The sequence below is a fragment of the Ptychodera flava genome, chromosome 4 (assembly GCF_041260155.1).
Source record: "Ptychodera flava strain L36383 chromosome 4, AS_Pfla_20210202, whole genome shotgun sequence".
Classification (NCBI taxonomy): Eukaryota; Metazoa; Hemichordata; class Enteropneusta; family Ptychoderidae; genus Ptychodera; species Ptychodera flava.
In genome coordinates this window covers 26,353,895-26,425,983 of record NC_091931.1, presented here as the reverse complement: position 1 = coordinate 26,425,983, position 72,089 = coordinate 26,353,895, and the positions used below count along the sequence as shown (strand labels likewise).

Sequence of the window (72,089 nt, the reverse complement as noted above, 5' to 3'; positions counted from 1 at the left end):
GAGGGGCGTTACACTCTCCCACCTTTTTTATAACCAGCGTCCTCGCTGGTCAAAACGAGTGACGAAGCATGGCGATAGCTGACAATTGCAATCTACTTAAAATAAAAAAAATACATTAATCGTAAGGCAGTGTGGTTAAGATACGCAAAATCACATATTTTACAAGTTAGCGTGAAGTCATCATTCGTGCACCTAGAAAATTACAGACTAATATTACCGCATCTAAAATACTTACAGAAATACTAATAAAATCACTAAATATACATGAATAAACTCATTCGAAAATCGTGCCATGTATCAATGATAACTTTCTTTAATTTGTCTGAAAGGATACTGGGTTAACTGGAAGAAAGTGGACGTTGAGATGGGTGACGTTATTTTGCTTGGTGTATTCTGATATCACGGTCAAAGGTTTAGGGTAACCATAGTAACGGCCGTTAGGCATCGCTAGACTGCAGCAAATAGAAACTCCTGCGCCAATATTCGGGGCTCTTTCTATCTCCAAAAATCTTCATAAAACATAAAACAACAAAAAGCAAAACATCAACACAAAACATCATCAACAACTTCAAAAACTCTAAAAATAAACGCGATAATACTAAACATCGCTCCATCTCCAAAAACTCATTTCCTCAGGCCATTCGGTCAAATCTAAGGACCATTGTATCTTTTACGGATCACTAGCACTGGCATTCCTAGGCAACTGAGGGGAGATAAACAACAAAACATCCAAAACACCTTACACGTATCTCTTCAACAACAACATAACTTCAACACTTCATCAAAAAAAAACAAAAAACAAAACAACACTTCAAAAAGAAAGACGCCTCGTTTGCATACAAGTCCAGAGTATTATCCTAATAAAAGAGTAGTTTCCAAAATATTAGAAAATACAATCAACAAAACTGAAAATTCGTGCAACTTGTACCTTCTCTTCGCACTTTATGGTGGGTGCATACCAAAATTCTGCTTCTTATGATTGTCAGTTAATTCGTCACGTAATCAGTCCGTGTATTACAAAACCGACTTGAAGGTGAACCACAAGCATCGCTGACGTTGGCTGGTCATACCGGTTCTAGACTCACACACATTGCAAACTTTTTCAGCCATTTCTGTAGCCAACCACTCTCTCGTCCGGTGTATCTTCTAGGCATGATGTTAGCACCAAAATTAATAATGTCACATTCCCTACCTCGGACGTCTATGTCTACAAGCCACTCTCGTCTCTCCTGTCATATTTCACCCCCATCCGCTGCGCAGCATCTTCGACGAGCCGCTACATATCACCATACAGTCGCTCGTGCTGCTGGTACAGTGGTCCTTCGTCATGGTCTGCCATCTCTCGTACACGCCCCTCGTTGACTCTACCACCAGATCTCAGAATCTTATAGCCGTGCTGCTTCAGTATACCCGGATTCTCCATCAATTTGTCACCTCGTAGTCAGGGGAATTTACGAGTTGAGGTACCAGTCTGGATCGTAATGCTTTCAGTAACTGAAGCTGACACACCAAGATGTAGATTGTAACACAACCTTGTACTTTATTACAAGATGGCGACCGTGTCGTTCACTGTCAACGGTCTGATCCCAAGTCCCCTCGTCTAAGCTCTCTACAAAGTTAAATACATTTTCAAACTTATGTAATTACAAAGTCATCACGTGGTAATTTTCCCGCCAGTCTTTGATTGTTTCTTAAGATTAAATATGATCACACCATGGAATATCCCCTTCTCGATTGTTCTCATTGAAATCTTAACCAATAATTAATTAAACTATCACACTATCTCTTATCTGCTTCTCGTACGATGTGAGTCAATGACCTTCACACGTCTTGGCCACTTGAGGAACGCTTCGAGATAAAATCTCTACAGGGAGGGGCGTTACACAATCAATCATACATTATATTCCTCCGAGTTTCTGACAGTGTTAAGAGACTTGTATTTTTCATAGTATCGACACTTTTCAACGCCAAAAATAACCTCCTTAATAGTATGTATTTTCCCCCAAGATCCACATTTTAGGAACAAATCTACACGCACTTTTTGTCATCTCTAGGTCAAAAGTAAATTTTACGAGCTTTACAAAATTTTGTATCACATTTAAATTACGGTAGTAGCACAATGGTCATGATCGCACAGCTAAATACTTATATTCGATGAAAGTGACATATGGTATTTATAATTCATTTGTACTTCGAGCAACTTAATATTTATAGTCAACACAAGATGACGCACAATGCAGAGCATATGATGAACTATGATTATTCCTTCATCGCAGAAATTTCAATGATCAAACGGATCGGGCTTAGGGGACACATCAACAAATGGGTACTTCATAACTAAATCCCGGGCCCGTGGAGTAAAACCTTCTTGCGTCTTTATTTTAATAGTTGAAAGTACCAAACGGTCATATGCATTCCTGCAGCATAGAAAATTGGTACAATCCTTAAAACCACGAGTTTCTCTGTTTCCTTTATCGACATATTTTCAATAAACCGATCGAGTGAGAAAATGTTGAAATTAGGTGTCTAAGTCAGCAGCGTTTCAAAACGTCTGAAATGATTTTATTACGTAAAATAAGTATATCAACACGAGATTTGTATCTGCCAGAAGACATTGCATTTGACCCCTCTTTCAAATCTGTGAGAACTTATATGTGAATCCTTATGATATTGCCGATGTTTCTTCAATGCACATATGTTTGGCGTAAACACTGCAAGTTAAAGTGCGTCATGGTATAAAAGGACATGTCAGACGTTTGCAGTCTCTCAACGGGAACTCAAAGTCGCAATCTCGAAAACACAGAGCTCAAAGTATATATAATTAATTAGTTCTTCGAGCAAATGTCACATTTATCAAGATTGCACAATATGCACTAGATATGCTAAACTATGATATGTTTTCATCGTAGAAATTTCAACGATCAAACGCAATGAGTTTAAGGTCAACATATGAGCACTTTTCAATCTCATGGCATGGCAGAGAAGTTCATTGCGGTCTTTATTTCCTTATTTAAAAGTACCAACTGGTCACTTTCATTTCTGCATAGTTCGAGATTAGCACAATTCTAAAAACCTTCTGTATTTATATATCATTTTTCCATATATTGTCTAAAGCTGATCAAGTAGAGAAGATGTTGAAATTATATGTCTAATTCAACAGCTTTTCATCACGCCTGAACAATGACAAATTTAAAATCCCTTTCGAAGCCTCTTCTGTTAATTGCATGCTCTACTGATTTAAGCTGTCAAATATTTGTCAAATATTTGTTGCCTTAAATGTATTCATTCAAATTACTCTGCTGCTGGGATGGATCAATATTTGCTGATCTCTTTCTTTGACTTTGCACTCAAAAGTGGTAGCTAAGAGGTACAGGAATTTTGTGCATATGGATGGTAATGAGCTGGTATGCATTAATTTATAAGGATCTTTATCGTTCGAAATGTTTAACTGCAAATTCAACCTGTAAGAACAGCCACGTTTGAAAACTTCGACCTTCTATTAGGGTGCAAACAACAAGTAAACAAGTTTTTCACACCGGTGTACACCAATCAAAACAAAACCTTGTCATCCGAAACCATGAAAATGAGGCATTCCACATAGGATGACCTCTGCACAATAAGTCGTGTATCATTTAGGATAATCAAGAAACTATTTCATCCTTTTAAAAATCATCATTGCCCTTTCATGGCCTGATTGATGGCTGACTAACCAAATGCACGGCTAAGGTTAGTCGGTGTGATTTCATATTTGAAGTACTAAGCTCTCTGAACTGGCATTGTAGAGTAAAACTTTGTGAGCTTTAACTGAATTTTAACGTCAGCCGTACAACCGAAATCTCTGTAGTTTCCAGGGACGATAACCTTCGAACTAATTAATGTGCTAGAGTACTGAAAATGTTCGTACCACATTAAAATAAAACGACAACGGGGTATAGGGTGCTAGCAGAAAATACTTTGACTCACAGCTCAAGTAAAAGGCCCTATTCTTGTCAATAGTTTGAAGAAGGTCTTCGCAAATTTGAAGACAACATTTTTTCAAACTCGTAATCAACTCAATAAAATTTGAAAGTGGAATTACTTTTGGAAAGTTGTTCAAGTTTCGCAAATATCGACCAAAATCTTGAATTATAAGTGATGGGAGTTGATGACGATGGTTTGCATGAAGAGTTTGTACATGTTTTGTCACATAACATTCTGCAAATTGCAATTATTTCTATATTGCACATATATTTGGCATAACATTAAAGAGCATTCAGGTATGACAGGATGTGTCGGACGTTTGGATTCTCTTGGCAACAGGAACCCAAAGTGGCCATCCCGAACACATAGAGCTTCTGTTAGACCTTAATTTTTAGCTCACGTGTGTGAACACGTGGGCTAATATCATAGCGATGTCTGTCTGTCTGTCCGTGTGTGTGTGTGAGTGTATGTGTGTGTGTGTGTATGTGTCTGTCTGTTTACACGATAACTCAAAAACACCTGAACAGATTCGAGTCAGATTTGATACACAGGTCCCATATGCTGCTTGCAAGAAGTGATTAGATTTTGGTTAGTGTGGCTTACATATTAATGAAGTTATGCAAGATTGTTTTTTCCATACAATGGTTTCCCTATGGAGACGGTAATGACAGTGTAGACATATATCAAGAAATACTACATAAAATTTCATGAAACTTTTCACAGATGACAGTCTCAGAACATTATCATGATATTGTGAGTGCCATGTCAATAATCTGCTCATTTGCATATTTAATGAACTTTTGTTATTATTGACATAACTCTGAAATTCCTGCACCAAACTTGATGATGCTTGCAACAAATATTGATCTGATATATGTCTAATTATACTTAGAAGCATCGGGCAGTGTCAAGTTAATAAATAGCTCATTTGCATATTTATGAAGTTTTGTAATTAGTCATATAACTCCGATATAACTACACCAAATGTAATGAAATCTGCTGCAGATACTGATTCGACTGGTATCTAACTGTGGTGTAAAGCATTTAGTAGTCTGAAGTTAATTAAGGGTTCATTTGCATATTTATTGAAATTTGTAATTAGGTATATAACTCCGAGTCTGAAATTACGGCACCCAAGTCGGTGAAATCGATAAACATCTAATTGTACTGAGAAGCATTTGGCAGTTTCAAGTTAACAAATAGGTCATTTGCATATTTTATGAAGTTTTATATTTAGTTATATAGCTCCGAAATAATTAACTGCACCAAATGTGATGAAATCTGCTGCAGATACTGATCCAATAGATATCTAATTGTGGTGTAAAGCATTTGTCGTATGGAGTTAATTAAGGGCTCATTTGCATATTTAATGAACTTTGTAATTAGTGATATTACTCCATAATTAGAGCATTATATTTGATGAAACTTGATACAGATATTGATCTGATAAATATTTAATTGTACTGAGAAGCATTTGGAATGTAAAGTTAATAATGAACTCATTTACATATTAAATAAAGTTTTGTTATTAGTATTTAACTCTGAGAGTACTGTAAGAAAGTCGATGAAACCTGCTACATATAATGATATAACAGATATCTGATTGTTCTTATTACACGGCTCACACGGGTGTCGATTATATTGTTATGAATTGGGTTTATTGACACGAATATTGAAAAACATAATACAATAAATCCTCGTCAGAGATAGCTACTCCGGCAGTAGACCGTATACAAATCTAGTCTTATCAGAAGTCTGTCTCCCACTCCGCGTTGTGTGCTCAATTGAACTGCTGTCAGAATATACAATGTCTGTCTTTGTTCTTGTGTTTTAGTTAGTGATTATCCTGAGGTCTTCAAATGTTGCGTAACATCTCCTTGCTCGTTGTTCTGTCACTTTAAAATGAGACAGGTCGAAGGTACAATTGTTTAACAAAACTTCATAACAGTCAAAAAGTATGCAGTAGTTCATGTCATACTGTATTATTTCATGCATCTAGTAGTGTTTGATAAATGTCAATACATGTCGAGTCATTAGCAGTCAATGTCAATGATTGATAACTAAGTTTGTAATTTTGTCAAACTAAAATTCCTTCCATTTCAGGGGTCACATTAGCAGGTCAAATTGTTCTGTTGAGTTTATAATGCTAAAATTTTCTAGTCTGTTTACTGGATATCCAACATTCTGTGAAGCGTACTACTATTAATGAACCTGTTGTAAAACAGGTGAGCATATTCAGTTCATATCTGGTCTACATTATTGTGAGCACGATACGATTGTCAAACCTTTGGCATTTACTTCAATGAGTAAGCAATAAAGTGAAATACTCACGTCAACAAGGTTGTGGTTGATTTTCCTGAACAATGACACAAGGTTCTGTTGCAAACAATAAGACACCCCACAATTAGTCCATAAATGGTATATTATGCTTATTACAGACCGAATAAAGTGATTGAACAATAGGGAATGCTTTTGTCATTTCAGAGCTCGGATTGATGGTCTACAGCAGGATGCAGAGAGTATCCATGGTCAGGTTGTAGGGAATTTCAGACATTTTGATCGAATTCTACTCTTTTTAGCCGATCCAATGCTCCGTTTGCGAATTTGCTTCAGTCTTAATAAAAAAGTTCTTTGACCCTTCAAAATGACTTCGAGGTCAAGACTTGGCAAACGCATAAATGGGATTTCACAACAAAGTTATATCGTGTATAACGATTTTGGTAACCCGACCAAAGTCCATTTTAGCATGTTTTACTTGTTATTTAAAAAACAGTAAAACTCGTGGTTAGATTGACTGGGAGAGTGAATTGAGGCAGAAAACTAGCGATTCTGCAATGCAATGTGGGTTGTAGCTTAACTTTTGACAATGGGCCAGCAGCAGTGATTTGTGATTTCTTTTCATGTCGTAAATTCACGGTCCCTCTATCACATTTGTTTAAATTAAAACGGGAAGATACAGAACAGTGGGTGCACAATGGGGATTACTGATGACGCAGTCATTTGCATACACTAGGTGGGCGTTTTTGAATACTCGTGTAAACGATGATGTAAACATTGTTACTCACGAGGACATTTGGAACATTGAATTATCACCTTCTGTCTGAATATCAAAATCGCGGTCTCCGCTGAACACGATCATATTCCGTGGCCGAGAAAAATCATAAATCCCCCTACCGTCGCCTCTGCCTAACAGTCAGTGCGAACAAGCCGATGGCACTGTGACGGAAAACAGAAGTGACGGCGAGTATCTTGGCCTTGGGGTTACGTCATTGAGTTGACATCAAAGATGTAACGATGTATTCATTGCTTCGCTTCTTTAAAGTTTGTGTGTGATAGTGAGTGTACGAGCGTGAGTGCTTCACGGGCTCTACAGCGTGCGTGTGGACGGGTAGCAGTCAGAAAAATTGTAACATCTTACCTCGGTTATTGAACCAATGTTTTTTTGAGATTGGGGATTTGGCCGAGCGGTTTTGTCTGTGGCTTCTCTGCTAGGTGACTAGATACCGTACGCTGTGAGTTCGAACCCCAGTGAAACCACCATATTACATTCATGGCCAGAGTGACATGTATGAGGTGAACTTTGACCGCATGCGATACAGGAGATGAATTAAAACAAAAAGCGACAAAAGGTAGAACTAAGTTGTGTTATTCATGTATACTGAAAATTAAATTAATGGAGAAGTTATCGAACTTCGATAATTAGTTTTCACCTCGCTGTGATGCAAGAAGCCGCGAGTAACCCGGACCCCGCGGTCAAGAACAGTCTACTCTCAAAAGACACTTGTCTGTTATGTTTTAGCCTTGCTTATCTGGTAATGAAAATTCTGACTACATATATGGCCTTTCGACAATGTGATAAAAGAAATTGCAATTATGCTATGCTTGTATTGCCATTCTCCTGTTGTTTTAAGGATATTACTGATATGAACCACAAGGGAAACAAATCAGTCCCCGGGGGTGGGGAGGGAGGGTTTTTATACAACGGTTTACCTTATTTGGTTTAATTAATTTTGACTTTGATTTTCAAAGAGTTCAACTCCAAACAATCTGACTGCTTTCTTTATTACTACAAGTAATTTGATTAATTTTGACTGTGGTATTTCAAATAAGGATTTCGACTCCACACCGTCTGACTTCTTTATATATTATCGACAAGTCCTTATCTCCTCTCAAACTTGTGTATACACCACGATAATTGCACCGGAAACATTGCCAACTTGCTTATCCGCTGTCCGTATCAGCGGATTAATTAAGTCAGCACCACAGCCGTCACACACGCAGTCCTTATTTTACTGCGTGTGGGACGGCTGTGGTGTTGATTTAATCAATTAGTCCGCTGATACGGACAGCAGATTAGCAAGTTGGCAATGTTTTCGGAGCAATTACAGTGGTGTATACACAAGTTGGAGAGGAGATAAGACTTGTCGGTAATATATAAAGCAGTGAGACGGTTTGGAGTTGAACTCTTTATTTGAAATATCACAGTCAAAATTAATAAAATCAAATAAGGTAAACCGTTGCACAAAAAACCCTCCCTCCCCACCCCAGGGGACTGATTTCTTCCCCCAGTGATATGAACCAGTGTATATCCATCTGAGTCAGTGCGCATTCTTGGTGTCACGATGGACTCGACCTGCACTATGTCAGACCATGTTACAAATTTTTGTAGATCAGCATCACTTGCGATTTGGGGGATAGGAAAAATTCGCGATCTTCTTGACCAACATACCAGAGAGAAACTTGTCCATGCCTTCATTACACCACGTTTAGATTACTGCAACATTTTTTGGTCTTCCGAGCTTTGAAGTACATAAATTCCAGGCTATTCAAAATTCAGATAACCGGCTTGTTAGCAGAAAGAAAAAATGGGACCACATAACACCGGTGCTACAAAATTTACATTGGCTTCAAGTCCAGAAAGGAATTGATTTTAAAATTCATTGCTCTGTAAGAAATCATCATCATCATTTTATTATTATTATTATTATTATTATTATTATTATTATTATTAAATTCTGTATTTAACTATTATTTAAACATGTTAAAATAAAATTTATATTATATCATGCAACCATGCACCATTCTGATTGGACGAGCGCTCATTCCACCGATGCTAAAATACTGTTTTAGCCAGAAAATTGCCCAGTCGGTGCATTTGAACGTACCGATCTAAACTTAATCCGAAACAGTCCACTTTGTTTCAAAGACCGAAGTCTGAATTTCGATTCACAGATAAAAATATGGGTCTGTAACTCACCTCTTGGTGAAAATAAGTTCGGGACACCTCTGAAGCAGCACATTTGGGTTTGATGTACACAAATCATTGCATTAAGGCAACAGTGCACTGTGCCCTTTTGCTTGATTCAGCGGAGTCGAGACGGGCCATACCGTTTTTTGCTCACGTGTTTACACACGTGGGCATATGTCGCAGCGATGTCTGTCTGTCTGTCTGTCTGTCTGTCTGTCCGTCTGTCTGTCTGTCTGTGTGTCTGTCTGTCTGTCTGTCTGTTGGTCCATTATCTCAAAAACGGCTTATCAGATCAGAATCAAATCTGGTACATATATTCAGTTAGCAAATGGCAAGAACTGATTAGTTTTTGGTGGGTCTGGCTTGCATACTTTTTGCTCATTTGCATAATTAATGATTTTAGAAAAATGGATATTTATTAAAAACAACTACACAAAATTTGATGAGATTTGCTACAAATGTTGATCACACCAAGATATATCAGCAGTGGGAACCATTAAGGGTGACATGAAAGATAAATGCTAATTTGCATTATAATGAACTTTCCTAACTAGGGATATATGTCTGATTTGACTTGATCAAAATTAACCAAACTTGGTATGTATATTAAAGATACTATGATTTAACATTATTGAAAGTCATTACGCGTTTTAATTTCAGCCAATTCCTAATTTGCATATTTCATGAACTTTGTTAATTAGGAATATATATTTGAAATGACAGGACCAAAGTTGATGAAACTTGCTACATGTATTGAAGCCACTATGATACAACATTTTTGAAAGTCATTAAACATTTTTACTTCAGCCAATTCCGAATTTGCATATTTAATGAACTTTCCCAATTAGGGATATATATCTGAATTAACTTGATTGTAGTTGTTGAAACTTACTATATACATCAAAGATACTGTGATATAACATTATTGAAAGTGAAAAGACATTTTTACTTCAGCCAAAACCTAATTTTAATATTAAATGAATTTTAATAATTAGGTATATTTATCTTAATGGACTTGATCAAAATTGATGAAACTTACTATGTATATTAAAGACTCTATAATTCAATATTATTGAAAGTCATCAAGCATTTTCTCTTCAGCCAATTCCTAATTTGCATATTTAATGAACTTGCGGTGATTATTGTTCATTATGTTGATCATAATAATTTCAATGAAGTTGCAAACATGTGGCAAAGGTTCAAATTTACACATAACTTCAATATATAATGAAACACGTGAGCATTTACAGTTCATACCGTTTTTTAATATGGAGCTAGTATTCGTTCCTACACACATAAATCGAGAGTTCCTCACAGTAACGGTATGTAAGATATTCTCTGCCAAAGTTTGAAAATGCTCGGTCTCGGGCGCTGAATTTACCGACGTTCGTAGGGCTTTTAAAAGTGACGAAAATACCCAATCAAGACAGCAGAGGCACATAAGTTGATGAAATATAATAGCAATAATCCCCGCCACGCTGTCGGGTATACACTCAATTTTGGTACATTTCGCTCCATATTATATAGCACTCGCATATCGGCTCGTGCTATATGTCGGGCATTGCACCAAAATCTCGTGTATACCCGCATGCGGCGGGCATTATTACTTAATTATATTTTCACTGTAACCGAACTATTTACAGCTACGCGTACGTTTGATCTTCGTATTCCGCAAATTTTGCGGTCTACAGAGTTAAGCGAATAAAGACAAAAAATAAGTACTGAAATATTGATGCAGTTAATCCATGCACAATGATGGATGAAGGTCAATTTGGGTAAAAAGACAGCTATTCTTGGTCTTTGGCTTTCCTGGGGCATTCAACGCAAGGAGTATTGAGGTATCTACCAGCGAATACAACGGTTATGTTTACGGAGAATTCGAAATGATCAGAAATTCCAATTCACCAGTCAATCAAAAAGTCATTGAATGCGACAAAACGGTTCTAGATTTTGTTCGATTATTACTAACATTAGAAGCCTTGAATGACATCAAATTGTTATTTATTTTTCATTGAATAACCTAGCTACCAGGCCTTTGGTTCGGAAAATGTAAAAAGTGAAAGGAACCAAAACATTTTCAGCCTTAATATTTTAAGCATGGGCGGGAATAAGATCGGCAAGGATACGACTTCCTCGAAAACCGGACTCGGCGGCTTAGACCATATATCTGATCGTTGTATGCGATCTTAGCACATTTTGACGCAAATGTAATAATACTAATTCTTTTGTTACTAATTTCAGCACGTGATCAATGGCTTCTTACATGTATAACGACTACGAGCGGCGATGTAGTTCAGTATATGGAATAACACAATCAGATGTCAGCGAGGCAATACGACATCTGGAGTATTGGAAAAGACCATTGGTGAGACATGAAAGAGAATGCCTGGAATTTTGTCGAAGGTTACTGGTGCGACTTTCCAAACAGGTGAACAGTCGTTTCTGTACTCACTGTATCAGTATTTCAAAATACCTTAAACAAGTAGACAATTGCATTGCAATTTGCTGGAAAACTCCCGATAAAAACTGTGTTTGATATAACAAATTATAATTCACTTTTTCCCTGACTGCCTTCCTGTATACGCTCCCTAGGTACTTTAAAGCACCTTATCATTATCTCATTCCATCTACCTGTCTATCCTGCTTTATACTTGCCTGCCTTTTTATTTCAATTGAAAGTTATTTAAGCCTGTGACTTCAACTTTCCAATTATTTCATACTTTTGATGCTAGATGCCAAAGAAAATCGCAATAAATTAAGTAAATTTATGATAATCATTCTAATTTTAGGTACTTAAAAATGCATGCATTGTTGTGCGGTTAACATTATTCAATGTGGTTCTGACGGCTGGTGACGGATTCAGCCGATTTGAAGTATGTTGCGACCGATTTGGAGTTCCTAAATACAGAGAAATCTTTGATTGGACAAAAAACATTCCAAGAAAACATGGTAAAGAAAAAGATTTGACGAGATGCAATCAAACTACGAACAAGCTATACCTACAATCAAAATTCTACCAGTCAACAATCCAAAGATGCGACAACAGTGAGAGTTTAAAATCAACATTAGGTGAGAGTTATGTATGTATGTATGTATGTATGTATGTATGTATGTATGTATGTATGTATGTATGTATGTATGTATGTATGTATGTATGTATGTATGTATGTATGTATGTATGTATGTATGTATGTATGCATGCATTAATGCATGCATGCATGCATGCATGCATGCATGCATGCATGTACGTACGTACGTACGTACGTACGTACGTACGTACGCACGCACGCACGCACGCATGCATGCATGCATGCATGCATGCATGCATGCATGCATGCATGTATGTATGTATGTATGTATGTATGTACGTACGTACGTACGTATGTATGTATGTATGTATGTATGTATGTATGTATGTATGTATGTGTGTGTGTATGTGTGTGTGTGTGTATGTATGTATGTATGTATGTATGTATGTATGTACGTACGTACGTACGTACGTACGTACGTACGTACGTATGTATGTATGTATGTATGTATGTATGTATGTATGTATGTATGTATGTATGTATGTATGTATGTATGTATGTATGTATGTATGTATGTATGTATGTATGTATGTATGTATGTGTGTGTGTGTGTGTGTATGTTGTGTGTGTGTATGTATGTATGTATGTATGTATGTATGTATGTATGTATGTATGTATGTATGTATGTATGTATGTATGTATGTATGTATGTATGTATGTATGTATGTATGTATGTATGTTTGTATGTATGTATGTATGTATGTATGTATGTATGTATGTATGTATGTACGTATGTACGTACGTACGTACGTATGTATGTATGTATGTATGTATGTATGTATGTATGTATGTATGTATGTATGTATGTATGTATGTATGTATGTATGTATGTATGTATGTATGTATGTATGTATGTATGTATGTATGTATGTATGTATGTATGTATGTATGTATGTATGTATGTATGTATGTTTGTAGTATGTATGTATGTATGTATGTATGTATGTATGTATGTATGTGTGTGTGTGTGTATGTGTGTGTGTGTATGTATGTATGTATGTAGCATGTATGTATGTATGTATGTATGTATGTATGTATGTATGTATGTATGTATGTATGTATGTATGTGTATGTATGTATGTATGTATGTATGTATGTATGTATGTATGTATGTATGTATGTATGTATGTATGTATGTATGTATGTATGTATGTATGTATGTGTGTGTGTGTGTATGTATGTGTGTGTATGTATGTATATATGTATGTATGTATGTATGTATGTATGTATGTATGTATGTATGTATGTATGTATGTATGTATGTATGTATGTATGTATGTATGTATGTATGTATGTATGTATGTATGTATGTATGTATGCATGAATGATGCATGCATGCATGCATGTCTGTCTTTCTGTCTGTTTGTCTGTCTGTCTGTCTGTCTGTCTGTCTGTCTGTCTGTCTGTCTGTCTGTACTTGCGTGGGTACGTACTTGAAATTCAAGTTGTTTTAATCTAACACACAACATCAGGGGACGTGTCAATTAATTGCCGCACGTTCTCTTGTCATACCTCTCGAAAAAGTCATTTTACCCGTTTCAGGAGTATAATTGGCTAAAAACTTCGCAGTCTTTGTCAGCCCATGCATATTGTCTCTGCATGTCTCTGAGCAAGTCTTAGATATAATAAAAACGTCTGTGTGACGCTTGACTAACGGTTATCGTCATACCTTCTCATAGTTCTGCGTGGCAAGGCTTTATGTTTAGCCGATAACACACATCCGAGCCCTGTGTACAATGCTGTGTGTTCCCGGCGTTATACGGCCTCCCACCATAGCCCTGCAAAGGTCCGTAGACAAAACCGTCGACATGCGGTCGCAATTAGGACCGCGCACGAAAAACTAGTTTTCTATATACTGGAAGCCCCGGCTGTATACTGCCGGGAACACACAGCATAGTACGCAGGCCTAGGGCTACAGACAGCCCTACTATGCTGAACTAAGGGAGCGTTCAGTTATTATGGCCGGGGTGGGCCTGAAAATTCTTCCTGCGCATCAGTCAAAATAAGTGAACCCCCTACCCATTACACCAAAAAAATGATGACCCCCCCCTTTTAAGATGACACAAAATTCATGACACCCCCCACATTGCTTGAGTAAAGTTGCACACACATTCACCTCTGGAGGGGGGTATGTTCTGAAAAACAGGATTCTCAGATTTTTTCAAATGACCCTCCTTACAAACTCACAAGATGCTAATGTAACGTTCAAATTTCCCCTTCTGGCTTGCTATAATTTTGAAATTACCCCTGAAAGGGATTAGACAGAAATTACATGTGGATCGCAATATTTTTTGCACAAGCGTGTGTGTACAAAATTTTAATTGATAATCAGCTGTTGATGTTGATTCACCATAAATTGTAGTCTATGAGAAAATTATGCAATACTTTATCAATACAAAACTATATCTATGCATTTATAGATATTTGATAATTGACATAAAAGTACTTGATTGGAATAGGGTTGTTACAACTGGTATGTGGACAAAAATTGACTGTAGAATTTCACCAAATGATCATCAACTAGACATGCGAGTCTATGATAAAATTGTGAATATTTTTTTCCCAATGAAATACTTGCTATACTTGTTTATATACAGACGTTGAATAATTAACATAATTTTGCTTGATTAGAATATGATGGTTAAAGGTGCATGTTATGTGCACAAGAAATCTGACTTTGGAATTTCACTGAAAATGTCTATCCACTATTCATGGGAGTCTATGAAGAAACTATGAATACTTTTTGCAAATACAAAAATAGGTAAATCTGTGTGTTTATGTACTCTCGATTATTAATATTAACGTACGTGATTGGACTAGGATGCTTACAAATGGATATGTGTGCAAGACATTTGATTTTGGAATTTCACCAAAATGTTAATTCACAATACATTGGAGTCTATGAGAAAACTATGAATAATTTTTTTACAATGCTAGACTAAATTAATTTGTGCTTTTATAGGTGTTTGATAATTGATACAAATGTTCTTGATTCAAATAGGGTATTTGAAAGTTCAGATGTTGACAACAATTATGATATTGGAATTTCACCTAACAACTTAGCCGGCTATTGAACCACTCTTTTTTGGGAGTTGAGATTTAGCCGAGCGGTTCTCTCTCTGGCCTCTCCGCTAGGCGACTGATGCCGTATGTTGTGGGTTCGAACCCGATTGAAAACTAGCCGTATTTTCTACCCTTGGTTGGTAACTCTGCTGGTGGACAGAATTGTCCCCGAGGTTATCATTCGCCCAGTTAAAGCGATGAAATTCGTTTCTTCGCCTCGATAAAGTTTGTATGTGCGATGTGTGATAGTGAGCATGCGTGTGTGAGTGCTTCACGAACTCTACAACGTGTGGAGCGGTCTCAGTCAGAAAAATGTAACAACTTAGCCGGCTATTGAACCACTCTTTTTTGGGAGTGGAGATTTAGCCGAGCGGTTCTCTCTCTGGCCTCTCCGCTAGGCGACTGATGCCGTATGTTGTGGGTTCGAACCCGATTGAAAACTAGCCATATTTTCACTTTTCATGGTACTAGCAGTCTACAGGCAGCTGTTAAATAATTTCCCTGACAAAACTTGCTATATCTCTAATATGTAAGTAATAGGAATTGTTCATTGCCCACAGTGAGCTCGATTAACAATAAGACAAGCCTAAGAGTTGCCTAGTCAAGATGTTCATGTGACAGAAAATTATACTTTTGTTCAGATTTACATTTAAATTACTTCAGAGAATGAAATCATGCAGCGAATCATTTTTATCTCCCAGAATATTTCTGAACACTGAAACTGCTTTTTTGACGGGATGGATTCCTATGAAAATTAATTGACCCCCTCTGAGCCGTTTGAAAAATACATGACCCTCCTTTGCAGTTTTCAAATTTAAGGTGACCCCCCTGGATTTTGCCGGCCCACCCAGACCATAATAATTGAACGCTCCCTAAACTTCTCATACTTATCGCCTCGGAGTAATCCATCGAAAGAATGCAAAAGACAAAGGGAAGAGCGTATGTCCGTGGAAAGACAATCAGCAGTGACCTCTACGAATTGATAGTTTACGGAGTACAAATACATTAGTGGTGATAAAGCGATTGGTTAAGTCGATCATACGTAGAAACGACAAGAGAGATATTTTGATCAGCAGCATCGACAGTAAAGAATATTTCGGTGGGTTTTTTTTGGCACGGCCAGTGCAGTTTAGTAACTCACCCTGAGAATCTACAATTGCATTGCAGTCGTCGACGATTATTATCACTGGATTTTGATCGACGTTGAATTGATAAGGGGCTATCAAAACTGTAACTGCTATAATTGTAGAATAGGCCGTGCGCCGGCTTTTTCTGTCGTGTTGGTTGTGTAGCACCGGCCCCGGTCGGCTACAATTATTTCAGCTATCAAAATTGATGAGCCGTCCGTCACTGTAACAGGACAGTTACCCAGGGACATTTAGTCCCCTAACATTTGCCACCTACCATTCCCCCCAGTTATTAACCACCGGACACTTACCACTCGCACACTTACCGCACAAGACATTTGCCACACGGACAATTACCCCTCTTTTAAAAATTACTTTTAAAGCATGTCTGATTTATTATCTTTATTTTAAAACAGTTTTTACTTTGTTTTGACAGAGCATAGACACTGTCTAAGATTGAAACAGCCTTATGGAGTGAATTTTATAAGTCGGTGATGAAGGAATTTGTAAATATTTTATGAAACATTAAACACACATTCAAACAGTAAAACATGAAACTGAAGATGTGTGTAACTTTCGATGCAACCCGGTTTTAGTCCCACGGACACCGTCCGGGGGACTTATAGGTTTGGTCATGTCCGTGCGTCCGTGCGAGCGTGCGTGCGTGCGTCCGTTCACGCAGATATCTCAGAGATGACAGAAGCAATTTCATTCAAACTTGGTACAAGGATTACTTCATACGTCATACATATGCACGTCGATTTGTTTTGTGATACCATCCAATATGGCCTCCATGCGGCCATTTTGTTACGATTTTTTCATGTACGGAGCCATAACTCAGGCACATCTCAACCGATTTTATTCAAATATGGTACAAGGACATTGACCTATATCATAGATATGCACGCCAATGTGTTTCACGATATGATCAAATATGGCCGCATGGCGGCCATTTTTTTACAATTTTTTCCATGTACGGAGCCATAACTCAGACACATCTCAACCGATTTTATTCAAAGTTTGTACAAGGACATTGACATATGTCATGCATATCCACATTGATTTGTTTTGTGATACGATCCAATATGACCGCCATGCGGCCATTTTGTTACGATTTTTTTCATGTACGGAGCCATAACTCAGGCACATCTCAACCAATTTTATTCAAAGTTGGTACAAGGACATTGACCTATATCAATATGCACGTCAATTGTACTGCATCAAACTTTATGAAATATGGTACCGGTGATAATCTGCCAGTGTTAGGATAGGAAGCAAAAATGTTTGGCAGCATCCTGTCGATTAAGTAATAATTGATTCATTTTAATGACCTTTTGTAATTAGTATGGCGGCTTATATTGGTTTTATGTTTTCACCAGCATGGAACTCGTTTTTGGCAATTAAGCCCCATCTGTATCGCAGTATTTTTCATCACAGACCTAACTAATGAAGAGGACTCTTTCCTCTCAGAGGACTTGTAATTAAAGTACAAGTGGGGACTGTGTCATTATCTTGTTGACTAAGAAAAGGCAAAAATGGAAAAAGGAGACAGATATTATTAGCTGCCTGGTGATAGACTCAAGGTTAGGTTTAGGGTAAGCCAATAAAATGATTTGCAAGGAGACATTACGGTAGTCCGTGAAAACTGTAGAGTTGTTTTTAATGTCATTCGTAGAATTCATTTATTCTAAAATGCATGGATAGACATACAGTGTCAAGATTAAGATGAACAGTTCACCTTAAAGCCGCAGATAACTCTTGGCGTAGTGGTTAGATAGGCATAGGGTAAATTTTGAATGTATAGTAACACTTGCGAGACATAGTGAAGGATTCATGATGTGACACTCAGCAGGAGACAGACGATACACACGCAGTCTTCGCAATTGTTTTGGAAGCTTCTTTTTTCATCATTTCCCATTTGATATCATTTTCGACAAAGCAATTTTGTCGTTATAAATAGTATTGGGGTAAATATCCGGGTGGTAAATGGTTGGTGGTAATTAGCCGAGGGGGGGGGGGGTTTAAATGTCTGGTTGTGATTGTCCAGAGGGTATTTGCCTGGGTTGTATCTGTCCTGGAACCATTTCCTGAAGACTACCTCCAATTTTTCATTTATTTCGCTATTCCAAATTAAAAATGGCTTATCTGTACAAATAAGGCCCTTGTTTTTAAAATGGTCGAACCTTGCCATTGTGAGGTAGTGTGCTCTATGAGCGACCTCCATGGGTTGACGGCGCTGCAAAGTTTTGGGTCAATCAAAGGCCTGGATCGGAAAAAATACTTTAACTGTCACTTTTTCGAGAGGTACAACCTCTGCTACAATGTTTCATTTTGAAGCATTCGAGAGAACTTGCGGCAACCTTCACATCCTTTGATGTTATGTGTCGGTCCGGGAGTAAAACAACTTGTACGCTCCAATCAAGAAATACGTGTGTGCCAAACAATGAAACTCCACACTCAAAAGACAAGCGCTGTAAGAATGATTCGGACAACGGGATATTCTGGTATGATTGCACTGTGATACAAGGTATGCTAATATTACTATTCAAGCTTTGTGAGAACTCAAGCGCATCCCTCAGTTTTAGGTTTTACCGTACTTTCATTTTCAGCGTCAAGAGTCCAAAAGGAGGAGATGCAATGTTTCAGATTCCAGTGTCATCCAAGTATAACATTTCAGCACATCAACGACGTAATATCAACAATTTCACACAAATATCACTTGCGACTAAACGATGAGTCTCTCTTGCGGTACTGCGTTTCACTTTTGACAGAGCGCGACGTAACTGTAAGTATTCTTGGTTTTAGTATTACGTGAAATTATCTTAATGGTAATGCCTTTTAGCTCCGATGTAACATAAAAAAGATTTATACAAATAAATAAAAATAGAAAAATCATTTCCCTTAGTACCTCAAATTTATTTTGGTGAGTAGGAATGCATGGCTGAAATTGATAGGAGACGCTTATTTGCTATGACAAACTTAGTCTTGAATTTTAAAGTCAGATTCACCCACTACATTCTCAGGTGTGGCAGAATGCAACAATTTCAGTGTACGGTACTGACGTTACTGTTGTATTCAAGTCCGGAGATGAATCGAATCAGTTTGAGATAACTCTTGACGATAGAGAGAATCCTAGACATATTGAGACCACAGATATCAAGAGACACCACAAGAGTATCGGTTATGAAAGTATGGATTATGAAGATCGTTTGGACCCTCCCGATCCTTTTACCTCTGGAGGTAATCCTTTGGCGAATGTAACTGAAGCTTTGTTTTTACAAATCGATGAACTGGCATAGAGCGTTTCATGCAAACGCATGGCCAGGGTATTAAAAGCTAAGAGTTCTAATATTTGTACACATTTAAATGACGTCCCCAATATATGGTGACTTGCAATATTTTTCTAAGTAAAAAAGAACCTGAATGTAGACATGTCGTCACATCTTCGTCGTTGTGGGAATGACTGATACATATCTTCTTATTTTAGGTTTACCTCCGAGTTCACAAACGGAAGCAGTTGTCGTTGATATCCGCCTGTCTGGTTATTGGTTTAATGTTCAATGAACAGCTGATTACTGTGAATAGGATACATTCAGCATTTTGCAAAAACATTGGAAGAGATTTTATTGTTTTTATTGTTTAGTTCTTACGATCATGATCGCCAATTGGATCACTGTTGATAACCATCCCATTGCACGACAACGAAACCTATACGTTCAGTTGAACTTCATTTTATATTGCATGTCCTTTGGTGATAATAGCCACTTGAATATGACTGTGTAGTTATTTGGCTACGGAATGAACTAGCTGTGACACTTAATGCCCGCACACGAGAGAAATTAGCTGAGCAAAGTTTCAAGGCTGTTTGCTCAGCTAGTTTACCCTCGTGGGCTCGACAGCTTATGTCTTCGCTACAGCCTTACGCCGGGCTGCAGGTTTGATTCCGAGCGAGAATTTACAGAATGTTTTGTTCGGTGAAGGAAATTTATCGTTGTCAGTCGAATGACTTTATGCTTGTGCCTCCTATGTCGCTTTCCCGAAGATTATTCGGTACTCATTTATTCAGTTATTCAGTTGTTATTCCTACATCTTACAAAAGGAATATCTTTATCGACTAGGGGACAATAGAAATCTTACCGTTACGGTAGCTTTTAATTACCCAGTGGCTGCCGCAAGAAACACTACCCTAACCTCTGTGTTTTTCGTTTTTTTATTATTAATATAACACTTAGATATCATTGTAGCAGCAAGACCATACATCAAGGCATGTAGTCCTTTCATTACGTTCAAGAATATTCATGAAGTGATCGCTCATTTCGAAAAGTCAACGAATGGCCTGGACTCTATCGATGCATCTTGTCTCCGTCATTGCTTGTCAGTGGTGGGAAAGTGTGACAATGAAGTAAGACACTTATACTAGAAAATTTGCATTGCTTTGCATATATCATGTGCACTTTACTTTTCCTGACTGTGTCGTACATAACCTCTGAACCTGCATTTTAATTGATAACAGTCTTTCGGTTCCTTCTATTTTTGCTTGAAAGTACAATTATGATTTGGATTATGAATCGAAAACATACAGTTTTTTTGTATTTTGGGGACGAATTTACGAAGAACATTCTGACAATTCATTTGACAAAAAAATTTGCATACTTTTGATGCCGCTATTATTTCATCTCTGTCTTACACAGACCCTTCGAAATGCACGAATCTCTGTCTTTGGGAAGTATATCAGGGCAGCGTTCGTATCAGGAACTCAAAAACGACAAATTGAAATCAGTCTAGACGAAAATTACACACCAATTTGTCAAGACGTTTCTGTCGATGATGATCACAAGGACAGCGAGACGTTAGTGGACGATGCGTTGTCTGATAGAAGTGTAAACCATGGAGGTATGACTCTAATTTGTACTTAGGTGAATCTTCAAAACATCAGTACTGTGCTTTACTGTGCTAATAGAACGGAGGACGATGCATAGAGGTTTATTGGGAAGGGGATGTTTTTGTTCATCCAATGTTACAGCAACAGATTAATATTCTCACCTAAACCGTCAAAAAAATAATCGCAATCATACCAATCCATAATCCAATAACACTAGGTCAGAATTCGTAAGACAATAGTTGTAAACATAGACACAAAACAGCACAGAACAGACAGTAAATAGACGGTACACAAACAAAGTCAAATTCATGAAAGAAAGATATATGGACCTCAAAACTTTGTCTTTATCTTTTAGTGCATAATTTTTGCGAAGAAATACTTTGGCTTCTTGTTATACTTATTCCTTATGTTGTAGATTTCTTGTGGCCGGAGAGACCCTACATTAAGCATTGTCATCCCTTCATCTCTGCAAAAAATATCAGTGATGTGATTGGTTATTTCGAAGAATTGGCGGAAGGTCTTGACCCTGTCGACCGTATCTGTCTAAGACATTGTTTTACAGTGGTGGAGCAGTATGATAGTACAGTGAGTATTTGGCATGATGCTTCTCACGTCTTCTCAGAAAATGACAAATATTCCGTGCTTTTACGGTGTATCTGATAGATTGCTGGTCTTCTGTGCATCAAATTCATCTTGTCTATCCATATAGTTACATGTATGGCAACATCAAACAGTGTACCGTATTTCCGTATTAAAAGGGCGAGACAGAGTACTAGTAAAGTGAAGGGACATGTAAATAACTAAACTTTACAGAATAAATCAAATTTCAGTCAGTCTGTTTAATAAATTCAGATTTATGTCCCGAGTACACTTGGAGTGTAAGAGCACTAATTGTTATTGATTTGTTCGAACACCCTGTATTGTCGCACAAGCGAAATGGACATGTATTTATGTCAGACGAATGCCAGTTGGTCTTTTGCAGTCCACGCGCCGGAGTCATTTTGGCGGTCACCTTGGACTTTTATGCTTATTGAGGATTGTAAATGACAGCCAATGGAAGATATAAATTCTTTGACCTCATTTACCCGGCGAAGGACACCACAATCACTACAATGTAGCATCTCATGGAGATGAGATATGACATTTTATCTGTTGCGGCAGTCGTTTTGGCAGCCACCTTGAATATTCTTGCACATTAGGGACTGCACATATCGAGCAATAAAAGAAATTGATTCATTGACCTTGTTTAACAGGCAAATGGCACCAAAACCACCTTCATAGCATCTCATAGGCCTACAGCTAAATATTTCGAAATTCCTCTGTTCCCGTTTCCTTTTTTATTTATTTATAGTTCAAGCCATTATCCAACAGGCATTGCCTAATTACAGGATATGGTACTCATTACCACTGCCAAATGCAGTAATGAAGAGTAAAATGCCTTGCTCAGGGTACAATGCTGTGCTGGAGCTTCGAACTCACTATTATCCTCCAACAGCGAGTCCGTTACTCTGAACATAGCCTACTGAACTCGAACTCACCACCCTGTGTTTGTGAGACCCGTACCCTAACCACTGCCCCACGGATGCCAGGGTTGCATTATGCAGATTCTGATTCAGTAGGCTTTGAAGATATAGAAACCACCAAGAAGTGTTGTGGGGTAGAATTGTTTTGGTTTAACCAAATCAGGGTTTCAGCACTAGACTAGTGTTAATAGGGAACAGATCTCGTTCAAGTCTTACGCTGCAATCATGTATGGAAACAACAATGTAAAACAGCCTATGTTTTAATTAAATTCTCATAAGCTAGTAAGATTTGTCGCATCTATCGTCTGTGTAATCTTCCATTCCGCAAGGTTATTTTGGGCACTTGCAGACGACCAATTTTGGTTTGTTTATATAATAATAGTTACTTACAAACAAAATAGTCCCGATGACCTATGCTCATTAAGGTAAGTTCGTGGCATAATGTTTTCCAATATCACTATAACATAAGCACTCCGGTGCAAGTAAACTGTGGTACACACATATACTAATTAATTTTTCGAAGGGGAGTGGCATAAATAGAAAATGTAATTGATGACAATTGTGTCTTCTATAAAAAATACGATTGCTGCGCATTTGTAAATCATTGAAGGGACAGAAGGAAATAATCCCACACCCACTTGGCTGAGATAGAATATTTCACATTTTATCTCAACCTATGCAGTGTGGGATTCTGTTACTCTTACTTCTATCTCTTTCTGTCTTGTCTCTTTTTTCTATCTCTGGTTCTTTCCGTCCCTGTCACTTTGCATTTATGTGTGACGTCATTCTGCCTGCCTCTGGTTGTGTGTCCCTGTTGTCTCTTTAATTATGCTTGCCTATATCGCTTTATCTGCCTGCCTGCCTGTTTGTCTGTCTGTCTCTTTGCCTCTTTGTCTCTGTCTGTCTGTCTGTCTGTCTGTCTGTCTGTCTGTCTGTCTGTCTGTCTCTCTCTCTCTCTCTCTCTCTCTCTCTCTCTCTCTCTCTCTCTCTCTCTCTCTCTCTCTCTCTCTCTCTCTCTCTCTCTCTCTCTCTCTCTCTCTCTCTCTCTCTCTCTCTCTCTCACTTACTTACAGACGCTCAGCAGTGCCCTACTATCTGTTTTCGGAAAGTCTATGAAGGCAGTTTTTACTGCTGGAGGTGAACGGAATAAATTTGAGGTTACTTTAGATGAAAATTACACACCAATTTGTCGTAAATTACTATTTCCCAATAACGAACTGCAGGATGATACGGTGGACTCAAATCACAAAGGTACAATACTCTTTTTATTTTGTGATAGTTAGAGTCGTATGCCTTCAAGGTGCTTTAGTACCGATTGGGGCGCCTGAGACAACTTTAGATTTTATCAAGTATACTATTTTTTGCCAATCATCTCGGTACCTTTACGATATACACGCTGTTTACACTTTCAAACTTTGCTAGATGAGTCAAGTGATACATTTAATAGAGAGGTTTAGTTACACGTAATTACGTGTACGTCTGACGGCGCGCGATGACGTACGCGTATCCGTGCTCACGTGTAAATGTTTGAGTTTAGTTATGCGTTCCCGATAGTTTTGCTGTTTTTTTTTCTCAGAAACATGCTAAATTCGTGTAAGTTTTAAGAAACGTTAATTTCTCTACTAGTGTAATATTTAAGCTCGTTGTATCCTCAAATTAAAGCGGCCGATTACCTTTGATTTAGTTATTTATGCGGTCCTGTAATTTGGCTAACGCCTGTTGGATGATGGACTGATAAAAAAAAATAATAACTACGTGTAGAGGTGTCGCTTGACGTTCCGAACGTCTGTTCTACACGTACGCGACGTCTGGTTGTCACTTGACAAAGACGCCACGTGTAATGAGGTCATAACAACCTTTCCGTTAGACCCTAATGATATGAATATAACCAACTCGAGCAGAGTTTCCGGACAGGTTGTATAACTATGTGTACATGTGCGCACACGTGTAATCGAGAAAGATTATAGAAGTAACGGACGACGCGCTTACCATTAACGTTTATATATGGGCGCGGGCGAGAGGAAAGCAAAAATTAAAGCCTCGCCCGTTAATTTGGCTTTCCTCTCGCCCGCGCCCATAAATAAACGTTAATGGTCAGCGCGGAGTCTGTTATTTCAATTATATTATCTACGAACCCCGAAAAACCGTCAAAATTTACGAAAATTTCCAGTGCAAACGACAACGGGCCCAGAACCTGTCAGTGACTAGTGCGCGCGCTGCAAAAATTTTGCAAATCAGGAGATTTTTTTTTGAAAAAAAGCGTGTAAACTTGGCCCACAAATGCTCCCTGATTTTATTTTGTGGTTGATTATGATCTGGGTACAAATCACAATTTTCCTTTTAGCCGTAAAGTTCACAATATTATTCATATTCTCGGGCATGAAAACAAACCATTACTGTGTAATTGTGTGCAGTCACGTGGTTCAGCTCGACCAATTAAAACACAATTGACAGGGCATGGTAATATAATGCTCTTATAATGAGAGTTTTAGAGCAAATGTATTTAATGAAGTTCATTATGACGAGTACAAAGAAGGTTAAATATAATTCATTAAAATTAATCGCAAGGCTCTAGTTACCTCCTCTTACCCGATGTAACAGTAACAAAGAATAATATAGTGTAGATTACAATTCTAGTTTGCAAAACTTGTGAAAGCGGTGTGTATCTGTTTTGCGTTTTAGAAATCGTCTTGGAATGTTCTCCTTCTGTAAGCTTCAGACATATCCGTGACGTTATCTTTAAGTTGGAAGCATCTACAGCAAAAGTACCAGAGAGCGATATGCGCTGCTTGATGTATTGTTATGCGATAGTGGAACAACATGCGGATGCGGTAGGTGATGCCAGGGTGGCTCTCAGAACTCACTGATAGTTGAATGTCCCGTAGGTGATGACATAGAGATTATTTTCAGCGTTAATGTGGAATATTCATACATGAAATTGGCTCCTTGTGTCGTTTTCTATTCAAGGCAAGTTACTCCCTGAGTTGGTATTTTGTAAATTTCGGTCTGTTAGAAACCCAAGAGAATTACCTGAAAAAAACTTTCAGAATAATGTCTTATCATTATGGCCTTTCAGAAAGCCAAGTCAAGCATATTTGCATTTGCATGTATGTCACACCGAATTGTTGTATCAAGTTTGCCTTGTTTTACTATCTGGTGTCACTCACAGTAAGTCGTATTGCACAGGAGAAAAGGGCAGGGTTCATGTCGAACAGAGTAGAGACTACTTAATCCAAGACTGACGAAACTGACTTTTTCTACATATGTGCAACAGTTTTTATGTATCGTAGTGAGTTATTAAACATCTAAAATGAAACTCCCCTGATGAAAGTATGTGAATTTCTTAATGATGATTCCACTGGTATCCATGAAAACATTCTGCGAGATGTGTGAATACAGTATTTAAAATAGTCGCAAGAAAATATATCTTATTTGAACTGTCTTTACCTTGATAAAAAATTCAGTTCGAAAAATTATGCACTAGACATGGTCTACGCGAAAATACTACGTAAAACATTTCACAGTGCATGTCACTAAGGTACCGCAGAGACGAGACGAACAAATTTTACGTATAAAACACACGATTAGCTTTGGTATCACGACACATTTCAAAGTCAACGACTCATCGATTAATTACAGTAAACAAGCATGGGCCGGCCTCTGTCCGGATTGAGAGATAAACACTTGGCTAGACTTGATCTACAATGTAACTGTTTTTTTTTACAATTTCAGCTAAGAGTTCAAGAGGTGAAGGTATTCTCAACAGAAACTAACTAAAAAGCCACACATTGTAGATAAACTGTATCTTTCAGTCTAGAAAGAGCGGTTGCTCTATGCTGGTTTCCTGTAATTAATCATCGAGTTGGTAGCCTTGAAATATGTCGTGATAGCAAAGCTAATAGTTTGTTTTGTATGTGGATTGTGTCCGTCTCATACGCTAAGTTGCGGTACATAGGTGAAACGCACTGTATTTATTTTCAGTGCTCACTCATAGAGGACATAATTCTAAAATCACTCCTTATTTTGTCATAATTTTTAACATTACGTAATACCAACATGACATTATTGAGAAATGGGTTTGACATGCCAACAGTTTGGCGTTATTCAACAAAAGGACTCTTATAAATAATTTTTGTTCGCAGTTTATACTCATACGGTAATTTTTACTATTGCAATTCTTCCATCTCAAATGTATCTACGAGAAAGTTTAAAAAGCGTCCCTATCATGTTTGATACGATGACGAATATTTATATGATTTATATGATGAAGAATATTTATAGTTATGACACTTATGAGGGCACTTTTACAGTTAGTGTCTGAACTAGCCATGTAGTATATATTCTCTGTGAACAAGCGACATGCACTTCAATAAAAGTTAAAATAATAGTTATTCTAGTGAGGGTGACGTCAGACCACGGGCATTCTGTTGTTCTTAAATGATGGTGTATAAGCGTGTAAACATGATTTCGTATTTTAGTTTCCGTTTGCCGCTGGAGAACTTACATCGTGATTTAAAAAAAATAAAAGCCTCAACAAAAATGAGGTATTATTAATACAAAAGAAACAGTCGCATTCTGCTGGTTCATCCAACTGATTCTTCTTTCTCTCACACCCGGTCATTCTGCACCGCAGCATGTACGGCAGAGTTCTTACCAGCGCGTATTTACCGCAATCATGAAGCGCGTATTCGAAGTGCGGCGGAGAATGACGATGGTGCGTTGCTGTGACTGCCGCGTACATGAGCGCGGTGGCTGGAATGGAACGTGCACAGCTATGCACGCGAGCGCCTCTGAACTGTCGTCTGCTGTCCTGGCCTCAGAAATCATGGAAATGTATACAAGGGTATGCTCATATGAACATGGAACCTGACGATGTGCGTTACAAAAAAGGGGGGACAGGGGGGACAGATACTATTACCCTCTAAAACGTCCGCAAAAGGTAAATAAATTTTTTATTTTTGCAATGTAACTCACTGACGATAGAACGTAAAATATAGAATGAAAACAAAGAAAAAAATGTGAAAATGTAACCCTTGACCTGCAAGGCTTGTTCACGTTCCGTACGACCAAAACAGACTGAGTAAAAAGAAATGCACATTTGAAAAAATCCTTCGGGTTCTATTGAAAGGCTTTCACTAAAACTGAAAAAAAAACTTAAATGTTCTTCTTTGGAATATTATATTGGAAGGTTTTTACTACGAAGAGAAATAAAAAATATGTCCTTTCTTCTGCGCATGACGAAACCACAGAACGGCATTTGCTATATTAGCGTATTTTGCGACGTTCGAACATCCAAAGTCGCTACCGGATAACGGCAATTTGTAACGCACATAGTCAGGATTAGCGATGCATTTATTCTCGGTCATATTTCGAATATCTACTACATGTCTGTCATTTTCATAACTTGATGTGTGCTACGATGCCATTTCAAATTTCATACGTCGTTTTCGCGACGGAATAAGACTCACTTCATCGGTAAATAATGTCGTCCAGGAATGGTTTGCACACCCTTATGTATATATATCATCATGTGAAACGACACAGTGCAGCGTACGTACGCGTATGCGTGCGTCGTTTCGCCGCGTCACCGCGGCGTTTAACATCGAAAGAATGCGGTCGATGTGGTCGCTTATGAAGTTCACGTAGACACAGTCCGACCTTGATCTGATGTTGTAGCTAAGTCGACATTTCAATCCGAACGGCATTCTGTTATAAATTTCTTACACAGTTATCATCAAAGTTCGTATTTACATATACGCTGCTTGGTTTATTCAGACTATCAATTCAGAACAACAGAGTGCCCGTGGTCAGACTCGGGGAAGCAAGTGTCGCTTTACTAAAAAAGCACGGTACGTCACTCATGCATCTTTAAAGTCCAACTAGCTGTAACTATTGAAATTCGTCGACATGAAAAAAGACTTGCTATTTTCTGTGGTCTTCTTTAGTTCTACAAAATTAAAGGATACTGTATTTAACTACTAAAAATTTGGACAAAGTAAAATTGAATTTTACCGTTTATTTTAATTTTCCACCACTTTTAAAACTGATAATATTGCAAAGAAAACAAAGCATATGATGTCCCAGTGGAAAACATTATGCACTATGCATTACATTGGACTACTCTATTGTGTCGGTGAAGATTCCAATTCATATATGCTTGACGTACAGTACTTTTGCTTTATTTGCAAGGGGGCGCCATTTTACGTTTGGGCACACGTTTATAATACGTCGACAAAATATAGTCTCCTCATCTCAGCACGGACTAATAGTTCAATGTCCAGTAATTGGTGACATAGAGATAATGTTCAGTGTTAAAGTGGAAATGTCAGACATCAAACAGGCGCCTTGTATCGTTTTCTATTCAAGGCAAGTTACTCCCTGAGTTGGAAATTTGTAAATTTTGGTATGTCAAAAACCCCAGAGAATTATCTGAAAAAACAACTTTTCACAATGATAGTGTCTTATTTTTATTGTCTTTCAGAATACCAAGTCAAGCAAGCTTGCATTTGCATATCAAATGTAGTCACACCGAGTTTTTTGCATAAAGTTTGCCTAATTCTAGGCCTAATTATAGTATCTGGCAATCATCTCTTGATTAGAGGGCGAGACCTTGATACGTTTATACAAAAAGTAGGATATACAATGCAATCATCGAAGTTATAGAACAAAAGCACGAACAACATCTATTCTGTGTTCCTTCACTATCTTAAATTGTTTCAGTTTCGGCAACATTTGTGTTTGATTAAATGGATAGGCCAGATACATATATTCTCAAAGTTAGACATCAATCGATGCATGACATAATGCACTGGCTCTGCATTAAAAATGTATCACCTTATAATCCTGTCATTAGCTTAATAAAATCAGAAAATAGGTTACAACTCATGATAGACAAATGGCAAGATCATTTGTCACACTAAAGTTAGAAAACGTTTTTAATGAACGACAAGGTCATCACCCACAAATGCTTCAGTCGTCACTGTGGTTGTTGCCTTAGATATTCGGCCCCGCACTTTTAGTACTTTGATAGCTTTATTATGCGGATTTCTCGCAGAATCTTTCATCGTAAGCTACATAATAGCAGCTATTTTGTAATTTCATTTCCCCCTTTCTGTGATCTAGGTACTCGAAAGCGCCATTATTACGGTGCTTGGAAGGTACGTAACCGTAATTTTCAAATCGGGCATGCAAGCAAACCAGTTTGAGATCACGCTCAACGGCCATGGGAATCCTATTTGTCACCACACAAAGAAACAAAGTCAACCAGATGAACGTACCAAAGACCAGTACTTGAACTTTGGAAGTACGTACTAGCATTGCAATGCATCTTAATTACTCTTAGTATACGCATTTCTGCATGTAACGTGATGCACGTGTTACGTCCCTTACTTGCATTACCGGCACTTAAAACATCACTACACAAACGAAATCGAAACTTTTGCCAGATTGATCTATCTTGTGATTAGATACTTAGGCTCCATGTTTTTTCCGGCAATTCGACACATATGGCCGTATCTTGAGAGTTTTATTCTACTGCTTCAAATTCAATTACGGATCATTATGACAGCATTTTTCATTAGAACCCCTGAAGCCTTTTTACTCAGAAAAGATCAGACTTTAGGCTCCACGTTTTGATATTAAGAAAAACGCCCGATAAACTGCTGAGTCTATTTACCAGTAAAATGACATCAAATATAAGTTTACGGGTCGACGGTTCAACCAAATTCGTTTATTGTGTTCTCGATGACTGGGACTGATGTCAATTGCGCAAACAACTGCAAAAAATGTCAGGAAGTGTGATACGATGGAGCCAACGCATAGAAGAGCTAAATTAGTTGAGTGATGTTTGTAGGTCAGGACAAGAAAAATGTTGCCATTGTTCCGGAGTGTGGGGATAACATAATACCTAAATCTTGGCACATACTCAACTTTCCCTACGCTCTACTGATAAATCCGACTATACTTGTAGACATCGTTGAGGATTGTCACCCTTGCATCAGTTTTGAACATATTCATGACGTTATAATGCGGTTAGAATCGTCACAGAAGAAATTGAATGACGGAGATATGCGTTGCCTGAAGTACTGCTTCACATTGGTAAAAGAAAGGGAGGAGTGGGTAAGTGTTTGATTTTCTAATGAGACAATTTTTTAGTGCAAGGCCGTCCAATGTTCTGTTCTTGATTCGGAATAATCAATATATTAACCATTCTGGAAAATGGGTACCTTGAAACTTGCAACAAAAGAGAAATGATATGGAGTCGCTATTCATGTAGAATCAACGAAAAATCGATTTGGCTATATTGAGACACCATTCGAGGTAATTATTTCCCATTAATCATTTATTCATGAGACGTATAAAGAAATGACATATTGGCATGCTGAATTCAGGACAGTTAAAACCAAATGGTGAATGAAACTTACAGTGCTTGCCATTCTAGAGCTTAAATGGTTCCTCATAGAACTAAATAAAATGGTCAAAATAAAATTCAGAAATGTTGTTTTTGTGGCGATATAAGTTCTACCATAGATATAATATGAATTGACAATATCGGTAAGAATCAGTAGTATTTGAAACAAGAACTCCAACCGCCACCCAAAACATGCAAATTTGCACGGTATTTAGTAATGTTTGTTATTTACTATTTGGAGTGCACGTTAAGGTGTCCTTAACATAGCAAAAACTAATAGCTTTCATCTTTGAGTTATTCATCCCTGACGCTTTTCAAATCCTTGACGGGTTAAATACATTCTATTAATATTACCAGGTTTTGGAAAACGCGAACATTAAGGTATACGGGATCGGCGGTACCATTACTTTCAAATGTGGCAGCGAAAAAAATGTGTTCCAGATTACTCTTAATGACCAATATGAGCCTATATGCCGTGAGACGCGAAAAAGTGGTAATGGGCAGAAAGCCATGGTGGTCCGTATGCACGAAAAGGAAGGTAGGACGCGCAACTCACTTCTTAACCGATCGATAGAATTTGAAAAGATTACTACTTCAGACATTATGAAATTTGCCAGGGATATGTTACGATGACGACTTTCTTCACCAGCGTGATATTGGGTGTTTAACAGAGAAGTGCGGTGCAATTTCCTGGTGATCAAATATTACAGAATATCATACTATAAATCATCACAAGCCAGATTGTGTTCGGTGCTATAAACCTCACCATTTTCTGTAATTCCGCCGATTTGAGGATAAACCTCTTGATCATGTGATTTAGCACACAGTTCATATTACCCCGGATAGCCCAACATAACACCTCAACATAGCAGTTACATACGACAAGTAAGAATTTTATCTGAATAGCGAAGAACAGTTTGCAAAGGCGATAGAACAACAGCTGGCATCACCCTGTATGGAAAGCCATGACTGACTTAAAGGCGGAGCCTCCCTTTAAAAGGACGCGAAGCTGTGGCGGCGTTCATCGTGTAAGTGGACACCAAACAGGCAACACGCGGGCACACGCTCCAGAAAATGCCACTTTTTAGTTTTCCCCGGCCGCAAAAACGCGGCCAAGCGGTCAGCGCGAAGTTGCTGTCGATCGAACACTGTGGTTATATTCAATGTCTAATGCGACTGGAAGACAATGGTTTAGGAAATTCGAGCGTTTGTGGTGGGAATCAGTGACCGTTGGCGATTCGAACCGACCGTCAATCAAACGCTTGTGTATAAACTCTGTTTGCAGGATTAGCAAAAGGTGACAAAAGGTTGAGATCAGTTTGTGTAATTAATGTTATAGAAATCAAACATCGTACTAGCCAAGTGTATGACTGGGAGGAGAACTCCACTAATGCGAGAACTTGGGATTGAAAAGTGCGGCTTTAAGTGTTCTAATATCATGTTGTCCTAGGCATTAGCCATATTGCCCTTGGTATTTAATATATTGTCCTAGGCATGTAATATGTTGTCCTAGGCATTCAATATATTGTCCTCGGCAGTCAATATGTTGTCCTGGGTATTTAATATATTGTCCTAGGCATTTACCATATTGTCCCGGGTATTCAATATGTTGTCCCGAGAATTAAATATATTGTCCTATACGCATTTAATATGTTGTCCTGGGCATTCAATATATCGTCCTGGGCATTCAATATGTTGTTCAAGGCATTTTATATGTTGTCCTGGGCATATAATATATTGTCCTAGGCATTCAATATGTTGTCCTCGGCATTCAATATATTGTCCTCGGCATTTTACATGTTGTCCTAGGCATTTGGTAGTTGTCCTGCGAATTCAATATATTGTCCTAGGCATTCAATATATTGCCCTGGGCATTCAATATGTTGTCCTAGGCATTCAATATGTTGTCCTGGGCATTCAATATGTTGTCCTAGGCATTTAATATGTTGTCCTGCGCATTAGATATGTTGTCCTGAAAATTCAATATATTGTCCTAGGCATTCAATATGTTGTCCAGGGCATTGAATATATTGTCCTTGGCATTCATTATGTTGTCTAGCTATTTGACATATTGTCCTAGGCATTTTAAGCTCACGTGTTTACACACCTGAGCTAGTGCCATAGCGATGTGTGTCTGTCCGTTTGTCTGTCTGTCTGTCTGTCTGTCTGTCTGTCTGTTAACATGATATCTCAAAAACGCCTCAAAGGATTCAATTCATATTTGGTAGACAGGTACCATATGCTAATTTTAAGAACTGATTAGATTTTGGTCAGTGCGGCTTGCATATTAATGAAGTTATGAAATACCATTTTAGCTCACGTGTTCACACACGTGAGCTAACGTCATAGCGATGTCTGTCTGTCTATCTGTCCGTCTGTGTGTGTCAGTGTGTGTGTGTGTGTGTGTCTGTCCGTTTGTCTGTACAGGATAACTCAAAACACCTGAACAGATTGAAGTCAGAATTTGGTAGACAGGTACCATATGCTACTTGCAAGAACTGATAGATTTTAGTTAGTGTGGCTTGCATATTTATGAAATTATGACATCATGTTTTTCATAAAATGGTTTCCCTTTGGAGACAGTAATGACAGTGTGGACATATATCAAGAAATACTGCACCAAATTTCATGAAACTTTTCACAGATGACAATCTCAGAAGATTATAATGATCTCTGAGTGTCATGTCAATTATCTGCTCAATTGCATATATAATGAACTTTTGTAATTGGTGATAAAACTCCGAAATTCCTACACCAAATTTGATGATACCTGCCAAAAATATTGATCTGATAGATATCGAATTGTACTGAGAAGCGCTGAGCTGTGTCAAGTTAATAACGAATTCACATGCATATTTTATGAAGTTTTGTAATTAGTCTTGTGATGTAAATCGTCTTATAACTCCAAAATAACTTCACCAAATTTGATGAAATCTAGTGCTGCAGATACTGATCCCACAGATATCTGGCTGTGTTGAGAAGCATTGAGCAGTGTGAAGCTAATAAATTGCTCATTTGCATATTAAATGAAGTTTCGTAATTAGTAATTAACTCGTACAGAATGGCACCAAATTTGATGAAACCTGCTATACAGATATTATACTGATAAATAAATAATTGTCGCCAGAATCACTGAGCAGTGTCAAGTTAATGAATAGCTTAAATGCATATTTTATGAAGTTTTGTATCGGCCATTTAACTCCGAAATAACAAGACCAAACTTGATAAAATATGCTGCAGATACTGGTCCGACAGATATGTTACTGTGTTGTTAAGTATTTAGGAGTGTAACGTTAATTAAGGAATCATTTGCATATTAATTAACTTTGTAATTAGTGATATAAATCTGAAATTATGGCACAAAATTGGTGAAACTGCTACAGATATTGATCTGATTAATATCTAATTGTGTTGAGAAGCATTGAGCAGTGTGAAGCTAATAAATTGCTCATTTGCATATTAAATGAAGTTTCGTAATTAGTAATTAACTCGTACAGAACTGTACGAAAGTTGTTGAAACCGGATAAATATTGTGATATAACAGATGTCTTATTGTTCTGTGAAGCGTACTGATATGCAATGAACCTATTGTAAACCACGTAGGCACATTCAGTTTACATCTGTTATATGCTAGGCATTTAATATGTTGTACTACACACTTTACACACAGTTTAGACACTGCCGCACAACACGGCACGCTTGGTATAAAATGCGAATAACAAGAACTACTATAGTCAAAGTATGGTTGAAAAAACAACCAAAAAATATTACTTGATTGTAGCAAGTTCACGAGGGCTTCCTCGTATCACCAATCGCAGGCGACTGACTGTGCATCGGGTAAATGTTGAATGAACGTGGCCGATTAGCCATAGTACAGGGACGTAGGAGCTTTTGTAGACAGAACGAGTCAAAATAAAATCAGGTAAACGCTGTATTAGTCTGGGGATTTGTAATTTCCAATACGTTCTAAGATTTCATTAATTAGTAATCACCTGTTACTAATAGGACAAGCCTGTAGGTAATTAAAAAACTGGTTGTTCAGTGTGAAAGACTTTGTGTACTGTATTATTTTTTGTACTTGGGCCTCAGCCCAAGTACATTTGTTTTCATTCCGTGGGAAAAAACTGTAAGGTATAACCATTTCTGGCTGAGACCAGGGAGGGCAAAATGTATCGGCTTCATCTTTCTTGGCATAATAAATGGCGTAATGATGTTAACTGAATGGAAGTGCTGCTCTCAGCCAGTCTTGAATAAGTGAGATGTGAATATAAATGCTTCTCTATCTGAGTTTTGGCCACAAAATCTTCTGAATATAATCAAAATGTGCATCGAAATGCAACAATTAATGCACCCTCCGTTTCCTAGGCGATGGCACGACCCTTGCTACACCCACTGGACGAGCCAAAGTGGGAGGGGTAATTTCGGTTTGGTCGAACAGGAGGGCTCGAGACCAGAATTTAACATTTAAACTTGAAACATGTTTAATCACTGACAAGATGTGGATTAGTGTTAATCAAAGAGAAAGTTTGAAAAGGAAAGGTTTTATATCCCGGACACAATGAAAAACATTACGACTGGAAACTGTACCCCCGGTTGAGAATAGTAATGCCCACAGCGATGGAGAACACTTATCCTTGAGCTGAGAAAACCAGACCATCATTTCGAAATAGAGCTGCAGATTCGAGAAGCTCGTTAAAAATAGCTAGGTACACCCCAAAGGGGTGTTTCGTGTCTTGAGGGCAAATTTCGCCTCCTTCATTTAGAAATCGTACGTTTGTTTTTCCAGGGGAACACATCATTTGACACAAAATTTGCATGAAAAGGGGTCGCCAGTAAGCACGTGGTCAAATCTGGCATAAGAAACAATATGAAATGTTGGGTAAAGCCAGTCCAAAATAAACTGATTTGAACTTTTGTGTTTTGTAATTTATACCACTGCAGTAACATGACTTTTTTTTGACAACATCACACAATGTAATACGTTTTGAAACTGAATACTCCGACGTATTCTGTGTCCCCTTTGCTAAAAAATACGGTATGCCGATTACCATGTAAGGAGATGATGACGTCAAGACAGATTTGTAGTGCGTTTGGTCTTGGATGGTGCACGAAGTTTTGTCGAGGTAGCTTGTGTATTTATTTCCTAAATGGGAGATATTAGGGTCGATCTAAAAGAAGGCCGAAAAATGTTATGATACTCTAAGCGAGCTGAACTCCAATGCGAATGGTTGGATAATTTGGAGGATGTCTAGACTGATCTCGTCTCATTAAGATTATTTGGCGGTCAGTATTGAATTTCAACTGCGTCACAAGTTTGCGTCGAACGGTCAATGAACGATATTTTAGAAATCTGGAGACATGGCACATCGCAGTTTTATTTTAGTATTTTAGTATTGTATATTTTACAAAAGATGTAAGAAGCAATGATTTTGTTGAAAATTCTGAAAAAAATATAGGAAGATTTGATCGCGAACACATTTTCACTTGGGGGTCAACTAGCCCTGCGTACGATGCTGTGTGTTCCGCTACAGCTAACCGCCCCGCTCACCACAGCCCTGCAAAGACCCGTACGTTGGGTCGGTGACTTCAAATCCATTTTGGGACTTGACGTAAAAAGCCAAATTACTGCCGAAATTCAGCGTTCTTGGGCCCAAGTCGTATCCCAGCCTACCTCAGCTACTCGATCGCTTCCAAAAATGACAGTCTTTTATTCACTTCTCGTAAATAACCGTCGATGTCGGCAACTCTCTCGCTGGCCCTGCGTACGATGCTGTGTGTTAGCTGTAGCACATAGCATCGTACGCAGGGCTAGGGGTCAACATGGGGTCGCAGCCATGTTGCCTCAAAACTTATTTCTGTCTGCACTCAAAACTCAAAAATGTCGCATATGAACCTGAAAAATCGATGTAATTTTGTCAAACTTCGGCGAAATTTCAGCCTATAGACAAAATTTCATCTAGGTAAGGTAAATTTACTGAAATTGATCGACAAATAATCCTGAGCTTGAACGTGACAGCTCGCCTTCTCCGGGAAGTCATGCATCCGGCCAGCTGCCCATATGGCCGGGTGCATGAGATTGTTTTCAAGCGACGGCGGCAGACCGTACGGGGCTCTGGATATGAACCTACCGCCGGTTGTAGCTGTAATAACTGTTGCGTTGTTTTTAATCACCACGGACGAAGTCCGAGGTCCGTGCGTCCGTTCACGCTAGTACCCAACCCATACAGATGCACGTCGATTTGTTTCACAATGCTTTCAAATTTGGCCGTGTTAGAGGACTTTTTAGTTTACACCTCCATAGACTCCCATGTATAAGGCAGTTCTCCATAGATTCGCATGTATGATGCCAAGAAAAATAAAAATTTAGTTTCTCATCGTATTCATATTGCCTAAAGGATGCAGTGACACAGTTTTTTTGTCCCCACGGATAAAGTCCAGGGGGCTTATAGATTGGCTCATATCCGTCCGTGAGTCCATCAGTGAGTCCATCGGTTCACGCAGATATCTCAAACATTTTGACAAAATATCATGTGACCTTGGTGACCTTTGACCTCAAATATACATTATTGTCCATAACTCAGTAACCACAAGTGCTAAACCTTTCATATTTGGTATGATGGGACACCTTATGACGCCACATATTGTACCCCATTAATTATGTGCATATCTAATTATGAGCGAGCCAATAGAGCAAGAGGTCTGATTTCTGGTATATAGGGATAAGTTAACAATATAATTTGTTTGACAAAACTTCACGTGACCTCAATGACCTTTGACCTCAAATACACATATTTGTCCACAACTCAGTAACCACAAGTGCTACACCCTTCATATTTGCACAGTCCCTCTATCCACCGGTCTGGAAACGCAATGTATTTCTATTGTCCTGATGCGCGTTGCGCTTCCGTTACACTGTTTATTCGCGTAAAGAGATTATAGCGACTTGGTCTAACATTAGCATAAACGATGACACCATTTTTACCTGACATGCAATGAACTAAAGGACAATGCGCATGCGTACATAGGCTGTGTTTCGTATTTACACGTGCTGGTTGCGTTTGACTGGACTACACTTGCAGTCAACACCAATGTAATCATTACGACCATGATTTCATTTCTCTTGATGACAAGACATCGATTTCAACACCATTTCAGAGGAACAGAGTGAAGAGGTCTACAGTGTTCTGATTGTATAACTTTCAGTTAAGTTAAAACGAAGTTCACATGCCCCGTCCGTGAAAACGAGTGCAAGGAGCCAGCGATTTCGAGGACATAGGACATCGAAACAAAAATGACCTTTCTTTGATGTAAATTTTCTATTCGTAGCGGCATTCGTAGCGGCATTGTTTTACAGCTACCGGGAGACCTGTGTGACACATCAAGCACATGGCTCGATAGGGCTTCATGACACGCCAGAAAAACCGCAATGGGGTTGAATCAAAACAATATTTTCACGTAAAATTCCCGCCAATGGATACGTTTGATCACAAAAATTGCGTCGTCAGTGTATTTTAATGGTGTTATACAAGTACCAAATCAAGAAAATCTACGTTAAATACCATGTAGTACGCAAGGCACAGCGATCAAAAAAGATTTCAAAGAATCGAACATCGACTCTGCGAGGGTCGCAAAAACAAAATGGCGTTCGGCCGAGTTTGGGTCATCTGCTTTTCTATCCTTCCCTTATACTTCGATTTGCAGTTATTGAATCGCTAAAATAAGTTGAAATTGCTTTCAATCAGATAAATAGGTCCCAATCGAACTTATTTGACCAGTCATCAAAACGAAAAACCATGAATATTTCGACTCTTCACACAACGCGAACACAGATCGTCAGTGGACGCCATTTTCTAAATTGCAGAGCAAAGCATTACACAATAAACTATCAGTTTGCGTCTCATCATAAACCTTTATTCAAAAACTGGGTTCGTCAGTGTAATTTTACGTATACTTTAATCACAAGTACAGACATCAGAATGAAACAGACCGTCATAATTTTGCAGTGTAGAGCGAACAAAAATTCATGTTCTCCTGACACATGAAAGACGCAATTCAATGAAAATGACCTACACGCGATAGCGAATACAAACGCCGATTTAGCGCTGAAAATCGATTGGGAATAAAAAGATCACCCACTTTCCTTATAAAGAAATATTGCTTATCGAGAATATGCTGACGTTTCAAAATAGCTGTACACTTTACGGCCGATTCAGGCTAGTTTCTTCGTCGAAGACGACACCACCGTACCCACTCTTTGAGGGGACGCTACAGCTGGTGTGACGTCATCAACAGCGAACGCCAGCGCAACGCGCATCCTACCAGCTAATCCCCTCGTTCGCACGTTTTGACAATAGCGTTTCCCGACCGTTTGGTGGAGGGACTGTGATATTTGGTATGAAAGGACACCTTATGACACCATATATTGTACCTCATTAATTATGTGCATATCTTATTTTGAGCGAGCCAATAGAGCTAGAGGTCTGATTTTTGGTATATAGGAATAACTTAGCAATACAATTATTATGACAAAATGTGACGTGACCTCAATGACCTTTGACCTCAAATATATATATTTGTCCACAACTCAGTAACCACAAGTGCTACATCCTTCATATTTGGTATGATAAGACACCTTATGACACCACATATTGTACCTCATTAATTATGCGCATATATAATTTGAGCGCGCCAATAGAGCTAGAGGTCTGATTTTTGGTATATAGGAATAATTAGCAATACAATTATTTTGACAAAATGTCACGTGACCTCGATGACCTTTGACCTCAAAAATATATATTTGTCCACAACTCAGTAACCACAAGTGCTACACCCTTCATAAATGGTATGATGGGACACCTTATGACACCACATATTGTACCTCATTAATTATGCGCATATCTAATTCTGAGCAAGCCAATAGAGCTGGATGTCCGATTTTTGGTATATAGGGATAACTATAGGGTAGAAATCTAAATATGCCCATCTAAATATTAGACATCTACCATCGAGAACAAAAGAAATTTGCTGTAATTTGAATATTTAAGGAGTTTAAGCAATTCCCGCTATAAATAAAGAACCCCTGCCTCAAACTCCACAAAAGTTGCTAGACATATTTTGCCGTTGTCATGCCATTGCTTCGTTTAATAACCAGTTAATCAAATGCCTCATTGACAGGAGGAAATTCAAGACCATATTTGAATAGTAGTATATATTGTCCTCAAAATTACTCTATCACGGCCCAAGTACTCATTGCCTTCAGCAATACTGCCTTGTTATTTTTATCTTTGAGAACCTGCCGCTAGTGTAGTAATATTCTGTTCGAGTGGGTACATTAGGAACACGGTAGGTAATATAAATAACAACTTATCAACACCCAGCTCCACTTAAACTCCGAATCTGCGTCGCTCATCACTGTAATTATAATTTTAATAAGATATCATAATAGATTGGTCAAGGCTAGGCTAGGCGCAAATAGCCATGGGTTTTGAAGTTTGGCAGGCTATGAAGTTTCTACCTCTAATTTGAGTCAGTGCCTCACTGTTTAAGTTAATTTCCTGTGGAGAATTCCGCCAAGTCGCGAATCACGTGGACCAAACACTGAATAAGAAAAAGTCATGACCTTTTCACAGGGCGAAAAAATATTATGCCAAGGACAACATATTAAATGCCTAGGACAACACATCAAATGCCTAGGACAACGCATTTAATGCCCAGGGAAATATGGTAAATGCCGAGGACAACATATTAAATATGCCCAGGAAAACATATCAAAAGCCTAGGACAAAATGTCAAATGCCTAGGACAACATGTAAAATGCCTAGGTTAATATGTAAAATGCCTAGGACAATATATGATTACCTAGGAAAACATATCAAATGCCTAAGACAACATGACGAATGCCTAAGACAACATAAAATGCCAAGGACAATATATTGAATTCCAATGACAATATACCAAATGCCTAGGACGACATGTAAAATGCCTAGGACAATATATGAATGTCCAAGAAAACATATCAAATGCCTAGGACATCATAAAATGCCAAGGACAATATATTGAATTCAAATGACAATATACCAAATGCCTAGGGCAACATGAAAAATACCTAGGACAATATATTGAATGCCAACGACAACATATTAAATGGCTAGGACAACATTTTGAATGCCTATGACAACATATTAAATGTCCATGACAATATGCTAAATGGCTTGGACAACATATTAAATGCCTAGGACAACGTATCAACAACATATAAAATGCCTAGGACAATATATTGAATTCCCAGGACAACATATCAAATACCTAGAACAACATGTAAAATGCCTAGAACAATACACTAAATGCCCAGGACAACATATTAAACGCCCAGGACAACATATTGAATGCCGAGGACAATATATTGAATGCCCAGGACAATATGGTTAATGCCTCGGACGACGTGATATTAGACCCCTTAAGTCAGTCATGGCTTTCCATAACTCTGAGTAAGCGGTGCGAGAGTTCATATGCAACCGCAAACCACGAACTTCATTATGTAATTTCTCAACAAAAAATAACACCCGTCTCCGCATTTTATAACTCTCTGTTGCATTTATATGTAGCCATCACAGAGTAATATCATAGACAGAGTGGCAACAGCTATTGTTTAAGGCGTGAAGCGGTTACGTAAGCAATCCATGTTTGCCTCGCCTCACGAAGCTCTTGGCTCTCTTTTCCGAAGAGTGCCGACCATGCACCCTTCGGTAATTTTCGGATTTTCACCAATTGTTAAGCGAAAGATGTTCGACAAAGCATGTGTTGTAGTTGTCGTGTGGTGCTGATCGGAATTGATGTGCTGGCGAAAACGCGAGTGTTTTGAGCTTCAGGAAAGTGGGTTTTACCGTTTTAAAAATTCCTCTCATATTTTCATGAATATATAATGAGTGTGTTTGAACCAAATTTGAAAGTCTTTTATCGATACTGTCTGGTTTTACTCGATGGTTTACGGTCAGTCACACCGTCTTTTACACGTGCACCAAGAAAGGACATGTTTATGAAACTGCTGGCGTGTTATGTTTTGATTGGCGTGAGGCAGTGTTTCTGGCCTGAGAGCTCACAAAGTAACTATGGTTGCTACGCTACTGGCAGTACGATGCCATCTCGTCGTATGTTTCGCATAATCTCGTGTAATTATCAACCACAAACCAAGCCTCCAAAAAGTTTAAACACCTTTGAAGCTCATTTAATATGAAAAGCCAATAGTCTACCGAGACGACCATGGAACAAAGGCATGCAAGTGTTGCCACTCTGTCTATGATATTACTCTGTGGTAGCCATGAAGGGTATTCAGGGGTACTTAATGTATCTCGCTAAAGTCACTTCTATCAGCAATATATCCAACAATTAATACGCTTTCATTTCCAGAAATCCCAATGAATACCTGGCTTTGATGTTTATTACCTGCAATTAATAGACCGGGTGACATCCACTTTCTTATTACACAAACAATCAATTGAAGTGATTTTTTTTAATTGACGTATAACATTTGACTGTATGATATTCGTTAGATTCCGCCACAAACAGCAGACCATACATAAAGCAGTGCCATCCCTATATCTCTGCCAGGAATGTCTGCGATGTTATCGAGTTACTTGAGGAATCTGCAGAAGGTCTCGATCCCGTCGACCGTATCTGTCTGAACCACTGCTTCACGGTGGTAGGCAAGTATGACACTGAGGTGAGTATGGCTTCTAATTGTTCTCATTGTATCTGTGGTAAGTGAATGGAGGTACGTAATTTTTCTCGCTCATAATGCATTCATTTCAACCTGAGAACGCTAAATTTCAGATATCTGTTTGCGACTCGGCCTTGATCAGAACTAATTTTGATTCTATGAAAATAACTGTTTAGCAAAACTGTATTTATCTGTACTCACCAATAGTATTCTTAGTCGCAGACTAGAAACTATGATGTGCACATAAAATATCTCTCTGTCTCCGTCTCTGTATGCTCTCTCTCTCTGTCTCTCTCTGTCTCTGTCTCTCTCTCTCTAGACTCTTAACAGTGCCCTTATATCTGTATTTGGAAAGTGTTTGAAAGTAGTTTTCACTGCTGGCGGCGAACGCAATAAATTTGAAGTGACACTGGATGAAAATTACACACCGATTTTCCGCAAGACGTCCATTCACAACAGACAACAGGAAGACGGTAAAGAATCGAAATAGTTTTCTAACCTTGGAGGTACTAAAACGATTAGAATGTAGTATATATATATATATATATATATATATATATATATATATATATATATATATATATATATATATATAAATATATATATATGATACATCACAAACGTGCCTTTAGTACCCGGAAGTCAACAGATATTGTTGCAATTTCCATGAAATTGTCAGTACTTTCAAACGTCCGAAGTCTGAATTTCTGATGTAAGATGTCAGTACGATTTTATTGAAAAAAATAGACATAATAGCAGATGAAATAGGAAAATGAAAATGCAGTGTTGTACTTAAGATCAGCTTGCTGACGCTCACTATCTGTAAGATTGACATAAAAGCAAATATTTGATTCATTTTGCATTGATATCAACAACCTACCAAGAATGTATGGCAGCAGATCAAGACGTTTTTCTTGTACTTGTTCGCATACCATGTATTATTAAATAAAAGAACATTAGTTTACTCCTTTGTAATTGTTTATCTAATATAGACCTCCTTTCTGCAAAGAGGCCATACATAAAACAATGCCATCCGTTCATCTCTGCAAAACATATCACTGATGTTATCACTCACTTTGACGAGTCACCAGAAAGCCTTGATCCAGTCGATCTTATCTGTCTGAGACACTGTTTTAAGGCGGTAGAAAATAACGACACTAAGGTGAGTATTGTGGCTGATGATTCTTAATCTTGTCTAATCAGGAAAGCTGGTAAAACTGATGGCAACCGTGTGTCTTTTCTGTCAAATTATATGACTTGTTCAGGTTTTTTTTAGGTATTAATAACAGTTTGAGTTTTCTAATTGATCCAACAAGTTTGTAATACAATTTCACTGTAAATATAATTCATTATTGCATTATTATGGAATGTATTGCATTGCTTAGGGTTGACATAATTATATGAAAAAGCATGTCCTATTTATGTAGTTGTTAAATATGATCTACAAAATGACACAAATGAAAGCACGTGCGCGCACACATTCCGTAATGTTCTATTGTCATCATTTAATACTACAGATCCTTAGTAGTGCTCTGCTGTCCGTTTTCGGAAAGTTTGTTAGGGTGATATTTACATCGGGAGGCGAAAAACACCAATTCGAAATAAGATTAGATGACAATTACAGACCTATCTATAAAAAGACACCAATTGAGAGTGATCGGGTTAGCAACGAGGAATCAATACATGAAGGTATGAATGGAATCAACCTCAGTTGTTGCCGCAGTCTTCTCTATACCATCATATTTGTCCTTATCATTTTCATAATACAAAGTATATATCTATATATCTATATCTATCTATCTATCTATATATCTATATATATATATATATAATATATATGACGTCATCGAAGACGAGGGTTCCACAACATAACAGCTATGTTGGGGGAAACACGAGTCTTCGATGACGTCACACGAGTGAGGAATACTGGGAGATTATATCTTTATCACATACATAGACCCGCTCATTTTTATTCCTGATAAAAATTATTTTTCCGTGCGATTTAATTTGGACTTTATTATGTCAGCGTGGCGGAGTAAGTTGTTCGGTTCCAGCTGATTCGCGTCACGGACGCGCGCTCTCAGTCAGAGTGCTGAAGTGGTATTTCCATACGGTCTTTCTCCGTCAGATATTCTCGCAAAATTTCAATGAATATAGCCGTCACGACCGATGATAGGTGAAAGGGAGATGATTAGTATCGTCAGGTGCGGCATTTATGTGAAGGTAAAGTGATACTGTCAAAGAATGCCTCGAAATTTATAGTGGCCGTGCCGTACACAGCGGCGATTTGCTTTCCCCGGTTATACTGTACAGTACTGCACGATCGAATCCGGGGATCGAATACTTTCTAACGAAATCGTCAGTTTGTCAACGCCGTTTCAAAATTATGACAAATTTTGACTTTGGGTACAACATGTGAATAAAACAGCAATTAAATTGTACATCATCTTGTTGTTGGCGATTATTTATGCAACATCAGTGCACCTGTGAAAATAAATAAATGACGTGGAGTGTGATGTAGTAAGCTTACTACGCGATAGGAAGATCGCTGGATAGATCGCGTTCTCAGCTCCTAGTGTTTATAAATGGAACCAAACAATAAACTTAACATTTAACAAAGCAGGACGGCAAAACATTTGACATTTTCCATTTTTATGTTCATTCGAGCCAGCTAGTTATCGCTTGTGTCATGCATATATCTGTGTCACTATGATGAATGCACGTCGTCTCGTACCGCGGCTCGGATCGAGGAGTGTACGACCAGACTCGCATTAGTGTACTCCCTTTTATACTCCCCTTTTATACCTCATTGATACCCCCAACTGAAATTCAACGTCAAGAAAATCCTTAGCCGATGCTAAAAGTTTCATCAGTTGCTTGACAGCATTACTTGTGGATTTTTGTATATTCGATTCCTCCCGTTCGGTGATAAATTCGTCAATTTCGGCAGATGACTCCACGATTTACATGTAGGCTACTCCTAGAAGCTAAAGAGTTTTTAATTTTAGGGGATTGAGAAACTGAGAAAGAGAAACTGTCACGATATGTGTAGATTTTTGTCACATATTTATGAATAGGCCTACCTAATTCCGCCAAAATTCTTCAGAACCTAAGCTTAGTCTCTGTTTTCATCTAGAAGCTAGGCGACAATGCTGCCGACAAAAAGTCGTTAACCTACCAGTACCACAGCAGTAGAAAAAGTTCCGACCGTATTACCCTACTTCTGACGTCAGAAGTAGGGGAATACAGAAATCCTGTACACCCTATTTCTATTGTGTGATGTCACACTGGGGGAATAACAGGGTCTATGTATGTGATATGGAAAGCCATGACTGCCTTATACGGTCTAATATCATGTTGTGCTGGGTATTCACAATATTGTGCTGGGCATTTGATATGTTGTGCTGGGCATTCAATATGTTTTGCTGGGCATTTGATATGTTGTGCTGGGCGTTCAATATGTTGTGCTGGGCATTTGATATGTTGTGCTGGGCATTCAATATGTTGTGCTGGGCATTCGATATATTGTGCTGGGCATTCAAAATGTTGTGCTGGGCATTCAATATATTGTGCTGGGCATTCGATATGCTGTGCTGGGCATTCAATATGTTGTGCGTGGCATTTGATATGTTGTGCTGGGCTTTCAATATATTGTGCTGGGCATTTGATATGTTGTGCTGAGCATTCAATATGTTGTGCTGGGCATTCGATATATTTTGCTGGACATTCAATATCTTGTGCTTGGCATTCGATATTGGGTAAGCCTAATTCACGTGCCGCGTGCCACGAGCCATGATCCGCGTGCCGCGAGCCAAAGTTCACGATGCACGATTAGCATGTTAAGCTAGAAATAGGTGCATTTTCACTGCAATTTTATTCATTTATTCATTTTCATGGATAAATCAAAATTCGGGCTTCAACGCCGCCTTCTAAATGCATGAACTTGTGACCAGCGAATGTGTGTCTACGAATTCTACATCAAGGGTATATGCAGAAAGGGACGCGAGAGAAATTATAGGGAGGGAGGGCCAGTATTTTTCAAAATCACACGCCCGTGAAATTGTAACATTAAAAATTGATCAACCAAAATTCTATACATTAGTTTTGTAGAACATAGGGGTCACACGTTTTGGTCCTGAAGGTCTATCTACTTTTGAAAACTAACTTCCCCGCAAACTTTCCCCTCCCTTTAGAAATAAACTGAGCGGTTCCTAAGCAATAAAATACCAAACCAACTTCCGCTCTCACGCAGCGTCCCCTGAAAAAATGACGCAACACACTCCAATTTCCACTGGCCTGTGCAGTTTGACCTCACTACTCTACTATTTTACACACTGCAGCACAACACGGCTCGCTGGATATAAAATGTGAAAACAAGCTTAGGAACTACCAAAGTCAAAGTATGGTGAAAACACAACAAGAAAATATTACTTGATTGGCGCAAGTTCAGGAGGGCTTTCTCGTGTCACCAATCACAGGCGACAGACTGTGCATCGGTAAATGTTGAATGAACGTGGTCGATTAGCCATAGTACAGGGTCATAGGAGCTTTGGCACACAGAATGAGTCAAAATAAAGTCATGTAAAGACTGTATTAGTCTGGGGATTTGTAATTTCCAATGCGTTCTAAAATTTCATTAATTATTAATCAACTGTTACTGATGAGACAAGCCTGTAGGTAATTAAATAAGAAACTGGTTGTTATAAAAGTGTGAAAAGAGTGTGTGTAATGTTTATTATTTTTGTCTTTGAGAACCTGCCGCTAGTGAAGCAATATTTGGAACAAGTGGTTTACATGTAGGAACGGAGTCGGTACGTGTAATATATACTACAACTTTACTGACTTTACCAATACCAAGTTCTACTTAAACGTTAAATCTGCGTCGCTCGCCACTTATTGTCATTCTACCGGACGAACAGTGTAGCCTTTGCTTTGGCTTTGCTGTTCAAGTTGTTTTCAGGTACAGTTTGTGGCTCGGCGCTTCGCGAAGCCCCTATATTTGTTGGGCTATGCTCGGCTCAATCCGATTAAAATCGTATTACGGACTTTAACTGCAGTACATCCCTCATCGAGGGTGTGACCGAAGATGAAAAAGACCGTAATAATACCTACCCACGTCTACATCAGATTTGAATCATATAATAGATTGGCCTGGGCTAGGCTAGGCGTAGGTAGGCCTTGGTTTTGAAGAGTGGCAGGCTATTAAGCCAAGGAGTACATTCTACCCTACCTCACTGTCTAAGTTAATTTCCTTCGGAGAATTCCGCCAAAGTCGAGAATCATGCCGACTAAAAAAAGTCATGACCTTTTCACATGGCGAACAAATTATGCTCGAACAACATATTACATGCCTAGGACAACATATCAAATGCCGAGCGCAACATATAAAATGCCTAGGACAATAAATTGAATGCCCAGCACAATAAATTGAATGCCCAGCACAACATATCAAATGCCCAGCACAACATATCGAATGCCCAGGACAACATATCAAATGCCCAGAACAACATATCGAATGCCCAGCACAATATATTGAATGTCCAGCACAACATATTGAATGCCCAGAACAACATATCGAATGCCCAGCACAATATATTGAATGCCCAGCACAACATATCAAATGCCCAGCACAACATATTGAATGCCCAGAACAACATATCGAATGCCAAGCACAATATATTGAATGCCCAGCACAACATATCAAATACCCAGCCCAATATATTGAATGCCAAGCACAATATATCAAATGCCCAGAACAACACATCGAATGCCCAGAACGATATATTGAATGCCCATCACAACATGATATTAGACCATATAAGGCAGTCATGGCTTTCCATGATGTGATAAATATATTAATTTCATCCCCAAAAAATATTGTTCTTAGGTATCAAAATGTGTTAACAGGAAGCGTCTTCTGCAAGTTCAAAAGACTACGATGTGAAATTAGTTTTACAAACTAGAAGTAATTTAGCCTTAAGTTGTAGCTTCTGAAACGTCCTCTGATACAATGTGATGCGTTAGCATTTTTCCCGATCCTAATATTCAATACGAATGCGTTATGGAATTGATTGACTTAGAACATACAAGCCAGGAAAAATAAGTATGTCATGATACACACTGTAAAACTGTATGGAAAGAATTTCGAGTTCGACATTTGTTTGAAATGAAACCCATTAATGACTCTCTATGACGAAACTAATCCTCCTTAATCTATTATCTTGTCTGTCACGTGAACAGAGAACATTATTTCTGTTTTCATTTCGTTGCATTTGGCTGACATAATTTGGCGGCATTCGTATACAGTTATCTTTGTTTTATTTATTTGTTTTATTGGCACCTATAAGAATAAAAAAGTATACGAAGTATAAATTACAAGAAAAAAACAGTAAACGAAAATAAAAAAAACACAAGAAAAACACCCGTTAAATTACATAAAAGCGGCAACGAAACAATAAAGTAAAGATAAAGATATAAATAAAAGCTAAATATAACATAAAATATAGACGCATAACATTATGAAACTCTTGGTATGAACAGTTAAAATATCAAGGTCAATACAAAAGTGTTAAAAAGAATGAGAGTGAATTTTACTCTGGAAATATTTGGTTTGAAAGTTGTTCTGATCAGAAACTATCATTTGTTTTTTTTCAGTAAGGTATTTGCTAAAGTTGCAAATTTCGTGAGTCAGCAAAAGTTTTTCAACGTTCCTTCAATATAGTAGTATACCGATTATGCAGTGTAATGAACCCTCAATACGTAGCTTATTATAGACTTTCCATATTCGTTTCAAAAGTCTGTGCCAAATTTTACGAATATCACATGAGCACTCATATATGCATTTGTCTTCGAAGCACCAAAGAGATCTAAATCCGTGAAGGTAAACCAAGAAAAAAAGGGAAAGAGTGAAGGTAAGGCCAAGAAGGAGAATTAATTTGTTACTCGTAATCGCTTCTTTCGAATTATTTTTCGTATTTCAACTTTGGGAGCAATTATGTGTACAAGAAATCTGATTTTAGACTTTCACCGAAAATGTTCATCCGCTATACGTGGGAGTTTATGAGGACACTATGAATATGTTTTCCCTATACAAAACAAGCTAAATCTTTGTATTTATAGACATTTGATAATCTATCTTAATGTACTACATACCAATAACCTAGCGAGAATTTAATTTTCTCGCAATCAGCTTGCGAGAACTGTGTTTTCTCGGTCAGCATCTGCGAGAAACTGAATTCTCGCAATCAGTCAGCGAGAAATTTGTTTTCTCGCTTTGCATCGCGAGAAATTGTATCCTTCTGTGTAAGCATTTCACAAAAATTTCACAATTTCTCGCAGATGCAGAGCGAGAAAACATAGTTCTCGCTGATTGATTTCGAGAATTCAGTTTCTCGCAGATGCATGCGAGAAAGCACAGTTCTCGCAGCTTGATTGCAAGAAAGTATGTTTTCTCGCTTACTTCTCGCAATACAGCGAGAAAGTGTCCATTTCTCGCAAATTTCTCGCAAATTTCTGTACTAGTGAATGGACATGTGCGCAAGAAATTGGATTTTGGAATTTCACCAAAATGTAGATTTACTATTAACGGCAGTCTTTGAGGAAACTATGAATAATTGTTTTCTAATACAAAATAGGTAAATCTGTGTATTTATGTACTCTCGATTATTCATATTAATGTACTTGATTACACTAGGGTGGTTACAAATGGTATGTGTGAAAGAAATTGAATTTTATAATTTCACCGAAATGTTGATTCACTATACATGGTAGTCCATGAGGAAACTATAACTAATTTTTTTCCAATACAAAACTAGCTAAATCTGTGTATCTATAGACATTTGATAATCCATTTTAAATTACTTAGTTAGACTAGGATTGTTAAAAGTTGATATGTGTGCAAGAAATTGGATTTTTGAATTCACTGAAATGTTTAGTCACTTTACATTGGAGTCTATGAGAAAACTATAAATAATTTAACAGTGTCGTTTAAATTAATTTCTCATTTGCATAGGTAATTAATGTTTGAATTTTTGTTTTTAGGGTGAATGTCCAGAAGCGAGAATTGAAATGTGGCACAGGTCATAATCTGTCAGTGTTATAATAGAATGAAAAATATTTGACAACATCCTGTCTATTAACTACTAATTGATGCATTTAATGACCTTTTGTACTTAGGGTGGCAGCCCAGATGGGCTTTACGTTTTCAGCACCATAAAACTCATTCTTGGCTATTAAGCCTCATCTGTATTGCAGGATTTTTAATCACAGACCAAATTAATGAACAGAAATCTATCCTCGCTCTCGAAAGACTTGTAATCAAATTACCAATTTACAAGATGGGACTGTGTCATCAACTATGACTTGTCCTGCAAAAGCTTCATCAGCATCCATAGTGATCTTAAAATACAAGTTCCGGTTTACTTTAGATGACTTATGATACTTTGGACCAAAATTTGGACAGCTGCCGAAGTTTAGTTTTATCAACGATGTTCAGGTCACCCGTTATTATTCGTAACAGAAGGGAGATGACATGCAGTTGCAAGAGGATTGTTACGGATATCGATGTTGTCTAATTTCTTTAAAACGCTATTGAAATCGAGAGGTTTCCTGCGTATGATTTTATTGTAGGGATATGAAACGATTGGGGAGTTTTAATTTAAAATATGGTGGAATCTTATCCGTAACTTGCTTATTATGCTAAACATTGCTGACGTTGATTTTGTCAATCCCGTTGTTGACAAACCTTAGTTGAAAAAATAGTCTTTGTTTTCTGTTGAAGCCCTCTGAACAGGCCTAAATAGACGGTACTTTGTTGTATCACAGACGATGGCCACTAATTGATATTCGAGTGCTTCTACGTTAGTAGTACTTATCATTCAAACACTGGACTTAGCTCCTCCTCGGGTGAAAATTAAATGAACCCATGGCATTCACACTATTCCCCCTAGGGATTGAGAGGTTTCCCACACCGACAATGTTGTCATTGCTGTCATATGGCATAGCTGTGCAAAGTTCTGTGATCCATTGGTGTTCACTTTGATTGCTATAGCTCCTGTTGAATTTAGGACCATTTGAGGGGTAGTAAATCTCCAATATTCTTACTTCGTATTGAGAATGGAGTGTAGATGGTTATCAAAATGGGAGTATGGGCAGGTTTGTAGTTAACGCTAGACCTGTGTCCACACATTGTCCTTTCTCTCTTACGTATAAAAGACCACACAAAGAATACTAAATACCACAAATGATGTTCCTTGATTGGCAAGGAGTGGTTCAAAGGCCTTTGTGTGGTGCAACGTTTTACATAAGTTACTCTGTTTCACAGTGTCGTCTATGAGAAAAATAATCGCAATCATACCAATCCATAATCCGATAACACTAGGTCAGAATTCGTAATACAATAGTTATAAACAAAGCAGCACAGAACATAAATTCACCGGTACACACAACAAAGTCAAATTCATGAGAGAAAGATAGATGGCCCTGTGGCCAAAAGACCAAGAAGTGGTGTAAGGTGTTTCAAAAATAGTAGGCACATCCTGCCACACATGTAGCATCCGCCATATATCATATCTGTAAGCCAAATAGGTAGGGATCATCAACTAAGATACAATGTAACTGATGCCATCAGTGAGCATTTGTCGAAGAGAGATATTGTATTTATCTACCAGCTTGCTATACCTACCAAAAAGCGTGTCAATGTAAGGACAAGTCTTTCTTTGGTGTAACCTTTATTTCATAGTTTGTAAGAGAATAATACAAGTTTTGACATTCTTCGAATGGCATGGTGACACAGAGCAACCACACTCTATATTCTCTCTTACAAAATCTGTTAAAAGTACCAATCTATCTATCAACCCTTCCTGTATACGTAATACCTTCCTATGTGAGGACAATTTGTAAATTCCAAATTCCAAGTCACCATAAAAATTGCTCCTAGTTGGTACTTTGCTATTTTTTAAAAACATGAAATTTGCTCTCAACTTCTGTAATATTGCCGAAATTAAATTGACAGACAATTTCTCCATTACGCAAACCTCATACTGTTAGAGCAAGGCGAGAGAAGCATCGTAAGAGCAGGTTTTATGATTAACATGAACGTAATGTTTCGATAAAAAGGAACTCTTGTCTGAAATTTATGGGCATGCAGTTACAGCCAATGTTCTGCTTTTCGTTTCAGCATAACGCACAAACCAAATATGTGTATTATAATAGCATATTGCATCTTTGAAATATTTCCTTCAGAAGATCAAGATTGTGATCATGATGAAGAAACTGTTGCGGCATCATGTGGATTTGACAGCGATGAGAGTGAAGAGGAAACCGGCGGGTATGCTCATTAATTGTGTACACACATATACATATACACATATATGCATTTCGTCTATATATATATATATATATATATATATATATATATATATATATATATATATATTATATATGTTGATTGCTTAGCGCATGAAACAGCCTGTAGAGTGACAACTACAAGTTCCTAGATTCTCAGTATATATATATATTATATATATATATATATATATATATATATATATATATATATATATATATATATATATATATATTCGTTTATAGGGTATTACACACGCACTAATCTGCTGGTTCAAATCGAAATCGAAATTAATAGCGATATTGCCAGACAAAAATGGGAAGGCCTGTTGAGAATAATATCCTAGTACTTCTCTGGCTTTCGTTAGTGTATATGTTAAGTTGAGTCTCTGTAGTGTATCGTATTATTTATAACAAAATGAATAAACGGATTTAAAGAGAAAAAAAAGAAGAGAGATATTGTATTTATCTACCAGCTTAGTATTTTCTCTGACATGTAACTTTTGTACGAAAAATACCACTGTAACTCACTCCGTGTTGAAAATTTTTGTTCTGTAGCACCTGAGGAAGTCCTACTTTTAGGACGAAACGTTGTGCAGATATAATAAACTATTTGAACCAGCAGATTGGTACGTGTGTAAACCCTACAAACGAATATATCATAACCACGCCACCGACAACACTGGGGACAACCAGAAAAACCACAGTCGACACATATATATATACATACTACATATATATATATATATATATATATATATATATATATATATATATATATATATATATATATATATATATATATATATATATATATATATATATATATATATATATATATATATATATATATATATATATATATATATATATATATCGACCGTTGGCATTAAAAAATGTGTTTTAAACATGTTACCAAGTGAGTGCCTCTTTAAATATCACACAAATTACTTTAAGTACAAAGTAATAATCTCTGTTACTTAAGTTTCATGCATCCTGCAATCATCAGATTATTTTTAATATTATGATGTTGGCCTTTTATAGATGACGACACATTGAGACCTACTCAGATCGTTCGTTTAACAGTGCAGATTTGTCAACATTGATAATGTGTAGCTTTTCCGCTATACAAAGATTACATCGCTTGCTTAGGGGCGACATCAAAAGCTCAATGTAGGAGATAAAATCTTAATGCCCTAAGTTACCCCTCGACCCCCCTCCCGAAACTTAATGGACTTAAATTTGTAATAATACTTTGCTATATTTCTGGAGCAGTGTGCAGTTGTCACAGCAACCATGACAGATAAGATAGTTCTTCTCTCTAGTACCTCTGAAACCAGAAAGCCGGACTTTATTGCTGCTGTTCTTGTTCATTCATCGATAAACTTCTAGTTTGTTGTTAGTATTGTTGTATTTACATTGGATGAAACACAAAATTTATATGTGTTCCCAGTGTTAACGATGCATTACTTAGTTGTATTTAATCCCCTAATTTGACTGATCCTTTGCTTCGCTTTACAAAGATAGAGCCTGGCGATAGGTTCGATATCAAGTGCAACGATGGCCAACAGTTTGAATTGTTTACGCTAACCAGGGCAGGGGCGGTAGTGCACGTGTTAAGAAAACTTCCGCTGGCTTCAACACGAAAGTCCACATTTCTACTGTATTTGGTTTTTTTTTCAAAATATTCATTCCCACGGCAATTTTTACCTTAAATCGGTTTGTAGGATAGAAACTTTTTGGGTCATACCCCCGCCCACAAACTAAACGGATAAAGATTTTATCATGCATTGAACTTTTGACGTCGCCTTTTATGTTACAGTAACTCGATGCTTTGTCAATAATTGACCATGACACGTCAAAGACCGGATAAACTTTGATAGTTCAGAACGATTCCATTGGTTAGCGAGCACGTCTTAAAAGTGTTATCGATGAAGATGATTTAAACATTTTCCCTATTGCCTCCCGTTGATACTTTTGCCTTGTAAACTACACCTTTTGCTTGACAGTCACCTTTTAACGCCCATGTAGACTCGTCACAGTTATTAAAAACAGCTGGTCGATCTTTACGTTGGCTTCCGTTGATTACCCTCTTATTATGCGATTTGATCATACCGGCCATATTCGTCATGCAGCTGTAACTCACTTCAATTGTGTTTCTATTGAAGATCTTGTGAAGATTCGACCGCTTTGGAAAACTTTTATCAACAAATCAAATCAAATAAATCAAACATATCAAGAAATTTCTTGCCTATTTAGTTTCCACATGATACTGTAGGGTGTTGAACAACATGTTGTTACATTTCCTATGATTAATCCTCCTCGCTGATTGGTTGGTATTCAAATTGATAAATTGAATTTGCTCATTGTAACCACTTGACTTCAACGTTGTATTGCATTGACCTTTTTATTTGCCAAAGATCTGCTTATCACTGCATATTGTTAAGATTCGTTTACTTATTGCGTCCGGAATGTGTTTAATTATAGTTGACGTGTGATTAGGCTGTTTACTGACTTACACTTTTGGTCGTTTTGTTTATGAAGCGGAAAGAACTTGCAATATCGTTCAGATTAAATGTCATGTAGAAGAACTTTGATATTTTTGGCTTTTCGCGTAACGGTTTGTAATATTCAAGCAAAGGCCATTGAATACCTTTGTAATGTCTTTGTTATCTTCTCTGCCTTGCTGCCTGTATTATTCTTGATTACACCAATCCCGTCATCTCGGTATAAGCCGATTTGATCGTTATCATACCTCTTGACAAGGTGGCTCAGGATATACGTGCTCACTTACTCATATTCTGCCGTTCACTTTTACTGCCGTGTTTCGATTCAGTTCTATATCTTTTTCGATCAAAGTTTTTAAGTCGTAATCGCTCTTTTCCGAATTTTAGGAATCCTATACTGTGATACAGAATGAGATCCGGGCATTATCAGGATATCATTTGACCATCATTGGGTCTCATCTTTGATCACTCCGTATATTGTTAAATATTATTTCGGCTCACCAGTCTTTAGGCAACTTCTATACTGTCCGTCGCTCGTCCGAAATTCGACCCGGTCCACGTGGACCTCAGTTTTGCACGGTCTTGTTGAATGTATAACTCAGTGACAATGAGTCAGACCCGATCAGAAACGTATATGTTATGTAAATTTGTCGCCGTTCATACCTTGATTTTTTTATGTGACGGGTTTCCTACTCTTAGCTTTCTTATTAACAATAGTGTTTTCAAAGATTACTTTCTGAAAGTTTCTGTTTCCAAACTACACAATTGAAAAGATAATTCACAATCAACCACTCTGTTTTAAATTAAGTGTTACAGTTAGAATCTATATTTAAAGTGTTTGTCTTTGCGTTTAAAGTCATGATTGTTCGTCAAGGCTTGAAACGTATGACTTTCAGTGTTTAAGGTACGCCTATTTTGTTTTCCCTCCCGCTCAAGCAAAATGAAATTTTGTGACACAATTAGATTCTTTAAATGTTTATGCCAAGCTGCTATTTTACTACGTCGGTAATGTGATTCGTAAGATTTAGGACATCTTTAGGTCATCACAAAGAAGAAGAGCACTACTGAATGATATAGACTAATGCGGATTCTGACTTTTGTCTCACAGATCCCCGGAGAACGGAGATACGACAGTAGCTATACAAAATGAAGGTGGGCTGTTTAAAGAGGCACTCCCTTTGGTAACATTTTAAAACACATTTTTTTAATGCCAACGGTCGATATTTGACATGGCGACTGCGCGCGGATCGCGAGATATCGATAAAAACATGTCCTCAAAAAGTTAAAGTTTGAATTCCGGTGGCCCACCTGAATTCAGCTTCCGAACATAGAACGTTCGGCACTGGGGCCATTGTCAACTAAGCTATGGAGTACGAGTCTACGCTGACGCTGCTGTGCGCCACCACAGGTACCACTCGCGTCGGTGAGCGGTCATGTCCCATGGGAGAAAGCCGAGTCCTACTGACTCGGCAAAAAAACACGAAAAAAAATTTCTGATTCCACCAGAATTCGCATAGGTGAGTAGCACAGATAGGTGCGATTGATACATAGTTTGCAGCTGCCGCGTGGTATGCCCGCATACCACACGCGGCGGCCGCTATGTATCGAACCACGCGTAACTGTGTGGCAGACGACAAAATGTAGTCATCAGAGGCAACTATATTTTACACGTAAAAACTGATATCTATGTGGTATTGTTTAAAAATTTAATACAACTGATTGAGAATAATGAAAACGACAAAAAACTAAGGAGAAGTTTTAAAAAAGAATTACCAGAGGTAAAGTCATTGATAATAATGTATATAAAGTCATCGCAGTATGAGGTAAATTAATTGCGTCATTCGAACGTTTTTGGACTCCTTAGAATATCGTCAATCAGCACAACAACACACTTTCGGGGGATTCGGGTCATAACCAGAAACGATCGTAAAACTTTGGGATGTGAAAAATACGCTCCGGAAATGACATGTTTTTATCGATATCTCGCGATCCGCGCGGAGTCGCCAAGTCAAATATCGACCGTTAGCATTAACAAAATGTGCTTTAAAAATGTTACTAAGTGGGAGTGCCTCTTTAAGAATTAAGTTCCTGAAGCGTTTTGTACAAAAAGTAATATTACAATATTTGAGTAAGTTATCTCCAATGTTTTTGTCTATCAAGTTAGCATATTCTTATTGGTATAAAGGGACTCCAAAAAAGTCGGTAGGGAAGACCAATTATAGTACAATGTGCTTTGCAACTGTTATCAATCCATAACCCTCCTCTTTTGCGAAACTCTCCCGATTTCGATATTTATGTGCGATCCTTCGGGGTTTTTTTCGGAGGTGGCTTATGCAGTAATGACAAGAACGTCAAGGAACTTCTGTAGAGTACCACCCCAAGAATCCACATACCGTTAGTGTATACTTGTTTTACCCAAAATTACTTGTTCCTGAAAGCCCTTCATATCTGTATGTTGGCAACATCGTACCTTAGGAGGAGAGCGGCAGTAACAATTTTGTTTGATAAGTTTGTTTACCATCAAATTGCAAATATAGTTCGAGAATACGCAAAAGCTAAAGACGTATATCATTCATATCTGAACATTTACTGTAAAATATCGCTGCTAATCGGAGCACTACCTCGTTCAACATACACATTGTAGGAGAGGAAGTCTCCCCACAATGCGGTGAATCAATAAATCTATTACATTTTTAAAAAAGAAATTTGAAACTATGTGGCCCATTTTTTTAATTGCCAAGTGATTTAATCATCCAGATAAATAAGAGTAATGCCTATCTGTAAAATAATACATTGCATCAGTAAATGTGAGAAGTCGCCATAACTATATTCAATAATATGAGGTTATTACGAAACTACCGCAAAGGATGCACTTGGACATTGACGCAGCGTATCGCCCGACTCGAAGCGGAGGGCGACCCGTGGCGCCATTGTCCTAGTGCATCCTTTGCGGTAGTTTCGTGATAACCTTATTATTAAACATCTCACATTTCTGACAGGGGCATCAGATTGTCGGAGTAGTGAAAGTTTTCGTACAATGTCAACCATTTTTCTTCCTATTTTATCGCGCCAGTGTGGAACGCTATCTCGGACGCGCTTCTGCAAGTTTTGGAGTACACGTACGGAGAACGCGCGATCCCGAGACGTGTTCTTACACTCCAATGAGTCCCTTGAAACCGTTCAATAATAAACGCCCAGATACAGCCGCAGGGGATGAGGCGCCTAGAAACCGTTCGTATTGCGGAACAGGCGTTCCGTACAACTTATTTAGCGCACGCAAAATTCTATTGTTCTCGATGGTAGATGTATAATAATCAATCTTCAGACATATTATTCTTTTCGGATAAATGTATCATGGAACAGTTTTACAGAGAGTATTCAAACTCCAAACAGTTCTGTCAGCAAACGCATCTGGCTTTGACTTCGATTAAAGCAGCGAGCCATAGTTCACAGATGCCATGACAACAAATATAACAAACTGCCAGGAACGAAATCCATTGAAAGGAAACTGTGTTTCTGTCAGCCTGTACATTTTTCAATATAAAATTACTGCAATAACCTACTATGGCCTTCTACTCTTAGGAGGAAGAGGCAGACCAGTTCTTCTTCGAAGGACGCTGAATGCTGTTCTACCGTCCCTGAAAAAACCAATTGCAGGTACATTTCTGATAGTAAAGAACCCTTAACACAGGGTGTATACGCAACTGACAAAAATCCATTTTGTTTCATTTTCTTAAAGATTTCTTTCTTTGTTTCACAACACCTAAGGATCTTGAACACGATTGGAACTGATTTGGGATGATTGGATAGTGAAGTAATGCCGATTTAATCTACAAATGTAATATTTGCTTTTCTTCATACATTACACACTTGTTTTTAAGATTAATTTGGATTATTGCAAAATTCAACTATCTGGCACCTAACACGTTTGAGAAATTTAAAAAATATGAAAAATCAAATTATCCCAAATTAGTTCCAATCGTGTTCTTGACAGAAAAAAATATGCAAGTGGCAATTCAACCTCTACTTTTACGGAGTTTGCGTATTCAAAGCCTGACAAAAGGTTACTTCAGAGATAGCCTGTATAAAAGCTACACAATGAAGTTGTTATTGTATTATTTAGCAGCGATGACAATTAATAACGACTTTTCCTCAATTTTTTAGGTTGAACATATTTAATCAGACAATTTCTTATCTTCAGATATTTCAGAAACTAATGAAACTATTAATAAAGTAAGCATGGTAACTGTACAAGAAGTTTCATCCATGGAAAACAAATTCGGTAATGAATTGACCGAACATGACAAAGTCTGCTTTCAAAAAATGAAGGAAATCATACAAGAAAAGAAGAAAGAAGGGAAAAAGGACAAGGTGGCGTAGTCAGTTTTATTCATATGTACAGAACGTATACTTGTTATTGGCGGGTCAATTGGAAGAGCATTGCGTAATATTTTTCCTTCCCTAATGGGACATTCACTTTACTTTAGTATAGAAAATCTGAGATCGTTTTAAGTATCCATCATGCTTTGGCTTTTTACATACGACTTTTGTCGCTAAGCGCATTGCTTCACCCGTCTGATAGCCAATCGCTCAAAGTGTTTCAAAAGGATCTTCGAATAACGTCTCTTAAAGGGATAGTAGCTGTAACTTTTGAGAATATTTTCACTATTTTTTTCACTATTTTTGTTGCACATCGCTAACTATTCACATGAATAAGCATAGTGAATCATGCTACTAATTGATCTCAGTACGTAACGTTATCAATTCCTCGTGATAAAGAATGTTGACGAAGTGAATTTCTTAACGGACAGAAATTCAACGATGTTGACACACGGAGTGCAACGTAATCGACTTTGTACACATGTGCAAGAGAAGTACCGCACAGTTCAACTCTGGTTCAACATGGCGTCCACACCACAGCGCAAGCGACCGACCAGTGGTTCGACCGAACAATGTATCTGTCACTCACATAGACAACTGGAAATATAACTGACAGTTTGGCAGTATCCGATCCTGATCATGTCTAAACAAGGAAGCCTATTCACATGTCCACCATTGTGTGGCTATGCGATGTACAACGTTTATGTTAGCCTTCACAGTCATGACCCTTGAACATTTCGAAAATCACTGAAAATTTACAAACGTGAGAGACCAAATTGAGTTGCGGTAACTGGGTAAAATTTGGTCTCTTGTGTAAATAAATTCCTCGCGCGACTTAAAGTTTGCAGTTATGTTGTCTCTTTTCATTTGCGAAATAATCTTATTTCTGTAAGGGACCGAGCACAATTAACGGCAGGGAGGGGCGGAGGAGAAAATGGGGGAGGGGGCTCGAAAAAATGAGTGTTCTTGGGGTGGGCCATGAAAATTCCAGGGAAGGGAAGGTAAAGGGTGGGCCATCAAAATTTTGCACACCATGACAGACAGAGAATATTTTTCAGCATTCCTTGTTGAAGCTGGAGTTCCTTGTTAAACTTCTTGTAGCATGATGAAATACCAAGTCTTAAACCTCACAATGCAGTTGTTATGTGTAAAATGAGCAATATTATTATTGAAAATTGACTTCATTTGTCAACAATAATAATGGTTGGTAATGATACAGAGGCTAGGTTGAAACTGGTTATTATTGAAACTGGTTATAACAGCACTGAATGAACTTGTAGATTGTTTATAAGGTATTTGGTAATTTCATCATTCTTTGAGATTAAAATAGCACAACACAATACTGAAAAGTAGCTGTAGGTGTTACAAGTAGTAAAGCTTGAACATATGTTATTTTGTTTGTTTATTATTTATATATTTATTTGTTTATTATTTATTTCAAGAATGAAGAATGTTGTTTTCACTAAAGCATATATTAAAAGTTATAAGGATTATATATATGTGTACAACTTTGTACCTGTGTAATCTTTCTTTTTTGGGGAGGGGGCCACATAAATTTTGTTGACGGTGATGGGGTGGGCCACTAAAATTTTTGCTGGTGTTAGGGGGGGACCTGTAAAAAATATATATGCACCACATATTTTCTATTCCAGCCCCCTGCCGTTAATTGTGCTCGTTCCCTAACCATGCATGTACACTTGTGTTGTATGTTGTCATATTCAGATATTGGTGATGCTCGCGACGGAAATAATTTTTTTATGAGAATGCCCCCCATAAAAACAAACAATTAAAAAACATGAATTTAAAAATAGACTGAAATTGGCAATACTAATCATGGAAATGTCTAAAGTACGAAAGCGCCTTTCAGAGTGATTGTTTAGCCAAAATGCAAATACTCTTTCAGGAAAATAAGCAGATGCAACAGCCCGTACACATCGCAGACGATTGTATGCTGAACGATCATTGATGGTGACCCGGGCCCCGCGTCCGAGCTCGCGAACTGTCACTGCTCACTGTACTGTAGTGGTCGCTGTAGAAGAAACAATGTGGCATGTTTAAATTTATTGGTTTGGTACTCAGGAAACGTAACCAGAGTTAGCAAATATAATGACTCAACTACCACCAAACTTTTGTTCAAAAACTTATTCCTGCAGGTAGGTCAACGTCAAACGTACCCACACGTGACAACTAGTGTCCGCGGGCCCCGAGTGTGAGCCGTTCCCGAAGTACAGCATCGCATCGTCACTTTTGATCTAGTCAGTCCCTCTATCCATGGTCTATCCACTAGTTGACTTGTTCGCCGATAAATGACAAAGCAAACTGACCGAATTATGCATACACTAGTTTTAAACTTTGGTAAAGAATAGTTGGTGGAAAAATGCTCGACGTTTAGGGCTTTTTGACGCGGTGACCGTGGTTTCTGGCCTTGGCGCTCGCTCTGCACGGCCGACGGAAAGACAAAGCCCTGCCATGTAGAGCTACGCTAGCTCTCGCGATGCATCGACTGCCGATGCCGCATATTTTTACTCTGACCTAATGCATCACCACTTGAAACGTAAAACGCATTCTCATACTCAAGCAACAGAAAAAGAGTTTGATCAAATAACTCTCCACATTCAAACGAACAGTGGACGTACATCACAATCAAAATAGATACACATGGCGTAAGTTTGATATTACAAATACACGATGCTCTCCGTCGACGCGTTGCAGTGATCACATTTAAAATCCCGCTCTCGCGTGGCTAGTGATAGTGGCTGGTGATCACCCATTGTGCTCCATACCCCATGATCGCCTAACATTTTGTAAACACAACCGCCGTGAATTTTGCTTAGCGGCAGGCCAGCAACAATTTTGTTACCGTTCGTTATTCACAATCGGGTGTTAATTTCGACTTATTTCCTTGTCAATCGACAATTAGGGTGGGTTAGATTAATCTAGCTTGGTTTTTATTATGTGTTCGGGCGGAAAAAATGGTCAAAAGTTACCGCTACTATCCCTTTAATGAAAATGCGACTGACAATGGAATGTGTTTCTTCTTGAAAGTTTGATGAAACTAAATATACTTAAACTTCAAGGCCTTACCAAAGATAAAGGTCATCAATCGGCTACAGTTCTCACGAGCCCATGCATGATTTATATCGTCATGCTATAAGGATTGAAGACTTGATTATATTTTCTGTATTGATGTATCCTACAATATTGACAATCCTCGATTCGTTGCGAATATTATCACTAACTGTACATTGTTTGATCAGCCTCTTACAATATCTCACAATTAGCAATTGAAGTTTCTTTGTGAATGTAGCCACTCTCGCTGTTGACAAAAATCTGAGAAATAACATCTATATTGCACTACCATAATTTAATGTAGTTGCTTTAACACATCACTGTTTTTTAAATAAGATTAAATAAGGAAGCTCTCGAATGACATATTAAAAGCCTTTTTCGGAAGCATTTTACATGCAACTGATTTGGTCAGATAAAAATCCATCAACCAATTACTAAAAACTGTTCACTATGCGAACACATGATTTGATATCGGTACAGTCAAATCAATCTATGAGATTTTGGCATCAAACCCATAACAAACTGCAACACAATGTTTTCTTCTGAATGCATTTTGGAGAGGTATCCAAAACAACATATTAAAAGTTTACCGGAATCAACCTTTGAGAAATATGTCTAATTTGCATAAACCAAATATGGCTGTCAGCCGCTCGATAAAATAATAGATTTGGCCATATATCACATGTTAAACAAGCTATTTCAGTGAGTTTAAAGTCTAATATTACTTATTCGGTACGGGCATTATTTTGAAGGTATAATGCTCAACATAGACGCTTGGATAATTTGAAAAAGTTTCTCCATGCCCAAAAATGTATCTAAATTTTAAAATCACTTGAATAGCTTGCCTAGTACGTGGTATATGACCGAAAATGTCATTTGTAGGAATGTTGAAGCAATATTTAACTCTTGCAAATTTTCAAAGTACCTATGTCAAATATCGTACCTCTAAATCGTCTGTTGATGGCCTAGTAATAGACTTCGACTGTAAAATCACTGAAATAACTTGTTCATTACGTATTGTACATGCGAAAATGTTATTTTGCGGGAATGTTGGCAGCAATATTGGAATCGTGCAAATTATCAAAATGCTTATGTCAAACATTTTATCTTCAAAATTATTTCCCCGTGCTAAGCAGTAATGTCAGACTTTAAAATCACTTATTTGTGATCTGCCAATTATGTTATTTTGTGGAACTGCTGGCAGCCATATTTGATTCATGCAAATTAGATATATTTCCCCTAATGAGGTTCCTGTTAAGTTTTAACATGTTGTTCTGGATACCTCTCCAAGATGCATTCTGAAAAATTATGTTGCAAATCCTAGGGAAGGGGGTCTAAGCCTATTTTGACTGGACTAGTATGGGAAAACATATGCAAGGATAACTGCCTATATTTGGCCTCGTCGAAACAGTTGTATAACCTAACAACCGATTTATCTCTCAATATTGCAGTATTTCAAGAGTGTTACGTTCATCATCGTTGGTGAAACACAACATCATTACGTATTAAAGTCTCGAAAGGAGGAAAAAATCTTCGTCATCAAATGGGAAGAAAGTAAAGGCACAGCATGTTATAAGTCCAAAAAAACGTCAGCGTTGAGGAAAATGGCAAAAGTTGCAAAGTTTTCCACAAATTTTGCACCCATTCCAATCAACAAGTTAGTGGAGGCAGTGTTGGAACAATAAGGAAATTACACAATTCATATTCAACAGACACCACTCCGCGATTTGCTTTCGCAAATAAAGGTGCTGTAAAGTAAATCATTATAAGCAAACATTAACAGTTCAAACTGATACAGTGAACCACTATGTTACAGTGCTATTTGCTCATTCTCTGGAATTGGAAAGTATTTCCTTTTTGAAATCAGTAAATAAATATAAAGCCTCTTAACAACGAGTTTAAGGTAGAACGCACCTCGGGTACAGAAATTCGGGCCTTCAAATTTTATCAATTTTCTTCTGACCTACCACTTGTTGGGGCTCATTTTGAAGCTCTCGGTGAAAGAAAAGTTTTCACCGTCTTAGTTTTTCGAAAATCGAAAATTTTATTTTTTCCCATAGAGTTAACACAGGGATGGCGGCCATTTTGGATTTCAAATATCGAGAAATCGCAAGTTATTTGTCTCTCTAGTACCAGAGTTTGCACGGTGACCCCTGATTTTTATCTTGCTTTGGTAAGAGAATGGTTGAAAGTTTCACTGACGAAAGTTTGAGCAAAAGTTTAAGTCTTTCACTTTCGAGGTGCATATTAACAACGAGTTTAAAACAGGCAACCAGTGATTTTCTCCGAAAAATAATAGCATACAAAAACAAACAGACAAACACAATATACACACGCTCAAAGTAACAAACAGACTGATTCAGCTCCTGAAAGTCTGCTACACTTCTATTTTCTTGCGAAAAACGAACTGCAAGGTTTGATGCGACAAGCTTACCTTTTTCAGGCAGAAACGACAACACGTAAAGCTCCTTAGAATAATAAAAATCCCGAAACTGATTATCGGAAGTCTTCTGTCTCGTTATTATGAGATTAACAAGATTTTTATATAGACAATAATTTAAACAACTTAGATAATTCTAAACATTTCTAAATGACATCAGTTCAATTTCGTTTTGTTACTATATAGAGGTATGAAGATATTTAATTTTTGTGAATCAAACATCGGTGGAAAAATTGGTACGATGAAGGAACAGACATATAGACGATTTCAATATTTCATAGTCTTGTGATTGCTCAAGTTTAGATAAAAAGATAGATAGCTTGATAGATAGCTTGAGAGATAGATAGATATATAGATAGATAGATACATATAGATAGAGAGAGAGATAGATAGATATATAGATAGATAGATAGATAGATAGATAGATAGAGAGAGAGATAGATAGATAGATAGATAGATAGATAGAAAGATAGATAGATAAAGACAGGCAGACAGACAAACAGACAGACAGACAGACAGGCAGACAGGCAGACAATACATACATACATACATACATACATACATACATACATACATACATACATACATACATACATACATACATACATACATATGGGGATGACTGTCTTATACAGCTGTTTAATTTACTGACTTTTGGAAATCAAATAAATGGATTTTATTAACATATTATCTGTTATGGGCAATTGTGGTCATTTATCATCAATCGAGATGCATACTACTCATATGTAACTAAATATTCACGATTCTATCCGTTATTGGTGCTAATAGGTCTGCCAACCACTCTATTTAAGTGTATTAAGTTGCTTCTTGTTCAGGAATTGTTTTATTTGAAAATGATGTTCATTGCATTATCTTGTAGAATGAAGAGATTGGAATGCTCTTAATTCTTTAGCTGTCAGCCTATTGTAAGATATGAAAATGACACTCAGCACTAATGTAACTAACCTTAAAGTCCATTTTGAATGTTGTTATTTATGGTGCGAGATGAAATTGTGATGTGAAGTGCTGTAAAAGAAATTAAGGTTGAAATTAAAAATATATATACGTCAATTTGAAAAACTGAGTAATGCAAAGGAATAGAAGATGCTGCACCTGATTTAAATACGAAAAAATACTGGAAGGAACGTACAAGGCTGATAAGTAATATCCACCCTCTATACAAAATGTCACGTCAGTAATCAAATATATCTTTGCATTATGACATCAACATTTCAAGCTATTCAATGAATCTTGCAATTTTCTAATATTTTAACCATATCTGTTAAGCGTCATTTCCTTGTTTAATAAAATGTTGAAATGCCCGTGTTACTCTCTATCAAAATATCGCTCGATAAGATTTTAACTTTGCATGTGTTGACGTATCAGAAAATACCTCGCCATGAGCAAACTTTCAAATTTTGACAAAAGGGATATAGATGTTGAGTACACAACGTCTCTTACTCCAAAATAGCAAATATTACAATATGCCATACTACGTCGTACGCTTGGCGTTGGTTCAGATAATAAAATTTGTAATTTCGAGAACCGGACTCCAGTAATTATGTCAGATATTGATGATTAGGAATTATTCAACGCAAATACTGTGTTATGAAAAACTCGTATTCCATATCTTGCTAAAATCTAATGTGTGCAGCAAAAATTTATTGAATTTATTTGACTTGAAATCAAATGTGCATTATGTTTTAGCAGATAACAATTCTCTATGAACGAGGTTTACTTTTGTTTATAAACTGGTCAATGCACACTATAATTGTCCGTCCATTTTAGTATACCAAGCAGACAGCTACGTAATAACTATATTTTTCGAGTCGGCGCCTCTAGAATTAATCTTACAAAACATTAAGCCTCATTTTAAGATGTGTAACGAGTGTAAATGACATTTTAAAGCTCATCCAAACATTGATTTATCTAGTTCTACTTCCACCTTTCAGGGTGCGCTGCAGAGTGCGTTCTTGAATTAGTTTTTTGGCATTCTCATTTTCATTCATGTATTTGTATTGATTGTGATGTCACTTTGTATCTGTTTTGCCTTTCTTTAGTTTTTATCTTTCGTGTGTTTTATTTTTTTTCTTATGAGGTGCCTATAAATGGGATGTATGCCCGTTCGTTTTAATACCTGATTAAAATAAATAAATAAATAAATAAATTTCATATCATGCTGACCAATACCAAGCTTGCTATGTAAACTTTAACCGACATGGGAGGATATATGTACACAGATATACTACTGGGTTTTATAAGTTACCGGATATTTTATCAAAACTCTACTTTGATGTGCATCTGTCTGAACCAATGTTTTTGACTTTTCGCTAATCATAGATGTATACACAATTTTAATCAAGGGGGCGCTGCACCCAACACAGAGTATTTTGCTCAAAAATCACTTTTTTGCAAATATTATATTCATTCAACTTTAATTAATTTGTTAATCCAACGTTAAAATATTGGTAGGGTTCACCTTTTAACTTGCCAAGCAGTCGTAAGTTGCGTGATAAAGAACTGTTAATTTATGCAAAATGTATGCAAATCATCTGATTTCCTGGCTTCTCCTTTCTCCCAAGTTTAAGATTTTCAAAGAATTTATTTCTACTCAGGCTTGGTAAAAATTTTTGAAATTTTCACACTATGTACTTTAAGGTAGAACGCACCTCAGGGACAGAAATTCGGGCCTTCAAACTTTATTAAATTTCTTCTGACCTACCACATGTGGGGGCTCATTTTGAAGCACTCGGCGAAAGAAAAGTTTTTATGGTCTTCATCTCGAAAATCGAAAATGTCATTTTTTCCCATAGAGTTAACACAGGGATGGCGGCCATTTTGGATTCCAAAAGTTATTTGTCTATCTAGCACCAAAGTTTGCACGGTGACCCCTGATTTTTATTCTTGCTTTGGTAAGATTATGGTTGAAAGTTTCGCTGAGGAAAGTGTGAGCAAAAGTTTAAGTCTTTCACTTTCGAGGTGCATATTACCTTAAATGCTATACAACAAAACAATTATTTTGTTTGGCAATAAAGTTCTTAGACTTAGAATAAGAGCTATGTTAATTTGGCTTATCATTTTTTTAGTGTCAGTCTTCCAACCCATGCCATTTTTTAGAATGAGGATAGATAATGGAAAATACATAATCGGTTTTTTCTACATATACTCTTGTTTCAACTGTATATTGCATTTCAGAAAATAACATCAAGTTTTTGACTTAAATTAACTTTTATCATTAATACCAAAATTGAGGGTTTTTAACCCAAAATACATCTCCCTTCATCCTTCGAGTTAACTACTGCTACCATAGTTAATTTTAAATTCTCTGCTTTTTGAAAATATATAGCATGAGGGGGTTTCCTTTTCATCTTAGATGAGAAATAATTTCTTTGAAAACCTGTGTTGGCAACATGCAGCTCCACCTCAATTGGTAAACAACGATAATATCGATATTTTAATGATTCATTTAAGACTGACATTAGGCATGTCATATGTAGATATCTACTCTTATTGATTTGTTATCTTTTTCCTTCTAGTGTGTATTCTATACTCGATTTAAGTAATATATGTTCTTTGCTTTGGTTTTGTCTTGTTCACCTTAAAGTTGCGTTTCTTCTAACTTTTCTTGAGATTTTAAGGAACCTGTAAAGGGGACTTTATCCCTTTCGATTTCCTGATAAATAAATAAATAAATAAATAAATAAATAAATAAATAAAGGCAACTTCACACGTCGGATCTGCCGTTGTTAGTGCTACGATTTAGTGAATGAGTGTAGGCATTTTGTGTGGAATAAAGGTGAGACACTGGTGAATCTATAGTCCTCTGACTTTGGTCACGTTTTTTGGTCCCCGAAAACAGTTTTATGTTTATGATTCCTCCTAACGGTATTTTTGGACCAAAGTGGAGTCCCTTTATTAGTCACCCTATTGTTTTATCTCCCTTCCGTTTGGTTTGATGATAGTCATGTTCCCTCTAAGGGGCCGTGGATAATTAAAACACGCGCACGGTAACGCAAGTTCTGTGTTTAGGGGGAGGGGGTGTAGCCCTATTTCGATTACGGTGCGCAAAAATCGCACTACAAGTTTTCCTATCGCAACATCTCGCTACATGTTTTTCTGTATCGGAAAATATCGCTACATTGTTTTGCGTGTACCAGGCCAGTACAGCACCGGCGCTACACCAGCATTCTTTTGAGATACAAGTGAATCAGTGCACGAGTAAAATAACGTAACAATATTTTGGATACACTGTTTCATTTAATTCTATTGGTTGCGTCATTGTTCAGTTTGCACTGAACAGGGATTGATTTAAGAGGGGGTATAGGGGCGGTCGGTAGCGTATGCGTGATTTCACCGATTGATGGAAGCAGATGCAGAAGACGCAGAGGCTTGGTTGGATTTTCGCCCTTCCAAACTTTCGTTCAGGGGAAGGGGGGGGGGGTTGAGGACAAACGCACTTAGTTTCGTTTACCGTGCGCATGTTTTAATTATCCAAAGAAGAAGCAAGATTTGTTGCTGACAGAGTCAATCACAGTTGACTGACTCTATTGCTTGGTTCTATTTTAATCCGAGTAGCGACCCGATTCACGCGAGTTGCAATCGAATGAAAGGCAGTGTGAGGATAAAAACTGCAATAGTTGAAACAAATACAGTAAAATACTGTATATTTTACAGTATTTGTTTTAACTATTGCAGTTTTTATCCTCTGCCTTTTAACAAGTATTATCCCTCTTTTGAGGTCGTTTGTACTAGCAATCGAATGAGTCGGCGTATATAGCTACTCTGGTGACGCAAAATTACGTGATTTGACCTTTCAACCTAACTCAGGCTTACCTGCGTCGGTAGCTGGGTTCTTAGAGTGACAACTCGGCAAACTGACCACCGTCCGCGTTAAGCAGATGAAGTAAATAAGTATATTTAACGCGTTTACGTTTGTTTCAGCATATAAAGTAGTAATATCATTAGCTGCATTGAGCTGTCAGCAATGTACCTTGTTTTTATAGTGACAGCTACCTCATTTCTATGCTTTTAAATGCATACCGTTTACGTGTGCAGCCACCGTGTAACAAAGTAGAATGTACAAAACGTGTAGTAAATTGATGGATCGGACAGTTTTCAAAATGTTGTTCTGATGAATGCAAAATAATATGCTGATTTGACTTGCTTATGAAATAATCAATTAAAAAATGGCAGTTTTTATCAAAAGTCGAAAGAATGTATTATGGTCTAAATCTCCGTCAAAATATTTTTATTTAAAAACTCTGTCGCCATGTTTGCTTACAAGGGTTTCTTGATTTTGTCATTTGTGTAAATTCTCCCGGGTTACAGTTCTGCGCGTGCTAAGTAGTGTCCGATGACGTCAACCTTAGTCCTATGTCGCTACTCGGGTCAGAATCGAACTGGGCATATATGTATGCGATCCCTGTATTTGTGACATACTTTTTTAACAAAAACACAGATTTCATAGATTGCATACAAGCATTGCCTTTGGTATACAAATTTAATAAATTGTAAAAATGGTAGATTTTCAGATTTGCAGTAATTTGCTGTGTAAACCTTGGGGTATGCGGTAAGCTTTGGTCCTATTTCATGAAACCTAAACAAGATATTGCATATTACAATATGTCATTTTAAAAACTAATAAATTACCTTTTTATTGATACCTAACAAGCTAGGTTTTGTCCAAAATCAAGCTCAGCCGATGACGTATAAGAAGACACATTTAACAAAACGGCTGCGTGTTGGCAATAGTGTGATTTTGCAATACCTTTCAAAATATGACTGTTACAAAAACAAGCTCAGTAGATGACCTATAGGAAGACAGGTTTAACAAAAATGCATGCAAATCTGCAACACTGTGATTTTGCGATACCCTTCAAAATATGAATGTTACAGCTGTAGAGTCCCAATATTTTTTCTGTTAAAGGTCTATTTGATATTTCTGACATGTCCCTGTACCAAATAAAACAGATTTAATCGCAAAAATGGCCAGATATTTTGTGTCTAGGTAAAACATTTGTAGAATTTTATTTTAGCTATGACTGCAATATTCAATGTAAACTTTGGGGAATGTGGTAGTTTTGGTCATATTTCATGAATACTATACAAGATATTGCATGTTACAATATGTCATTTTAAAGATTAGCAAAGTATCCTTATAATGATACCTAACAAGTGAGGTTATATTCAAAAACAAGCTCAGCAGATTACTTATAGGAAGACAGGTTTAACAAAAATGCATACAAATCTGCAACACAGTGATTTGCGGTATCCTTCAAAATATGACTATTACAACTGTAGAGTCCCAATATTTTTTCTGTTAAAAGTCTAT

General features: G+C 37.5%; 1 protein-coding gene across 1 annotated transcript; it reads left to right on the top strand.

Moving 5' to 3' along the window:
- The first annotated feature begins 23,548 nt into the window (after positions 1 to 23,548).
- Positions 23,549 to 65,149, top strand: LOC139130474 (uncharacterized). Its single transcript, XM_070696254.1, has 15 exons — positions 23,549 to 24,143; positions 25,575 to 25,723; positions 30,015 to 30,195; positions 30,862 to 31,010; positions 31,660 to 31,840; positions 42,852 to 43,021; positions 43,338 to 43,491; positions 44,011 to 44,180; positions 44,536 to 44,707; positions 49,873 to 49,929; positions 53,261 to 53,345; positions 56,978 to 57,021; positions 59,452 to 59,526; positions 60,071 to 60,240; positions 64,770 to 65,149. The coding sequence occupies exons 1-15, from the start codon at positions 24,005 to 24,007 to the stop codon at positions 65,001 to 65,003; spliced, it is 2,130 nt and encodes a 709-aa protein (XP_070552355.1). The 5' UTR covers positions 23,549 to 24,004; the 3' UTR covers positions 65,004 to 65,149.
- The last annotated feature ends 6,940 nt before the right edge of the window (positions 65,150 to 72,089 follow it).

Coding starts and splice junctions, on each gene's coding strand:
- LOC139130474 (XM_070696254.1), top strand. CDS start 24,005: ATGAAGGCAGTTTTTACTGCTGGAGGTGAACGGAATAAATTTGAGGTT. Junction 31,841..42,851: donor CCGTATGCACGAAAAGGAAG/GTAGGACGCGCA, acceptor GATATTCGTTAG/ATTCCGCCACAAACAGCAGA. Junction 57,022..59,451: donor AGTAGCTATACAAAATGAAG/GTGGGCTGTTTA, acceptor TTCTACTCTTAG/GAGGAAGAGGCAGACCAGTT.